The sequence below is a fragment of the Uloborus diversus genome, chromosome 9, assembly GCF_026930045.1.
Source record: "Uloborus diversus isolate 005 chromosome 9, Udiv.v.3.1, whole genome shotgun sequence".
Taxonomy (NCBI): domain Eukaryota; kingdom Metazoa; phylum Arthropoda; class Arachnida; order Araneae; family Uloboridae; genus Uloborus; species Uloborus diversus.
In genome coordinates, this window is record NC_072739.1 from 14,825,354 (window position 1) to 14,897,442 (window position 72,089).

The following is a 72,089-nucleotide window of genomic DNA, read 5'->3' on the forward strand; positions in this document are numbered from 1 at the left end:
TTTTGTCTTTTCTCGGATTTTGGAACTTTGCACTTGCAAACAAAGCTTAGCATTATTTGATTTTGTTTTGCGCACTAAATACTCGCTTGCGAACATTTTCCATAGTATCAGGCAGTAAGCTGTCGCACCTATCATAAAACTACGCGCAGCGCACCTACAACCGGGTTCTAGAGGCCTCAATTTCGTCCCTGTTGTGGACTTGAGTGTCTGGGTTTAGCTGACAACGCACGAGGCAGAAGTCATGTCATTCACGCTGAGAGTGTGAACAAACTGGTAGGTAAAGTAAATTTATCTGTTGTATTATTTGCGGCCTCTAGATGGTGAAATAAATTTTCTTTATCCACCAGTTTGTGTGAACTCTCAGCCTCAATGAGAAGACACCAGCTTCATTGCTCGATTAATCTCAGTTCATGTCTGTCATGCCCAGCAATAGGTAGAATCGGATGGGATAACCGAACTTTTAGTACATGGCAATTAATGCTAAAGAGACATTCCTCTCCGTGACGCTGGTCCGTGTCGTCCGTTCGTTGCATACAGTGAAATATCAGAGGGCCCAATATTCATAAATTCGTTTCTGAAACACATGCATATAATAAGATAGGCATCCAGTAGTTAAAAACATTTTTTTTTATTATAACTTCATTTCTTTTTTCATATTTTTCCATGTTATATAAAAAAGCAGAAAATATTTTGAAAATTAATCTTTGGCTTGCGAGAAAGATTTTAATGTGAAATGCACGGATAATGACAGAGAAAGTAAATAGAAAAATAGTATTTAAATTACAATTAAAAATAGACGAAAACTCTACTTAATCTTACGTCCAAATTACTGTTTTGTTAAATCTTTGACGAAGTAAAAAAAAAAAAAAGAACGTTCACAATCAGCCACAACAACTACTTTATGTGCAAAATTTGGGCTCCACTACTGCCACTATGGCGACTGACATGTCCACTATTAGATCTTAACACATTGAAAAGAATTCAAACACTTTCCAATAATAATAATAATAATACATAGAAATCAGCAAACTGATCTAAGAGCAAATATTATTTACTGACCCATACCGATAGTGTTAAAGGAGAAATTTCAAGCTGTCGGCTATTTTTCGAGTGCTTTTCGCCGATTTAGACATTGCAATAATTTTACCTTTTAGCAAATTATCATTGAGATTAGCCATTCTACACTTCCCATTCCAACATGACAAGCAAGACAAAGAGGTTTTATTGTAGATTTCTGTGAAAGACTTGTGTATATTATTTTTTTTTCCAGAATTATTTTTTTACAAAAGGCATTGGTCAACGCAGGAAAAAAAAACAGTAGTATTTTACGTGTAGCTTTTAATTTAAAATGTTCTGTAAAATATTCTTTTATAAGGCAACGAAATATTGTTTCGCATTATTTACATATTGACGTTTAAACAGTATCCACAAAAAACTGACGATTGCAATATTGTGTTGTTCTTCTGCAGAGGCAGAGAATAAATTTATACATTAAAAAAATTCATAGACGTAATTCTAATGTAGAAAACCCTCGTTATAAATGGCTTGCTTATTTTGTTGAACAATTTTGTTCTTTTTTTCCGCAGAAACTTACTTTCATAATTTCTGTTTTGAAAAGGTATACGGTCCCCTAAAATGGGAAAAAAATGAATTTTTAAGCATAGCTCGAAAACTACTGAATATTTTGAGCTCAAATTTTGGATTCCCGCATGAAAGCTCATATAGATTGTTTTTCTATTAAAATTTAATATGGTTTCAGATCATATTTTTTTCAAAAATACTATCATAATTCATAAAAAATCTAAATTTACATTTTATTTGTTGTAAATGATGCTTTTAGTATTGAGCCGGTTCATATTTTATTATAAAAAAACAATCTTTGCCGTTCCTAGGCTAGTTTATGTGTTATGTGTAAAAATATCCAAATACGTTTTAACATTACGATAGAGATATTTCAAAACTAAATTCTGAAGTAACGGCTGGATCAAATTTAACAAAAACTGGTATACTAAGTTAAAAATGGATGCTGATTACAAATATGTGATAAAACAGGCGGGTTTCCATTGAAAATTTTGAAGTTAATGCTCGTTTTAATATGAAGACGACCCTTTAACAACAATTTATCAACATAATTATGCAGAACAAATTATTCCTGAAAAAATAACACCTTACACGTGTCTCTAGTGTCAATAGTCTGCGAATACGAACGAGTGTTTCGTTTTTTTTTCTATGACTGTACATTATTAGTTACTTTTCAACATAATCGCCATTTAAATTGAGGCATTTTTCATACCTGGGTACAAGCTTCTTAATACCTTCTTCATAGAAGTTTGCCGCCAGTGATTGGAGATGGGTTTTCAAGGCGTTTTTCGCAGTCTAACTTGTCAGTTACAATAGTGTATGGAGCTAACCTTGAAATCTAAGGAAACTGATCGGATAGCTCCGTAATCGTAAACCTCCGATCGCTTCTTACAGTTTGGTCAACTCGATCAAAGAGGTCTTCGTTTGCGACCGACTTTCGTCCTTGGGCCCCTTCATCATGAATGTCACCTCGTCCATCTTTAAATTTCCTACACCAATCATGCACTGTCACTCATAAAGCTTTCACCGTATACTCGTTTCATTCTATGGTGAATTTCTGCTGCGGATAACCCTTCAGCTTGCAAGAAGCGAATGACACTTCGCAACTCACACTTGGCGGGAGATTCTATCATTGTAGCCATGTTTATGTGTCGCTAGATAAACTGGTAATGGCGTCGGACGCCCGAAAATGAGTGAGGTTGTAGTGGGAGAGGTGCGCAGTCGACTACCGCGCATTGCTGGCCGATGCCACTCGCCCTGCCGTCTAGCGGCACGATCGGAAGTTGAAAAAAAAAAAAAAAAAAAAAAAAACAGCCCTCGTATAATGTGACGATCTTATGCTTGTGAAATTTTCGTATACCTCCCGCGCGAGTTTTGAAGGGTTAAAAAAAGATAGTTGTGGGATCAAATTAAACCTTCAGCAAATGCCTTGCAATTTCATTTCATTGGCGTTTTTTTCAATACAACCTAATATTGAATAATGGGTAATTTCATTAGTCGCCGGAGCTAACAGGGAAAATGATCGAAAAAATGGTGTTTAATAAATGCTCTTGTCAATCGTCTCCTACGAAAGAAAATTAATGACCTGAAAAGTTCTAAATGTGTTTTTTGTAAGCTCTTTTCCAACGAAAGAAAGGTTTCGCTTCTTCATCAAATTTATTTAAAAACAAGGTACGTTTTCTAGCCAACTTATGTTCAACAAATTATGATAAAACATCATATATCAGTTAGATTTAAATGAGTGTACCCTCTATTTCATAATGCACTCAAAATGACGAAATAAATTTTCTGGATCAGAAAGGACAATTTCAGTATTCCTGACTTCTCAAGTAAGACTTCTCAAACGAAGAGAAGTGCGGCTCAAGTCATGTAGAGAATGTTTTATCATTATTTAGCTTTCAATCATAACTTTGAGTGTTGAAACATGCATATTTTTCTTAATGGGAACGTTTATTTTGAAATGACGGGTAAGGAAGATGCTCGATTTTTAATCACGTTAAAAAGGTGTGTTTCGAATTTTTTCACTTAAAACAGAAAACAAATGCAAGTAACGATTGTTTCGCATAATTGTTACTGACCCAGGCAACGCAGGGTATTTTTGCTAGTTTTCTTATATTTTTGTATACGATGTCCCAAACTTCTTCCGATGTCAGCGAAATTAAAAACTCGAATTCTGTTTTACATCAAAAGACCTTCTATTCATTCCAAAATAAACCAATAACATAGGTGCAATACATTTATCAAACATATTTACACCATTTTTCTAGGTAAAGGTTTAATATTTATTGAGGCTAATGGATGAATGATTAAATAAGCAATCCAATAAGGTTATAAAAAGTCAGAAAGTTCCATTACTTTCAATTAGTCATTATTCGATTTATTGAACAACTATTTATGCAAGGGATCAGCCAGACCCCTTACATGTTTTAGGATTAATCCAGTTCCAGATATACAAAAATCAGTAAATATTTTACTAGTTTTTCAAAAAAAAAAAAAAAAAAAAAGTTTTGGATCCTAAATCGCTTTGTGGCGCAACATTATCGCTCAAAAAGTATCGAATTACGAAAAATAAAAAAAATCATGAATTAAGCTGGATAATCTCGATCTTTTCTTTGTTTACATTCCGTTACTTGATAAGCCATGACCTAGAAAAAAGCGTTTTAAATGTGGTGACGGTCCCTATATGGCTTTTCGTTAATAACTTCTGTTCTACTGCACGGAATAGGGGTTGTCTTTGGAAAATCAAGACTTTGTGCTAATTTCCCTTTGTATATGGTCCCTCATCAATATTTTACGTGCGTAATTTTAAAGAATACTTTAAACCATGTCGGATAACACCTTTCTGTCTTTTCTAGCATGTATAATAGCCGAATAAGAAACATTTTTATGTTTCTTTGTTTTTTTTCTATGACTGTACCTGCTTTTAGTATGGCAGACACAACCTTAATATGAGACTTTATGGATGAAAGTTGCATTCACATGTCAGGTTCACTACTAAGTCTATTGTGATATTTTGTTTTTGTCGACAATTAAGTTGAGCTTGCAATTAGTAGAAGTGCCAGCAAGCAATTTCGTGACAATTGAGAACATTCACAAAATTGCACCAGAATTTGACTGATTGTCATCATTTTAAATTTTTGATCCAAAGATGGAGCAAGCACTATTTAACCCCTTCGGTCGGAATTATGAAATATTGGACTTAAAATGTTGATATTTGTTACACAGTGTACTATGGTAAAGGGTACGGAACGGAACAGGGAACCCCGCTCTGCTATGCCATCTGGGGCTTCCAGAGAACGGACCTTTCGGCCGGGGCCCCCTTACCCATAAGGGAACGAGATCTAAACCACTTACGACTCTAGACACCGTGGACCCAGGTACGGACCTGACTCCGGTGGTGCCCATTGCCTACTCACTGTTCCACTCGATAGCCATTGGGCAGATACAAATCTGCTCACACGCAAGTAAAGAGTGGTCGTTTTACATACGTGGATGCTACACCATCGTAAAACCCTCCCCATTTACCCGGGCTTGGGACCGGCATAGGGACGGACCTGGTCCCCCAAAGACCAGACCCCTATCTTATAGACAAAATTTGGACTTTGCAGGAGAAAAATTAAAAGAGTTATGGCACGTCCAATATTCCGGACTTATACTTTTGAAACCAATATTTCATATACAAAAACGATAAAATACCGAACAAACTTCATTATAAAATGTTCTACAAACAATTATAAAACATAATATAAGCGTTTGAAACGATTAATTAAAGATTATATATTTTTAAAAAAATCAGGAAAAAAAACCTCGCTTTTCAGATGAAAATCCATGGTTGGAAAAATGAGCCACTCTCTATCTCTCAATCCTTATATGTCAGTGTTGTCAATCCCAAAACGAAAAATTATTTCACAGATTATAATAAGTAGAAATTAAAAAGTCAACTAGAAAAAATCAACTAATTAAATCAATTATTAAATGATTAGCAGCTGTTTAAAGGGTATGTCCGGTATACCGAACACCAGGTTTGTAGAGGTTAAATAAAGAGAGGGGAGAAAATTCAAGAGCTGACATAATTGAAGGCCATACATTGACAATTAGTTGCTTCTAAATAGACTATTAATATTTTCTTAGCTGTTTATTCGGAAAATAATCATTTAATACTTCAATTAAACCTTTTTTTCAAGTGACTAATTTTTACGTTTTGAAAAAAAAAAAAAGGTAAAAGGCAAGTTTCGAGGAACCCCGAGGCTCCGCGAAACACCATTTACGAAACGCTGAACTATACGTATAGTTTGATTCAGCAGTAAAGCGTGGCTTGCATGTGGTTTCATTCATTGCACTGCAGGCGTGAAAATTTAGCTCACACCTGCGATTTGAAAGCTATCATTTACCTGCTCTGCAGGAGCACAGAAATGAATTTATCAACATATTTTATAACATTTAACAGGTATAAAAACTGGTAGCAAGTTCTCAATTGCATCCGGTAGTGCCAACTCCAGCAAGACAGGAACATAATGCATTGAAGAAGAAAGGAAAGGTCGACCTCTAATTACCAAAACCAACATGTTAATATAACTCGACACAACTTTTATGATCCAGTAGCAATTCATGAGAAAATTCTCATTAACAGCAGTTTTACTTTTTATAGTTTAACATAACGTCGTCTCAGAGCAACAGCAGGATATTTTAGTGTTATTCCTGGTATGAGATGTCTTAGTGTTGCTCTGAGGCGACGATAAGGTTATATTTTTTAATGTGCAAGTAACTATTATATGAGACCGATTGAATGAGATGGAACCTAAGCTTATCGATTCAATTACTGTCTGACCACGTATTGTATGGAAAGACAAGCATCCGTTTTACAACCGGAAATGGAGGAATCTAGTATTTTTTACCGATGTCAGCTTTTGCAGCAGTAGAGTCTCATTCAAATGAGCGGAATACGCGCATCAAATTTTTACTTTCCCCCCTATTTACATAGATTCGTCTTATCTGGACATTTGAAAATTCCATGCAATCCGTGGTTGGATAGTACAAACATTCTTTTAGGGACGTTGGCAGCAGTTAACAACCTTTTAGTCAGTTTATTCGTTCATATATGGCATTAGAGAAACAATAATAAGGTTGTTTCATATATTTTGCCTTATTTTTTCCCAGTTAGAGGGAAGTTCAAAAAGTTTTTTGAGAAAATCCCGAAAGCGCGAAGACATTAATCCATACTTTATCCAGGCTTTCAAAATCGCAGCACTGGGCATATGACGTCAAAAACCCAAGTCCTGCATAGCTCTGCCGTGCTTTAAAGGACGGGCCGGCCTAACATAACGGTTTTTTAAGACATCTTGTGATCCAGCCTTGTTTCAACTATTTGGAAATACGATATTATAGTTGCTGGTTGCTATGTCGTAAAATTATTGATGATGAGCTGAATGAAACGTAACTTTAGCTAAATCTAGAGAGATCACCTATTTTTCCAATTAGATAACAGTTTATCTGGAGATGTTTACGGTAATGGGCCCCACTTTTTCCTTTACTTGGTTTCAGATATGAATTAAGTATATCTTCTACATTAAGACAATAAATAATCAAAAAAAATTTTTTTACCAACACATCTATGAACCAGTTTTCTGCAGCGTGGTTTCTGTACAGATAATAATGTTTTCAGGTGTACCAAATTTAAACCAAACTGTCGGATAGGTCAGCTCCGCTTTTAAATGGCCTCAGCGCAAACGCACGATATTCTGAAGCGTTAAGATTTCGATAATGGTTACTAAGTCGATCATATAGGTTTATGTGTACTGTACCGTGCCAATCTGTCTTTATACTTCATTCCGGGTACCAAACAAAAGATTTCTAATCATGCCTAAGATATGAGGAAGAGATGGTTCCAAGCTTGTCACACAAAAATGGGCTCGGTTACAATTGTATAGTGTAACACCTGCATTAGCATTGGCATTTTCAGGATATCCTGAAATCGACTGACCGTTTTCAAAAATTTATAACAGGAAAACGGTTAATGATTAATTTCAATTTTTAGCCCCAATCTCATGTATCTGCGATACATGAAGTCCCGTGATGCAAATAAAAATTGCTTTTGAAATGCAAAAAACGCAAACAAACAGTTGTAAATTGTAGCAAAGGGAGTATAAAATTGGATTTATTCTCGGGAGTAAACTGGGTTCTTCGGGATGGAAATTTTTTAATTCCAGGGAATTTTTATGCATTGAAGGAAATGCATTTCTATTTTTGATTTTAACTTTTTCCATCACGCCTTAAATTTCTAATGCTGTTTGCAGCTGTAAGTGCAAATTACTTAATTTTTGGCTTCCAACTTCTTTATGTTTTAAAGTGTGACAAACATTATAGCAGTGTTGCCAGATGGTCAAATCCAGATTTCCCCAATTCCCTTCCAACTTTTCCCCAAAAAGCGATGTTTTCTATCAAAATTCCCCAAATTCAAAAATTATTTTTCCACTAATATTTTCATAAAATGAATCGACTACCTCTGATATTTTTGTCTCTTGAAATCCCCCCCCCCCCCCAAATAGCCAAATTTTCTTATAAAATTCCCCAACTTTTTTTCTTCCCAATTTCGCTTTTTTTTTTTTTTTTTGTCTTTACTAATAATAAAGCTGAAAGTCTCTCTGTCTGGATATCTGGATCTCTGCCTGTCTGGATGTCTGTGACGCGCATAGCGCCTAGACCGTTTGGCCAATTTTCATAAAATTTGGCAAAGTTAATTTGTAGCTTGGGGGTGTGCCCCTCCAAGCGATTTTTCGAAAATTCGATTTTGTTCTTTTTCTATTCCATTTTTAAGAACATTTTCCCGAGCAAAATTATCATAAGATGGAAGACTAAATTACCAAGTTATCATAATGTGAAATCGTAACGAGGGTAAGCGAATTTTCGAGAAATTCATCATGCATTATTTGTAAATATACAGGGGAACCAAAATACCTTTTAATTTTCTACTATGGGCAAAGCCGTGCGGGTGACACTAGTCACATAATACAAGCGCCTGATCGAGAGATAAGAAATAGCCAAATATATTTTTTCTACTCGCATTTACTACTCTGCTTCTGTATGTACATTTAAACTATGAGTTTTGTATACATTTATCCAAGAACATTCTTCATCAGACTTATTTTTGCCTGTTTCACGTATCAACTTGTTACTCACGCAGAACTATTAATGCGAATTCCGTAGCATAATATTCCACATAATGCGAAATGCGAATTCCATAAAGTTGGGCAAAGCTAAACCAACGCTAAACAATGTAAATACCAGATGTCAAGACGTGAATTTAAATACAAAATTTTTTTTCCCCGAGGTTTTTTTTCCCCTAAGGTTTTCCCCCAAGAGAAAAAATTTTCCCCAAAGAATTCCCCTCAAAACCCATTTCCCCAAAATTTCCCCAGAGAGCACCAGATTTCCCCAAAATGGGGAAAATTCCCCCAATCTGGCAACACTGCATTATAGACAGTTTTGCAATTGTAACTGAATTGCATAAATAGACATTTTTATTGGTTTGCAAGTATGTATTTCAATGATTTATTTGAATATTTCCTACCATTCGTAACAATATGTCTCATATGAGGAAGTACTGGTTACAGAAGGTTATTGAAGTCAACGACCGCATTTTGTTTTTCATTTTTTACCGGAAATTTTGTAAGCTTAATTTTTGAATAATTAGGAGCTGTCCATAAAGGATTTCACACTTTTTTCGACACTCCCCCTCCCTCCCCCTTCGCCAGAAAGTGTCACACTTTACAACAACCATTTGTCACATATGACGCTATTTTTCACAAACAAATTCTTCAAATTTCCTGTTGTCATACCTTTTACTACCCCCCCTCATAAAAGGTGTAAAAATAGTATAAGAATATATAAATAGTAGAAGAATAGTAAAAAAATAGTAATAGTAACAAGAGTTTCAAAAAGTATCTGAAATTGCACAGCAGTATTGTTGAAAACATTTAAAATACATAAATAATCTTTGAATGTATTTCGATGTAGCAATTTCGAACTGTTAGAACATCTTAATGCACTACACCAAGGCATCTTCACATTAAAGATAGCGTTTAATGAAAAATACGAATAGCAAAGAGAAAATATCTAGTATTTTTCGCACAGGCAACGACACAAAGTGGCGGACTGAACCCACGTGGCTGCCCGCCTCCAATCGCAGTTGAACGCGGCGCGCAATGCATGGATCAAAGTGTGTCGTATCTTAAGAGAAGGATCCAGGGCTTTAGTAGCACCTATTTTGGAGATTGGAGAATTTGTTCTCGTACCGTACAGCAAACGTCCGAGATTGTTAATTTACTCCCCATTTCCATTGCAAGACCTTCCTCCACATGGGAAGAGCGTCTACGTGAGCTATTTTTCAACGAATAATGCAATATTTACAAAATATGTTTTAGTTGAAATACAAAGAAAAATACTCAATAAAGTGGTAACTATTACACTGTGCATGTCGAACTATATGTTTGTGAAAACGTTTACTGTTAAAAACTTTGAATTATTGAAGACCAAGCACGCCGGTTTCCATTTGTGAAGCAGCTGAGCTATGAGAAGAAATTAAAAATAGTTACCAATTTAACTGCGAGTGCAATTGAATATGTCAACGAAAAGGAGAATTTGTGCATCTCTCGAGAAAACCACATGGACAAGCACATTACGATTCATGATTTAAAAATCAGATTTTTATTTGAATTGTCTTAGTCCAATAAATTTAAATAATAATTTCATTGATGAAAGGAAGGCATCTATTTAATAGATGTTTGCTTTTTATTAAAATAAGGTCTTAAAAATTCTACTTCGAAGCGTCCCCAACTCCAACCATACAGCGAACGTTTCCTTCACATTTCTATTGAAAGCCCTTATGGGAAGGGCGTAAGCATGACAATTGAAGCAAATTAGCATACCACATTAGCCGAATTGTGTTTTTTTGTTCAAATATGGAAAAAAATACTTTATTAATGTGGTAGCTATGAAATAGTGCATATCGAACTAATATTACTTAGCACTTGTGTCTGTAGAAAACTTTACAGTTCGATTTTCAAAAAATTATTTACGATCAATCACATCGGTTTTGCATTTTTGGATTAGCTCAACTATTAACAAACCAGAAAGTCATCCGTCAAGGTATGACGGGGGAAAATCGCTTCTACTCTTCTACATTTGAACAAAGACATTGCCTGTTTGGTGATTTTTTGATACTTGAAATTTAAACCCTCAACTCCAGTGGATGAACCCTAAACTCCTGTTGGTAGCTTTCATTGTTAACTCCTTTTTCGTTTCTTCATTCCCCTGAAATGACACAGTCTTACCGGTAAAACAGTTAAGTGACCGGATCTAGTTTAGCCTTGTCACAATAAAGCCTTTCCCTGCATGTTAAACATTACCAAAACATATTATCAATTTATCATGCCGTGGTGCGAGTTTCATTTTTGAAACACGCGGGTTACTCGACCATCTGCTATCATTTACATGAGGATATAAATAGTTAATAAATTAACGACGAGTGCTATTGTGAGACTGAAAACGATGATTTCTTCAGCTCACGAGGAAACCACACGGGAAGAAGAGCACATTACGCTTTAGGATATTTTTTAATTGACTTTTTTTGGATCTACGATTTTAATTAATAACAATTCTACGCAGGATATTTTGCATTTGATCTAAATTTTTATGGGCTCCCAGATTTAAGAATTGAGGTACGGAAACTAGGACCAAAATCTTTTGACAATGCTGTTAAAATTGCAAAAAAAAAAAAAAAAAAAAAAGTAGAAAAAGCTCGGAATGTTGTAGAGACAAAACAAAAGGATCGTCAGAAAAGAAATAAAAATTATTTTTATAAATAGTTTTCGCAACAGAATGCGTGAGTCATATTTTAACATGAGCGGGGGATAGGAAATGGAAAGTTCAAACATTTTGTTAGAAGCTTAATCAAGTTATACAAAATTTTAATCATGGACACATTAAAAAACTGCGAAGGAACTACGACGGTTAAAATCAAATGAACAAAGCAGAAAAGTAAAAATGGCTCAAAATGCATATAGTATTATACTGCATTGAGAAAGAGGAATTTTGCAATTGATTGAGAGTTAAAAATTTAAAGATGATTGTCACTGTAATAAAAGCAAAAAGTAATATTTTGATGTGAGTAAAAAATTATTTTTATATTATTAAATGATAAAGTTTTTCTTATTAACATTTTACATATTAATTGGGTTCTTTTAATAATGGGTGCATTACTTAGCTTTTTGTATTTTTCATATTTTTCAATTAGTCAAGGTTATGCGGGGCAAAATGGATGAGCCAAAGTGAAATAGTTCATTTTGTTTATTCATTCAATCATCTACTAAATCAGTAGTCCATAATTAACTCATTTATTTACATTACTTCATTTAATAATCCATTTTTTTTGTTCATTCATTCACTGATTTTCTTACTCATTCACAATTTTATTCACTCATTCATTTTTCTTCAAGTATTAATTAATTTGTTTATTAGTTTATTGATCATTGTGGTTTCATTTATTTAATTATCCTTTTATTTGCTCATTATTTCATTCGAAAAATATTTCGTTTCTCACTTTGCCCCATGAAAAGAAAAAGTTAAAAACTTTCCACTTTTTTTGAAGACACATGGTACTGCCAAAAATAAACAATAATGTTTCAATGCAAGTTTGATTATAAAATACAATATTCTTTCTTTATGTACTGTAATTTTCATATCAAATTTTCAATTTGTTCATTTTGAAAAAGCTCAATCATCTTCACTGTTTCACTTTGCCTATAACATTTAATCTTTTACACATCATTAAAACGAGATTAAAGTATTTTACAATGCCCGCCACATATTATCATATTTTTCTTTGTTCTATTTAACATTCAAATCCGAATATTTCAATCCCATTTCTTATTTAACGATGCCAGAAAAGATTATTTTTAATGTTCATATGAAGAGAGAAATCCGCGAGGGGTTGTAATCTTCAGTTTTATCAGTAAATCATCCAATTTTTCTCCAAGTTTCTTTTTCTTATCAAATTAAATTTTTGTAATTCATCAATCGTGTTTTGTATACATAATGCTTGTTTATGGTCATTATCTTTCGGTTTCGGCTATAGCAATTTCTGTTTTTGGATGATGAAATATAAATTGAATTAAATGCGCTTTTATAGTTGTTAATGTGCAAGAATTATTTTATGCTAAGTAACAGAACTTTTATCAGAGCTTTTTTTTTCTTGTTACGAGTGGGATGACATTTTAATGTCAGTCCATATACCAGCTCAGTCCAGAAAGTAACAAGAACTTTTCTGCAATTAGAATTTTTTAATTGGAAGACAGCTTTTCAAACATTAATTATTCTTCCAAATAGCCTCGTCTAGCGTTGTCATGTCATTATTAGCATCTTTGCCACCTGTTGGAGAGTGTCTGGTAGTCGCCAGCTGGAAAACTGTTGAATAATACCAGGCGGGCGAGTATTATCATTGTGAGGGATTCGGAATGGAAGGGAAAAGAGCGACTCCTGCAATATAAAATGTGTAGGATTCCTACTTCTTTGCTACAACTCCACACTAAATAAGTTCCGGAACGTTACTGATTATTTCCGTGTAACGTTCCGGGATTTCGAAGGTTTTTATCCACTTCCTGGAAAAATCAAGTATTTTTATCAAAAAGTTTCTTGAATTGCTGCAAGTTGCAGGAATGCGGTCTTCTCACTGTTGTGAAAAATAGTTTTACCTCCCAGTTTAAAGATTTACTAAGCGTATTCATAAAGTGTATAGGACGGTCAGCGAAGTTCGATCACTGACCGTCCAGACTGATTGAGCTCCCGATGGGAACGAATAAGCCCGTGGACTACGAAACTTTGCAAAAATTGATAGAGGGTGGTGAATAAGTCCGTTGACTACGTAGCTTTACGTTGTAGGAGAGTAAAATACCTTATGTTTGCTTGCAATTCTGTATTAGCTTTGGCGATGTTTTCAATACTAATTTTGGAACTCTATTGATAAATCAGGAAGGCGTCAAGCCATTACATTATACCTACCTAAGTTTATTCTAAAGTTCCAGAGACGCGACTGGCTGGAAAATTTTTGAATTTTTCAGGAGGTTTTCCAGGATAGTTTCAGGAAGGTTACTGAATTTTAGCGGAAAACATTCCCGGCTTTTCCAAGACATCACTGGCACATATTGGGCACATCAGCCGTTATTTTCCAGGAACGTTTCTGAATCGTTTTTACAGTGTAGCAAGCACTGCCCGAGTTAAGGACTCGGAGGAAGAATAATTGACAACGACTGCAGGAATTTTAGAATCTTCGAACCCCACCTCCTTTACCCAAAAATCAGTCAGTCCCAGACTCCGTAGCATTGGTAGAGCTTAAAACTCGAGGGGATAATGATCGACGCTTGGTGATTTAAATCCTTCAACTCCGACTTCAACCCTGACTCTTTCAATCCAAATCTAGTCAGACTCTGACTCTGGAGCCCTGATCATAGGGAAGATCAGAACGCGTGTTAAGTTATTCTGCTGGAATTTTAACAGGTGTCTTAAGAAAAGTTAAATGGGGACAAATGGAGCTGTGTGGTGGTTGGGACAAGAATGCGACGCTGTGATTTGTCAGGTACTAAGTCATTTGAAGAGCTTTAAAATTCTGCTGTAGACGCTGTAGACAGCTGTGGAGAGCTTTAAAAGTTTTTTTTTTTTTCAATTTGAAATCCCAAAACACGTCATTGTCTATGTGGCCAGCGTGTTGAAACTTTAAGATTTATCACTGCTCATTGGTAGCGTAGCAAAGGGGGGCTGGGGGGGGGGTCAAACATCAAGTTTTAACATTATAACCAATCCGATTATTACCTTTATTTGTGTAGAGACTTCATGAAGTAATGCTCTCTGGTAGAACTACTGGTTACGTTATATTGCATGCACTTTTCCCCATATATTTGTTTAATATTATATATATATATATATATATATATATATATATATATATATATATATATATATATATATATATATATATATATATATATATATATATATATATATATATATATATATATATATATATATATATATATATATATATATATATATTTCAATGCGAAAGTAAGATTGTTTGTTATTTGCTTGCAATTCCACACTCTAACTACCCAACCGAATATCATGAAATTTTGTCAGAGGTTCAGAAAAGAATATATAGGCTTCCTTTTGTCAAAAAAAAAAAAAAAAAAGGATTCCCGAAGATTTTTATTCCAAGTTTACGAACAATCATTAATCTACAAGTATCTCCTAGAAAATAAGTCATGTTTGTTTGATTTTTGTAGTAATTTAAAGCCTTTAAAAAACTGTACAATATGAATTCTCCCCGCAGTTTGAGGGACGAATAAAACACCCCCTTATTCTTCATTTTAAGTTGACTTCGTCCTTCGTCTTCTAAAATGAGGTTTATCTCCATTTTTTAAGTCTCGTCTGCACTGTAAAAACGATTCAGAAACGTTCCTGGAAAATAATGGGAAGCTGATGTGCCCAATTTCTTTCAGTAACATATCTTACAAAAGTCAGGAGCATTTTCTGCTAAAATTCAGTAATCTTTCCGAAACTTCTCTATAAACCTCCTGAAATATTCAGAAATCTTCTTGTAAAAAGGCATTCGTGTCTCTGGAACTTTAGAGTATGATATAATAGCTTGGTACTTTTCTGCATTTTCAGGAACGCGCCAAAAGTAGTATTGTTAATATGGCCAAAGCTAAGACAGAATTGCAAGCAAGTATCAAGAATTTTACTCGCCTGCAATTCTAGCAAAGCTACGTAGTCCATTAACTGATTTAGGCCCTGTGGACGCCTTACCAGCCTACACCAGCCACGGTCGAACTGAAGCCGATACACTTTATAAAGACGCTTAGTTAATCTTTAAACTGGGAGCTAAAAATATTTTTACAGCAGTAAGAAGTCTGAATTCGTGCCACTTGTAGCAATTGAGGAAACTTTTTGACGATGATACTTGATTTTTCAAGGAAGTGGATAAAAACCACTGAAATCCCAGAGTGATACACGGAAATACTCAGTAACGTTTCGGAATTTTTTTTACAGTGTGCGGTCACAGAATTAAATTTAAAAAAAAGTTGTGTTTCTAATTCGTAGTTTGAATGATATTTTCGTTAAAAAAAGTAATTAAAAGAAAAAATATGAAGGATTTAAAATAAAGTTACCTTTCTTAATAAAATATTGTCCGTATCGTAAAAGTAGTCATTTGTGGAAAAATGAGTGAAAACTGCTTTTATATATTCACAAAGGAATAACGGATTTAGCTTTCATGGTTTTTAAAACATATCCTCTGAGCTTCCTGCCAGTTTTAACACCTCTTGCAGAACACATTGGATTGGCGAAATTCAGTGAAGTTGATACAAGTTAGTTTTAGAATTACTTCCAGTCTAAGTATTTAACTATTTTTCTGAAAATTTGAGAACATGGTTAATTAATGCATGCGAATTCATCTAACGGCCATGTCAACATGGAAAAAACATGCCTGATGCTGATTAATATATAAAGTTGACTGAATTTTAGGGGCTTAAAAAATCCAAAGAGGTCTAAATTTTAATTTTTAATTAAAAAATTGCTCCTTTCTACTCGTTGATGGGAGATTTCCCACTTTTTGCCTGATTGCTGAACATGCGTAACTTGACACAACTTACTTTTGAGGTAGACCGTGCAACGTCTGGCAATGCGAATGAAAAAATAAGCTATAGTTGGGACAAACTTAACCGGCAGCATTGTGAATGCTACGCAGATCCTAATGAGAGCATTATGACGCTGCCAGATTCGGTTTGCCTTAACTAGGAGCAAAAATCGTCTTTTGAGAAAAAGAGGAAAATACAGTGAAACTTCGGTAATTCGAACTTCGATGAGCTTTAAACTTCGATAAGCCAAATTGAGTATTTATTCCGGTCTAACTAAATAAGGAATTAATGTAATTATTTTCGATAAACCGAATTTTGTAGAGTCGAAATATTCGATAACCCGAATTTCGTTTCATGGCTGCTGTCAAAGTTTCCTTGCTTACTTTACTCTACAAGTGAACAATAAAAATGGAAAATGCAGTAAGTGCCAAATTATAAAATTTACAGGGCATCAAAAATAAGATTCCAGGCGGATTGTGGCACTTACTGCGTTTTCCATTTTTGTAAATTATGGACTTGGACCAATCAAGAATACTTGGACCTTCAATAACATTTAATGCATTTACTGTGCTCTCCACCGCACAGGCGCTACTCTTGCTCCACTGGCGGACCCTAACAACGTTATTTTAACCACTTTTTGGAGAAATAGGTATCGTCATCGTTTACCACAGTGAAATGCTTGGCATTTACTTCATTTTGACTATTTTTTTTTTGGCACTTAATGCGTTTTTCATTTGTTTTTTTTTTTTAAATTATGGACTTAGACCAATCAAGATAGTAACCTTTAATAATATTTAATGGACCGTACTGCGCTCTCCGCCACACAGGAGCTACTCTTGCTCCACTGAAGGGTCCACCAACGTTATTTTAACTACTTTTAGGGGGAATAGGTACATTCATCGTTTACCACAGTGAAATGCTTGGCATTTACTTCATTTTGACGATTTTTTTTTGGCACTTAATGCGTTTTCCATTTTTTTTTAAATTATGGACTTAGACCAACCAAGATAATAACCTTCAATAATATTTAATGGCCCGTACTGCGCTCTCCTCCGCACAGGCGCTACTCTTGCTCCTCTGACTGACTCTAATAACGTTATTTTAATTACTTTTAGGGGGAATAGGTAAATACATAAATCGTTTACCACACTGAAAGGCTTGGCATTTACTTCATTTTGACGATTTTTTTTTTTTTTTTGGCACTTAATGCGTTTTCCATTTGTTTTAAATTACGGACTTGGACCAACCAAGATAGTAACTTTATATTTATTCGTATTTTTTCTCATTTTAATCGCAGTACATATTTTTATGGTTTTGGTGTTGATAATTTTACTGTTTTATACATTTTTAAATGTGTTTTCGCCGTTTTTACTTGTTTTTACAAAAAAAGGAAGTACTGTATTCGCGAAAAAAATTTCACTCAAAAATCGACCTTAATTTCCGTTTTGCTCACCCCCGAATGAATGTTGAGTTTTTTTTCGACTCGACCACACGTGGATAAGTGCCTAAGAACGTATAGACATGCGAAATAACCATTTTGACGATTTTCGAGTTAATTACAACGAGTTTTCTCGTAACGTCTGTATGTATGTATGTATATGCGGATGTATGTCGCATGACTCAAGAATGGTATGTTCTAGAAAGCTGAAACGTGGTACGTAGACTTCTAGTGGGAGTGGGGTCTAGTTTTGCACCTTCTCTTTTGGTTGCATTTGGGTATCTCTAAAGGGGTCTTTTGCCCTTTTTTGGGGGGGGGGATCATTGTTAATTTCCATGCCAACTCAAGTGGTGTTATAATTTGGCGGACACTTGGCAATGTATCGCCAGTTTCGGTCGCCAAGTTTTGTTGCCAACTTGGCGACAAATTTTTTTTTTTTTTTTTTGGTTTCAATTTGGCCACTGTTGGTGATATTTAGAGAGTAAACTATTGAATCACATTAAAATTGGCAATAATGGGGAATGACATTAAATTGGAGTAAAAGGAAGTCATGTGATGCACATATCAGCTCGTTTATATTAGATGTCGCGCGGTCAAGTGGTTTGGCAGGGATCCTATTTCATTTGCTTCTGGAAGGTAAAAACTTATTAGGATGAGCTGTTTTTTACTTGTTTTTCAAAGAATGAATGGCGTAAAATATAATAAAAGAATCGCACTGTGTAAGGCATGTTTTGTTTTTAATGAATATCGCATCACATACAAAAAATATTGAAAAAACATTCAGTTTAGATTCCCTTTTAGTAAATACTAGATGCGTGCCCGGCATTGCACGGGCTACCTAAACAATGAAAGAGATGCCCAGTTAATGTTTATGTAGTACTTTGACATCAGTTTCTAACGCCTAAAGGAATAAATAAATGCGCGTAGTGCAAAATTTAACAGTAAAACATATTTTTGGCAAAAATCTTATTAGTTCTGAGAATTTTCAATTAGCACAAAAAATGAAAATCTATGCATTATCAGCTAAAATCTGTGCTCACGTTAAACTGAATTACATCTGATAGACTATATCTGAAATGTTTTTGTACATTAACAATCAGCTTTTTACATAAAATTTCACATATTGCTTGGTTGATTACGTGAAACTAAAGCATCAAGACTTAATAAATACCAATAAGCATTACTTTAATTCCAAGTCATCAGATTTCAATTGAGGTTTAGCTAAAATCATTAAAAGCAAACTTTTTTCTTCAACTCTGTTTATTTAAAGAAATCCAAACAATCTTAATTTTTCGTGTTCTTTTAACGCTATAAAAAGTTTTTCAAAAGTAAAAACAGGAAGGGAAAAGAGAGTTATAACAATTCGAAAACTCATCTATGTGAAGGGAAAAAGTCCAACAAAATAAACATAATTCGCTACTCCAGAGCTCGAATACGCTACCTTGCGGTGATTAACAATAGTACCGAAAATGGTAAAACATCCCATTCCACGTGTCTTCTTTGGGAAATTACAGGCTTCAGGAAGTTTATGGTGTAATGTAATTTCAGAAGAATAGAAAAGAAAGCTTCCCACAAACACGATCAAAAATTACTGTCATTCACAAAGCTTCAAAGCAAGTTTTAAGTTACGGCATTTGTTTGTTTTACCTTTTTCATCCTCCATTAGACAGTAGCTGCAGCGCCCGCTATAGATTATTGGAGTTACGAATTAGTCGCACATTCTAAATTTACCAAAATATGAAGCTGGTAATGATAAACTTACACTACAATAAATAAACATAACTAAAGGAATAACTTTCATATGCTGAAAAGAGTTAAGAAAGAGTTGGCTGTAAAAAATAAAAAAAAGAGCAGACGATAAATAAAGGTTATGTACGAATAAAGCAAGCTATTAACTCGGTTCAGAGCCGCTATATATGGAGATAGGCCGATGCATCAGCTTAAGCTTAGCCATTTTGGATCGGATTTTTCATTGTTGCGCTGTTAGGGTTACCACAGCAAAGTTTCGGATTTCGCCAAATTTGCCGAAAATAATACTTTATTTAATAAACAATTAACGTGTCACGCTAATAATCACTCGCAGTGAGAAATCACCAAACGCGATAACTTGCCAGAAAAGAAAACCACTCAAGCACGCGCTCCGATCCAAAATGGCTAATCTTAAGCTGATGCGTCGGCTCGTATATATAGGGGCCTTAACTCGGTTGGTTGTTTTGATGACCTCAGTCCCACTGAAACAATTGTTAAAATGTTATTTATTAACACAAATGTAAAATGGCAACAGAAAGAAATAAAAATCATTGTTTAGAATAAAAGAGAAACCGAGCTAATTTACAATAAACTTCTAAAAAACAAGGTTTTAAAGAGTAGATTTTAGGATTTATATATCAGAATAAAATATAAATTAAACTGATTTAAGTAAAATTCCAGACGCGAACGTTGTTTTAAGATTTGGACAGCAGCCAAAAAATTAACTTTCGAAACAATTATTAGAATTTTATTTGCTCACCCATATGCAAAATGGCAACAGGAAAGAAATAAAAATTCCTGAATAACGTAATGCTAATTAACATTTTAATTAATATCTCTGTTAATCAAATTCGTACAATTACGAAAATTGGTCCTATTGTTTTCTTTGGAAAATTTTGAATGGATAGGTATCTCGTTCGGCTCTCGACTCGCGGCGGTTCTCGAGAAGATCAATCTTCAGATAGACACAGACAGACAGACGGACGCGAACAGATTTTAATAGTATGGATTTCTTTACACAAAAAAGGTTTAATTTAAAAATAGTGAATTTAATAACGATTCCAGCGATGTAAGATTCGTTTTTTATTATTTCTAAAAGCGAAATGGAATTTAATGAAAGGGGGGGGGGGGCAAAATATTGCCAGAATTATCCTTACGGAATAAATGAATGGTCCTAAAGCTTCAGAAGCATTACATCCGCCACGGCTAAAACAGAATTGCAGCTAAGTAATAAACATCTCATTTGCCTGCATTCTTGCAAAGGTACGGAATCCTAAGGCCACTACATCAGGGGAGCTGACTTATCCGACATTTTGGTTCCAAAATTGCTAGGGCACAAAATTAGTTTTTATAAAAAAGCCTCGTTGCAGAGAACTGGTGCCCAAGCTTTAGCTGAGTTGCCTGATTGATGTTTGGTTATCTTATTTTTCAAATGAAAAATATTTAATTAATACGAGTTAAAAAACAAATTAATTGTGGAAATGACATTCATTGCAGTAAACATTTCCCGAAACATTTTTGTTGAATTTGTGTAAGTTATCTTTCAACATTTATCTCAAATGAGATTTTACTCAACTGAACATCAATTTATTTACGACATAGCAACCAGCGAATGTTATACCGTATTTATAAATACTGAAACAGCGTTGGATCCAAAACTATCTTCAAAACCAAAATGTCGGATAAGTCGCCCCGTCCTCTCGTAAAGGCTCTACGGAAGCCTGACCCGTATTTGCAACTAACGAAAATTTTCTCGATCTGTAAGCACTGCGGCTGTGGTGCAGGCGATACACTACATAAATTCGCTCTCTTCATCTTTAGACTGGTAGCTAAAAATGTTTTTCAAGAACAGTGAGAAGTCTGCGTTAGAGCAACTTGTAGTAATTCAGAAAATGTTTTTACAACACCAGCAGCAGGTCAGATGGTTCATATTCCTTGCACATCCATGGTCCCTGCATATTTCCTTTTCCATTCTAATGATTACTATTTCCAATGAAAATTTCTTTTGTCATCACCATCATCAAATTCGAAGTTCAAACGTAGAACGATACGTAGTACAACGTTACATTCGTGAAGATTGTATTGTATGTTAGTCTCTCTTGCTCAGGAAATGACGTAAATCAATTTGTTTCAAAATCTCATAGAAACGAAACAAAAGTGTTTTTCACCATTAAATTTTATATTGAAACGTACCTGCATAATATTTTTTAAAGATAGATAATGTTTTTACCCGAACAAAGTCGGGACGTGCTGCTAGTTTTAGCATAAATGCAGTGCTGTCCAAACTGTTCCCTATAAACGCCTTATGCAGTACGACGTCGCTACCAGATTTTTTTTGCTCTTTTTGTTGCAGGGGAGGGGTAGGGGGCATTGAGAAGGAATAGATGGAGAGAGTGCAACCCTATTATCCCGATACGGCAACAGTACCATGTGACTTGGGGAGCGATTTCGAGTTGACCGTAACCGCTGAAGAAGTTTTCATTAGCTGAAGCCATGCATGATAGCAACCTTTAACGGTAGAAGGGAAAAATAGATTTATAGTAATAGTGCTGTATTGTAGCATTGAAAACTGCGAGGAAAAAGCCACACCAGGAGGTCCAGTAACTTTTCCCTAGCATGTACGAATGTTTTTTACTTCGAAATAAAGAAAAAATAACATTTATTTGCGTTCAACGAGTACATATTCCACAGTTCCCTATAATTTTTAAATTTTTTTACTTATTTTACCTATACCATGAGGTAATATATTTATATATATTACCTCATGATATGCAAAGTTATAAAACATTGCATATCATGAGTGCAAATAACATTTTAGTTTCATAAAAACACTTTTTACTTAACTAGTAATTATTTTAACGGATCTTATGCATTTTGTGTACATTTGCATTGTTGGCGAGTATCTTCTCGCCAAGCTCCTGTGAACAGCAGATGCGCAAGAATAAAGATTTGCTATTTTTATGCTTCAATTTAAATACTAGTATGCATGTGTATGAAATCATTTCAAAACATTGATTATAATACACATGAATCCATAAATTTTCAGTCAATAACAGAACACTTTATACTATTTCTCCATGCCCGTCATTTCAGGGAATAAACATCAAAATACATGAAAAATGCAATTGCAATATATTTTAAAATCTGGAAAGAAGTGGGCAGAGGGAGTTTGAATGATAGGCCTTTATTTGTATCCGTTATTTATTCATTTATTTATTATTATGCGGTAAAGGAGTTGGAGCCAGAGTTGCTCTGATTTGTAACCCGACTTCATAATAAGCGCCGTCACGTCGTTTGAAAAATATTTAATGCCAAAAGAGCGATTGCGTGCCAAAACGCGACAACTTCCCAGCCAAACAAGTCACCTGACCTGGGAAACATTGGGTCCCAAGCTTATTTCACTGAGACATTTGCTATGGCTCCCTCCATTAGTATTCCTTCTCAATGGTAGGGGGTAATGAGTGTTTCATGGCAGTCTTCATCGGATTGTTTATTTAACATACTAGGATTGGTAACAAACGAGCGTCTAAATATTTTCTCGTGAACTTACGTACTAAATTTAAGAACTGATACATAAGCCAACACTTAAAAAAGGGCCTGTTTTCAACGAGTCCTGATTTAACAGAAACTCAGACTGAAGGAAGAATATTGCCGTTCACAAAGAATGTCCTTACATGGAAGAAGGATCAAGATTTTAATTTCTACCTTTCTGTTATGAGCCTTTCGAAACAAGGCCATTTCAAGAGAAGAGCTAACTCTTATTTATCATGAACGCTCACTAAGTTCGATTTCGATTCAAATAAAGAACTGGTAGTTTTTAAAACTGGTAGTAATTAACTAGCGTAAAACGTATGGAATTTAAACCATTATTTTAAATTATTTCTCATATAAGCGCAGTGAAACGTTATTTGGTACTTCTTGTGCGAATATTTATTTCAAATACTAGAATTGGCAACACAACAAGAGCAGAGAGCTTACAATTGACGCTATCTACTAGATTTTGTTCTAGATGCATTTCACAGCACTTGAACATGCAGTGAAAAGATTCAAAATCGCATTGACAGACTTGGCATAGTTCGTTTTTAACAAATAGACATTCGTACATCTAAATTTAACTATCTCGGTGGCTGATCTTTAGTCGAGGCTCACCCCTTGGCATATTAGTTCCCATTTCGAACAACAACTTGCTGAGAAGAGCGAGTGTCCCACAAAAGAGGAAAGAAGTTTGGAAATCGGATTTGCACAACCTTAAAAGTTAAATGAACTTTCATCGCTCACATTCACGAAGAAAAAGGAACACATTATAATAAGCATATTCAATTTAATTTTTCAAATTCAAATTAATTATTTTAATTCTACGCAGTTTTTTTTTTCGAATATTAATGGTATATGCATAATATTTATTAAAGATAGATAATGTTTTTACCCGAACAAAGTCGGGGCGGGCTGTTAGTTTTAGCATTAATGCAGCGCTGTCCAAAGTGTCTCCAATAAGCACCTTGTGTAGTACGGTGTCGCTACCAGATTTGTTTTCCTCTTTTTGTTGCGGCGAGGGGGGGGGGGGGTTGATGAGTACTTGACGCTAGTCTTCATCCGATTGTTCATTTAACATACTAGGATTGGTAACAAACGAGCGTCTAAATATTTTTTCGTTAATTCTACCTACTAAATTTAAGAAGTGATACGTTTGTTAACCCTTTAAAAAGGTCCGCTTACAACGAGTCCTGAAAAAACAGAAACTGGATGCCGTTCTAATGGATATTCTTACTTAAGTCTCCGAAAAGAGGAGCTGACTTATCCGACATTTTGACTCCAATATTGAATTAAAACAAAAATAATATATTTGTACAAAAGCCTCATTGCAGAAAACTGCTGACTAAGCTTTATAAGTGTTGCCTGATTGATGTTTGATTATTCTATTCTGTAGATGAAGACGATTTATTTAATGCAAATTAAAAACTAATAAGGTGTGAAAAAGAAGTTCATTTCAGCAAACCTTTCCCGATACATTTTTGTTGAATTTGTGAACTAAGTCATCTTTCTAGATTCACCTTAAGTGACATTTTACTCAACACCAATTGTTTTACGACATAACAACCAGCAAATAAAATAACGTATTTATCCACTATAAATATTAAAATCTGTTCGCGTCCCGTCTGTCTGTCTGTCTGTCTGTCTGAAGATCGATCTCCTCGAGAACCGCTGCGAATCGAGAGTCGAACGAGATACCGATCAATTCGAAATTTTCCAAAGAAAACAATAGAACCAATCTCGTAATTGTACGACTTTAATTAGCGGAGATATTAATTAAAACGTTAATTAACATAACGTTATTCAGGAATTTTTATTTCTTTCCTGTTGCCATTTTGCGTATGAGCAAATAAAATTCTAATAATTGTTTTAAAAGAGATTTTTTTTTGGCTGCTGTCCAAATCTTAAAACAACGTTTCCATCCAGAATTTCATTTCAAATTAGTTTAAAATTGGTTGCTCTATTCGGATATAGCCCTTATTTTATCGTCTGTCCTTTTTTATTTTTTACATTCAACGTTCTTAACTCTTTTCCTCATATAAAAGTTGTTTCTTTAGCTATGTTTATTGATTGTAGTGTAAGTTTATCATTCACCGGCCTCATATTTTGATACATTTAGGATGTGCGACTAATTATGTTTATTTTGTTGAAGTTTTTCCCGTTACATGGGTGAGTTTTCGAATTGCAATAACTTTCTTTTTCTTTCCTGTTTCTATTTTTGAAATACAGTTTGTATCGTTAAAAGAACATGTTAAATTAAGATTGTTTGAATTTCTTTAGGTGAAACAGAGTTGAACAAAAAACTTGTTTTTAAGGATTTTAACTAAAGCTATCTTGGAATCTGATGACTTGGTATTTAATAAATGCTTATTGGTATTTATTTAGTCTTGGTGCTTTAGTTTCACATAATCAATCAAAATGTGTGTGTCATTTTATGTAAAAAGATGATCGTAATTGTACATAAATATTTCAGATATAGTCTATCAGATTTTATTCAGTTTAAAGTGACCAGAGATTGTAGTTGATAATGCATATATTTTCATCTTTTGTGCTTATTGAAAATACTCATAACTCGTATCATTGATAACTATAATTAACGTTAAAGAGAATTTTGACAAAAATATGCTCTACTGGTGTTTTACAAACTTGCATTACGCGTATTTATTTACTTCTTAGCGCTTTAGAAACTGACGTCAGAGTAATACAAAAACATCAATTGGACATCTCTTTCATTTTTTAAGTAGCCCGTGCAACGCCGGGCACGCAGGCTAGTAAATACTAGAAATGAGGTTGGATCCAATTTTATCTTCACAGAGAGTCAGACGCTATGCCAAACCTCCCCTATTGTGATTGACGAAGTGGAGGACACTGTTGCCCTCGTCGAAATGCCTAACAATCTCACTGACTCAGCAATTAACATTAAATATGCTGGTGCAAAAAACATCATTAAGCCTCCACACGAAGAGGCCTACAGAATAATTGTCGCCTATCTTAAGGATCAGGACATACCTCACCACACTTACTCGCTTAAGGAAGAAAAATGCCTAAAAATAGTATTGAGAGGTCTTCCTAAGGACACGAGTATTGACTTCATTAAAACTCATCTTGCCGATCTTGGATACCATCCCACCAAAATTGTGCAAATGCACGGTAAAAATAAAAAACCTCTCCCCCTATTCTTACTTAACTTGCCTCGCATCCCAGCCAATAACAAAATCTATCAAGAAGATTTCCTGGGATACTTTGACATTAAAGTCGAATCCCTCAGAATCAAATCATCTCCTACCCAATGTTATCGGTGCCAAGGCTTCGGTCATTCAAGTACCCATTGCAACAAGGCATATAGATGCCTCAAATGCGCTTTAAATCATCCAACTAAAGAATGTAAAAAACCAAAAGACACTCCTACAAAATGTGCTAACTGCAATGGTGAGCACACGGCAAACTTCAGAGGTTGCCCTAAGAGACCCCCCGACAGGGAAGTGAGAGTAAATCCTACTTATGAACAAAAAAATGTGGTCAGTAATGTCACTGACTTTCCCACTTATGCTGAAGCAATCCAATCTGATAACATTGTCACCGATAATGACACTGATGCTACCCCTACCCCCTCCAATGAAATTGCTGACCTCACTCAGCTCCTAAAAAACTTTGGCAAAATCCCGCAACTAATTAATAAAATCCTTCATGGCATGCAGGCCTTAATGAAGGATCTATCTTCTCTCAGCTCTGCTTTCCGTCATGATTGACACGCCCTTACTTAGAGTTTGCTCTTGGAATGCCAATGGCATCTTCCACAAAAAAGGGGAATTTGAGCACTTCCTCAGGGAGCATGACCCAGATATTTTTTGCCTTCAAGAAACACACTTATCTGGCTCCCATAAACTGTTTTTCTCAAACTATAAAATCTATCGCAATGACCGAACGCACCCCAGAGGCGGTGGCACGGCCATACTTGTCAAATATTGCATTCCTCATTTTGAACGCCCCGTTCAAACTCATAATATTGAAAACACTACCATTGTCTGTGTAATTAATGGTTCTCCGTATACTATATCTTCAATCTACCTGCCTCCGAGCTCCAAGTTATTAATCAATGATCTCAATCCTTTATTCTCCATAAATAAACAGTCCCTCGTTATCGGTGACTTCAACTGTAAGCATGAAATTTGGAGCAATGGTCTCCCTAACAAAAATGGCAAAATTCTCACCAACTACATCATTGATAATGACATTGCACTAGTTGCCCCTGACTCCCCAACCCATTACACCAAGTTCGCAAATACCACCCTTGACTTGGCTCTCCTGAATAACCTCTCCAACAACTGTCGAATCGAAGCTATCACTGCTTTAAGCTCCGATCACTGCCCTATCGTACTCGACATTGGTCTCAAGACCGCACTTCCTAAAAAATTCAACACCACTACCACCATTAACTGGAATTATTTCACCCAAGTGCTACATGACAGATCAAAGGACAATCCTGTTATCAATAATCCCAATGACATTGATACCTGCATCACTAAAGTAACCGACGACATAAATTTTGCTCTTGAAAGGGCAAAATGCACTAAAATTCTTCCTGATGATTATGTCCGTCTTCCCAAAACAATTACCAACCAAATCAAGGAAAAGAACAAAATCAAAAAGCTTTGGCACCTCACCAGAGACCCTAGCTTGAAAAATACACTAAATAGTATGACAAATAGCATCAAAAAACTCATTTCGGACCACAAGTCCAAGACATTCAACAATTACCTTGATGAGTCTCTTGAAAACAATTCAAAAGCTTTCTACACACTGGTTCGCAAATTTTCCAAAAAGACTCAGCCTATTCCCTCTCTCCGCAACAAACAAGGGGACCTGGTCTACTCAGTCAATGATAAGACCAGTGTACTTGCTGGAGCTCTCGAGGATAACTTCCAGCTAAATGCTGACGCCTATGATGACCAAACTATCTCTATTGTTAATAAGGAGGTCAGTGACTTCTTCACTCACCCCTCTCCCTCCACCCCCCCCCCTCCTGCTGTCTCCCCACTCGAGATAATGATCGAGATCAAAAAACTAAAAGAAAGAAAAGCGGGTGGAGAGGACAACATCAAGAACATTCACTTAAAACATCTCCCTCTCAGCTCCATCTTTACAATCACTAAAATTATCAATAAGATAATGGCTTACGGCTACTTTCCCACTCTCTGGAAAAATACGATCGTAATCCCAATCCCCAAACCAAATGCTGACCTCTCACAGCCTATCAACTACAGGCCTATCAGCCTCCTCAGCTCCCTATCTAAGCTCACTGAGCGGATTATCCTAAACCAGATAAAAAACCACATTACTCAGCACCAACTGATTCCTAATTTTCAATTTGGGTTTACAGAAGCTCATGCCACTACCCACCAATTACTTAGGATGGTTAACTACATCACAAAAAATATGCAAGACGGAAAAATCACCATCGGCATTTTTTTTGACATCAGTAAGGCCTTCGATCGCGTATGGCACGAAGGTCTTAGCAACAAACTCATTAAACTAAATTTCCCCAGTTACATAATCCAAATTATTCACCACTATCTCCACAAACGCACGTTTCAAGTGCGCATTGGTGATTATCTATCCAGCAAACACAACATCTTGGCCGGCGTGCCCCAGGGCTCTGCGATTGGCCCAACATTGTATAACATTTATATTAGTGATTTCCCCAATATTGATCCACACTTAACTTGCTTATTTGCAGATGACACCAGTCTCATGGCTAGTGACTGGAATAGGAACTTTGCCCAGTTAAGATTACAAAAATACGTAAATAATGTCACGTCTTATCTCAACAAATGGAGAATTGCTATCAATCCTAGTAAAACACAGGCCATTTATTTCTCCAAAAATGACCTCAATAATGCTCCCAAACCCCTCTCTGTCAACAACGAAAACATCAAGTACTCTAAATATGTAAAGTACTTGGGCGTGAGCTTAGACAGAAAACTCACATTCAAATATCACATTCGTGAAACCATTAAAAAAGCTAAAACAAAAATTGGCTACATGTACGGTCTATTAAGCAAGACCAACTCATTAAGCACCCCAAGAACAAACTCGCCATATATACTACCATCATCCGCCCAGCAATGGTTTACAGCATCCCGGTATGGGGTCATGCTGCAAAAACCAACATGATGGGGCTCCAAGTCATCCAAAACAAAATACTGAGAAAGGTCTTTAATGCCCCTTGGTTTGTCTCCAATGATACGATCCATAATGATTCCCACATTGTGTATCTAACAGATTTCATTATTGACATGGCAACAAATTTCTTCACTCGACTCACCTACCACCCCAACCCACTGATACATGACCAAATACAATACACATACAATAAGGGAGACACAGGCTTCCCTTCGGACACAATGTTCATTACTTACCAACTTAAGGGGAAAAAGCGCCCCAGGCGCATTCCCCCTGCCGTCTCCGACGGCTAAATCTCTTCTCTGCCATTCCGGCAGATGGTTCGGCTCCCGAACTCTCCTTGCGGGTAGGACAGGCCTTACCCGCACTGATCTTCCATTGGATTTTCGCTGTACATATTGTAAATAGTCCTTATTTATCCACTCATATTTATCCTTCGTTCTTCATACTTGTCAATTATTTCACATGTGCTTGTAAATATTGTATATACACAAGTGGCCCTGAAAAGATTCCTTTTTTATATATATTTTCCTCCTCCCCCTCATACCATCAATGATCTGTTCCATGCTATGACCCTATACCCTCACACCCGGCAAAAGAGCTCACGCTCTCCACCGAAGAAAAATCATGATCCGTATCCGTATCCAATTTTATCTTGGAACAATAATGTCGGATAAGTCAGCCTGTCCTCTTCTAAGGGCTCTATCCTTACGTAGAGGGAGGTTCAAGATTTTAATTTCGACGTTTCTGTTATGAGCCCAGTGTTGCCAGATGGTCAAATCCAGATTTCCCCACTTCCTTTACAACTTTTCCTCAAAAAGCGATGTTTTCTGTCAAAATTCTCATAATTCATAAAATGAATCGACTTCCTTTGATAGTTTTGTCTCTTGGAGAAAAAATTCCCCAAATAACCCCAAATTTTCTTATAAAATTCTCCAACTTTTTTTTCCCCTCCATATAAATACAAGCACCTGTCTGAGATAAGAAATAGTAAATTTTTTTTCTACTCGGATTTACTACTCTGTTTCTGTATGTGTATTTAAACTATGAACTTCGTATATATTTATCCAAGATTATTCTTCATCACACTCACTCATTTTTACCCGTTTCACGTATCAACTAGTCACTCACGCAAAACATTAATGCGAATTCCATAGCATAATATTCTACATAATGTGAAATGCGAACTACATAAAGTTAAGCAAAGCTAAACCAACGCTGTTTGATACAAACAATGTAACTAACAGATGTAACGACGCGAATTTAAATACCAAAAAACGTCCTTTTTCCTGAGGTTTCTTTTTTTCCTCCTCAAGTTTTCCCCAAAGAATTCCCCTAAAAACTCATTACTCCAAAATGGTGAAATTTTCCCCAATCTGGCAACACTGTATGAGCCATTCGAGAAGTGGCTATTTCAAGAGGCTGTGAAAATTATTTAAAGAACAAGCGCTCACAGATACAGATAGGAATTTATATGGGCCAGAGCGGAGCTTTTTTACCCTGTATGAGAGAAAGTCATGAAGGAGTTGATAACCAGTTGGATTTCGATTCAAATAAAAAACTGGAAGTTTCTAAAACTGGTAGTTATTAAGTAGCGTAAAACGTATTTAATTTAAAACATTATTTTAAATTATTTCTCATACAAATGCTGTGGACGTTATTTGGTACTTCTTGTGCGCATATTTATTTCAAATGCTAGAATTTGCGACACGACAAGAGTAGCATTAGGAGAGGCTTACAACTGACGCATGCTACTAGATTTTGTTCTCGATGCATTTAACAGCACTTGAAGATGCAGCGAAAAGCTTCAAAATCGCATTGACAGACTTCGCATAGTTTGTTTTTAACAAACAGACATTCGAGCTTAAAAATTTAACTATCTCGGTCGCTAATTTTTAGTCGAAGCTCACCCCTTGGCATATTAGTGCCCTTTTCGAACAACAACTTGCTGAGAAGAGCGAGTGTCTCACAAAAGAGGAAAGAAGTTTGAAAATCGGATTTTCACAACCTTAAGTTAAATGAACTTTCATCGCTCACATTCACGAAGAAAAGGAATACATTACAATAAGCATATTTAAGTTAATTTTTCAAATTCGAATTAATATTTTTAAATTCAGCGCAGTTTTTTTTTTCTTTCTGAAAGTTAATGATTGGTTGGTTTGATTGGGTTTTTCGGCACAAGAGCCTTAACAGGCTGTACTGCGAAAAACGATCGTCAAAAAAAGAGCCAAAAAAGAGAGTTTTATTAATAAGGAGCGAAGGTCATACACTGTAAAAAAAATCCGAAACGTTACTGGGTATTTCCGTGTTACGTTTCGAGATTTTAATGGTTTTTATCCACTTCCTGGAAAAATCAAGTATCATTGTCAAAAAGTTTCCTGAATCGCTACAAGTCGCACGAATGCAGACTTTTCACTGTTGTGAAAAATATTTTTAGCTCCCAGTTTAAAGATTAACTGAGCGCATTTATAAAGTGTATCGGCTTCAATTCAATTGCGGCCCGTCTGTTCCAATTAAACCCCCAAAGAGAGCGAATAATTGTGGACTACGTTGCTTTGCAAGAAGGGTAGGTGAGTAAATTTCTTGCTACTTACCAGCAATTCTGGTTTTGCTTTGGCCATGTATGCAATAATGCTCTTGGAACTTCCTTGATGAATCAGGAAGGTGCCGAGATATTATATTATACCTTCTTAAGTTTACTCAAATTTTCCAGAGACACGACTGGCTTTTAAGGAGAATATTTCTGAATTTTTCAGGAGGCTTCCGGGATAATGTCAGGAAGGTTACTGAATTTCATCAAAAAAGTTCCTGGATTTTGCGAAATATGTTACTGGCAGAAATTGGGCACATCAACTGCCCATTATTTCCTAGGAACGTTCCTGAATCGTTTTTACAGTGTAAAACTTCCAGAATTTCTATAAAAGAAAAAAAAAATTACTTGAATTTTGACCTCTTGAATTTAAATGACCTCTTGAATTTAAATTTGACCTCTTGAATTTTGAATTTAAATTATGTTTTTCGCAATCACGAGTGTGTGTGTGTGTGTGTGTATGTAGGCGTGTGTAATTTTGTGTGCGTGTGTGGGGGTGGTATGTGTGTTTGTGTGTAGGGGGTATGTGTGTGTGTGTGTAGGCATGTGTGTTTATGTCTGTGTGCAGGTAGTGTGTGTATTGGTTTGTGTGTGTGTGTGTACGTGCGTGTATGTATGCGTGTAAGTGTAGGATCTTGACGCAACCTGGAGATGGCTTTCGCAAGAGGAGCAGCATCGTGAGGAGCCGGTCGACAATGATGCTGCAGAGGGTGGTGGCGGGAAAATAAAATGATAGCACATCAAAACAGTCAAATGAAAGGAATAAGCAATCGTGATTGCTCAAAAATAGAAAAAAAAAAAGAAATTATTTTACTTTTAATTTTTGGCATCTTGAATTCAAATTGTGCTTTTCGCAATCACGAGCGTGTGTGTGTATGAATGCGCGTGTGTGTTTGTGTAGGCGCATGTAGGTGGGTGCGTGAATATGTGTGTATGTATGCATGTGTGTACGTGTTGTGTATGCAGTGCTGTGTGTGTACGCGCTCGTGTGTGTGTAGGCGTTCTTGTGTGTGTATGTAGGCATATATGTTCGTGTTTGCGTGCAGGCATGAGTGTGTGTATGTGTTTTTGGTGTGTGTAGGAATGTGTGTTTGTATCTGTGCGCAGGCATGACTGTGTAGGCGCGTGTGTGTAGGATATGGACGCAACCTGGAGACGGTTTTCGCAAGAGGAGCAGCATCGTGAGGCCGGTCAACGCGATGGCGGTGCTGGCAGAGGATGCTGGCGGGAAAATAAAATCAGCGTAACATCAAAAGCAGTCAAGTAGAAACAATACGCAATCGTGATTGCTCAAAAAAAAGCCCAAATAAATACATAAACGAAGTTTTAAATTTTGAGTCACGAGAAAAATTTTTGATTAATATAAAAATTGTAGACTGCAAAACAAGACAAGACAGAGAGAAGGACAGGAAAATCCAATCTCCTGAAGGGAGGAGAACATCAATGAGAAAGGTTCTAACACAGAGCTCAATATTTTGAACAATCGTAGTTCCCCTTTAGTAACGATTTTTCTCAGACTGTCCCCTGTAACAGTCGTTAACACGGATGTTTAAAGAAAATTCGTACTGCTTCACCAGTCAATGTGGAAATCGGAACAACTATAATAATTTGAATGCGCCAATCTTTACCTTTATCTTTACTAATAATAAAGCTGAAAGTCTGTCCGGATCTCTGTCTGTCCGGATCTCTGTCTGTCAGGATCTCTGTGACGCGCATAGCGCCTACACCGTTCGGCCGATATTCATGAAATTTGTCACAAAGTTAGCTTGTAGCATGAGGGTGTGCACCTCGAAGAGATTTTTTTGAAAATTCGGTGTGGTTCTTTTTCTATTCCAATTTTAAGAACAAAAATATTATAAGATGGAGGAGTAAATTACGAAATTATCATAACGTGGAACCGTAACATGGGTACACTGTAAAAAATTTCAGACACGTTACTGAGTATTTCCGTGTAACGTTTCGGGGTTTTAATGGTTTTCATCCACTTCCTGGAAATATCAAGTATCATTGTCAAAAAGTTTCCTGAATGGATAAAGTTGCAGGAATGCAGACTTCTGTCTGTTGTAAAAAAATATTTATAGCCCCCAGTTTAAAGATTAACTGAGAGTATTTATAAGGTGTATCGACTTGAATTCAATTATGGCTCGTCCTGACTGATTAAGCTCCCAAAGGGAGCTAATAAGTCTTTGGACTACTGAGCTTTGCAAGAATTACAATCATGACTTGCAATTCCGGCTTAATACTGCTTCTGGAGCTGTTATTCGTATCTCAGATTCCTTTGAATTCTAGAAGCACGACTGGCTCTAAACGTGAAGGTTTCAGGATAATTTTAAGAAGGTTACTGAGTTTTAGGGGGAAACTTTCCTGGTTTTTGCGAGATATGTTACCGGCTAAAACTGGGCATATCAGCTGCCTATTATTTTCCAGGAACGTTTCTGAATCGTTTTTACAGTGTACAAGCCAATTGGCGAGAAAATTCCCCATACATTATTTGTAAATATACAGGCGAACAAAAAGACCTTTTAACTTTTCTATTACGGGCAAAGCCGTGCGAATACCACTAGTAATAAATAATTGGGTTTTTCCAAAATTTTAAAAGTATTTTTTTCTGAAAGAGCATGCTTAAAAACATGGGGGTTTTCACAATTTTTTAAATGCTTTGACAAAGTTTAGTATTTTTTAAAAAATACTTTAATCGGTGCACAGATTAAATTTCATTTTTTACGCTTCTGCTCATAACATCATAAGTGATTAAATGCCATCCACTAATGCCATCAGAGCAGAGTACAATATTTTGGCATTGGATTAAGATAAAATTATTATAGCACGATAATACTAATGAATTTCATGTTTGCTTCAAAAAAGCTATCAATGAAAATACTCATTATGATTGCTCTTAATATTAATACCAAAATCGGACATTAAAAAAAAAAAAAAATAATCAAAAACTGTTTCGAAAAGAAAAGGTTTTCCTGGTTCCATGTCACTTTATTTTTGCTTATTCTATTAATTTTGGTGACTAAAAGTAGTACTTGTGACTGAAAGAAACAAACCCATTAACGTTCACCGCACAGCCAGCAAACGCGTTACTTTTTACATTATTAAATCGAATAGCGTACGTGCAAACGCTAAAAAGATAACAAAATACTGAGGTAGCGAGTGTCGCCACGAGTTGCAGCACGAAAATTGCCCCGCAACCAAGCTTCAATGAGACTGTTATAGTTATGTGAATCGTACAAACTTCTACGTCACAATCCACTCTGAAAAAAATTATATTTGGGACGAACATAAACTAGCAGCTTTGTGAAGGCCACACAGATCCTAACCACACACTGTAAAAGCAATTCAGAAACGTTCCTTGAAAATAATGGGCAGCTGATGTGCCCAATTTCTGCCAGTAGCATATTTCGCAAAAGACAAAAACGTTTTCCGTTAAATGTCAGAAACCTTTCCGAAATTATTCTTGAAACTTTCTGACGTATTTGGAAATCTCCCCGGTTAAAGCCAGTCATGTCTCCGGAACCTTGGAGAAAAATTATTTAGGTTTAATGTGATTGATTATAACCGTTCTGATTTATCAAAAAAAAAAAAAAAAAAAGTGCCAGAAACATTAGGGCAACCACGGCCGAAGCAAAAGGACAGAATCTTTACTAATAATAAAGCTGAAAGCCTCTCTCTCTGTCTGTGTGGATCTCTGTGACGCACATAGCGGTTAGATCGTTCGGCCGATTTTTATTAAATTTGGCAAAAAGTTAGTTTGTAGCATGGGAGTGTGCACCTCGAAGGGATTTTTCGAAAATTCGATTTTGTTCTTTTTCTATTTGAATTTTAATAAAATTTTACTGAGCAAGTTATCACAACGTGGAAAAGTAATTTACCAAATTATCATAACGTGGAACCATCACATGGGCAAGCAAAAGAACATAGCCAATTGGCGAGAAATTCATCATCCATTATTTGTAAATATACATGAGAACCGAATGGCCTTTTTATTTTCTACAACGGGGGCAAAGCCGTGCGGGTACCCACTTGTTGTGAATAAGAACCAAGCATCTCCCTTGTATGCAATTCTTGCTTTGCAACGCTGTAGCTATCCATTGTCTTGTTCACTCTCATTGGGAGCTTAGTCCAACGCAGTACCAAAATAAAGAGAATTTTTTTCCGCTTCTAATAGAATGTGTTTGAAACTTCCATGCTTCATAGAATTCGAATTATACTGTCCAGCCACGGAATGCATGTAATTTTCAAACGTCCAGGTAAGACGAATCTATGTGAATAAGGGGGGGGGGAGTAAAAATTTAATGCGCGTATTCCACTTGAATGAGAGACTGCTTCTGCAAAAGCTAACATCGGTAAAAAATAATAGATTCGTCCATTTCCGGCTGTAAAACAGTTGTTTGTCTTTCCATACAATCCGTGGTCAGTCAGTGACGTTTTATAAAAGCAGATTTTACTAATGGCTAAGCCTTTTATTCACGCCATTGATAACCGAATTCATTGTTGGCCGACATGGAAATACCTATTCCTATTCAGAGTCACAACTGACTACAACTGTATTTATGTCGAGGACTGCATACTAAGTGCCTTGCCTCCATTATTTTATACACCGATAGATGGCAGCACCATCACCGGATCGAACAGTTAATGAGAATTTAGAACTAGTCCAGGAGCTAATAGCTACTTGGTGCTAGCACCCCCAGAGGTATCGTTTCACTTGGAGGACATTGAGACCACGAGCATATTTAACGTCGCCCAGTCGCCTTTAATGACGACGGTGGGTCTTCGACCATCGAGGTTTGAACTCAGGACCCTCCGGCCCCGAATCCGACACTCTACCGATCGGGCTACCACGGCCCCACATGGAAATAAAACGCAATGATTTAAAATTTTTATCTGTTGCCAATTTCTTTATAATATCAAATGAAAAAAATCTGAAATTTTTAAAGGATTTTAAATTTTCCCTCTTGATTCTACAGTTGCATCTCAGTAGGAATTTTTAAAAAATTTTTATTTTATTTTTTAAGCACTTTTATTACATTGACAAAAAAGAAATTTTCAATTTTTTTTTTTAATTTGATAGTTTTTTTTTTTTTTTCAATCCCACGTGAGGTTACCCTCGACCAGAGTCGGCTGTATTAGGGACACATGATCCTGATAAGGCCAAATAGCGTTTTTCTTCAATCTGCTGACAAACATGTTGCAGTATGGGACCCCATATCCAGAATGCTCAGGACCGTGACCTTTCCGGATTTTGGAATTTTCCAAATTTAGATTTCTGACTCAAAAAAAAAAAAAAAAAAAAGTGAAAACTCTCCTGCCATGCGGTAAAGCCGAGCCCGCTTAATGGACATGCCAATTTACCACGAAAAATTATTCTAATAAGCGGTATGTTCCGTTATCCGGGATCAAAATAACGAACTAGAATGGTTTGCTTCTTGGAATATGTATTACAGTAAGCAGAATGTTCTTTCAACCGACATTCTAATAAGCGGACTTGACTGTATCAGTCACGTTTTTCCCGGTTTTGCTATAGTTTGCGCTAAATGTCTTTTATTTTTTGAGCAATCTAAATGAAAGTATACTTAATTCTGTTTACACAAATGTCGGAAATAATTGACAATGGTGCATAGTACGCGGATGTTGATTTTTTTTTTGCTAAAAATAATTTTTTATTTCGTTCAATAGGCTTTCCATTGCATACTTATGAGAAGAAAAAAAGAATTGTCGCTTACTTAAATCGGATGTTAAAAGATTGCGTTATTCCGAAATTGGGATCGTATACTGTATTATTATTGTTACTAGAAAGTCGCCTATCAAGGTATGACGGGTGAAAATTGCTTCTACATTTGAACGAAGCCATTTCCTGTTTGAGGATATTTTGATGGTTGAAATTGTAACCCTAACTCCAGTGGATGAACCCTATACTCCAGTAGGTAGCGTTTGTTGACCATTTTCTCGTTTCTTCATTCCCCTGAACTGACACAGTCTTACCAGTAAAACAGTTAAATTAGCGGATTGAGTTCAACCTTCACACAATAAAGCCTGCACGTTAAACATTACCAACCCATATTATCAAATTATCATGCTGTGGCGCGAGTTGCATTGATGAAACACGCGGGTTACTCAATCATCGGTTATTATTTATATGTGGATTTATTTCAAAGGACTAAATACGACACAACTACAGGTACAGAAAACCAACTGGAATAATGAAATAAAGAAACAAAAAAAAAAATTAATTTCAATAATAAACAGAAAAAGCATCTATAGCAACAGTTTATGAATCTAATAGGCCCCTGGCCTCCCAGCATTAAGGCTTCTATATAAGGGGAGCTGACTTATCTGACATTTGGTTCCAACAATTGTACGGCGAAAAAAATAGTATTTGTACAAAAGCCTCATAGCAGAAAACTGGTGAACAAGCTTTAGATATGTTGCCTTATTGATGTTTGATTATTTTTATTCTGTAGATGAAGACGATTTAATTAATCCAAATTAAAAACTAATAAGGTGTGAAAATGAGGTTTGTTATTGTAAACATTTCCCAAATCATTTCTTTTAAATTTGTGAACAAAGTTATCTTTCTAGATTTACCTTAAGTGACATTTTACTCAACTTATCATCAATTATTTTACGACATAGTAACCAGTGAATATTATAACGTAATTATATATACTAGAAAAGAGGTTGGATTCAATTCTATCTTGGAGCCAAAATGTCGGATAAGTCAGCCTGTCCTTTTCAAGGGGCTGTACCCAGTATCTGTCTGTAAAAGAAAGGAACACAACGACGAACTTAAACTCAGCCACCATTTTACAGGGTGTCCTGAAAAAGACTGACTGTTTTTCAAAAATTTATAACAGGAGAACGGTTAATGAAAAAAACAAACAAATTCTTGCAGAAAATTCATGTGGTGGGCCTTAAATGTTTTCCCCTCACAATTCCAAATTTTAGCTTAAAAACGTTTCAATAGATGGCGCTGCACATAGTAAGCTGGTAAGTCAAAAAATAATTGAAATTTACCGATTTTTCCTCCCATTGCGACATGGGATTAGAGCCGGCGATTGTTTGAAAATATTGTTTTATTCTTTTGTTCTTCATTTTCGAAAAATTGTGATGTAATTTTATATATGATTTTTATTTACGGGCTTACTATCTGCAGCGCCATCTATTGGAAAAAAATTCAACTCAAATTTGGAACTCAGAAGGGGGGGGGGGGGGGAATTTACGACCCACCACATGAGTTTTCTGCAGGAATTATTTTTTTTTATCATTCACCGTTTTCCTGTTATAAATTTTTAAAATCAATCAGTCTTTTTCAGGACACCCTGTATGTATGGGCCATTTTGTAACAGATCACTGTTAAAAAACTTCCGAAACGTTTCTGATCATTTCCGCAGGTTGTAGGATTTCACGGGTTTTTTCACCTATTTCCCCGTAAAATCAAGTATTTTTGCAAAAACGTTTACTGTATTGGTTCAAGTTGCACGAATGCAGAATCCACATTAGTGCAAAAAATATTTTTAGCTACCAGTTTGATGATCAATTAAGTGTATTTCTTAAACGTATCGTGGAGTACTCATTTTGGGCACGATACGTTTAAAAAATACACATAATTAATCATTAAACTGGTAGCTAAAAATATTTTTTGCACCACCAAAAAGCCCAAGGGAATATAAAAAAAACTTGAACAATGGTATCAAAAGTGGCGACTTGACATAATCCCACAAAATCTATTGCTATCCATTTCAAAAAGAATATAAAAAAAAAGGGTCCCAAGAAAATATTAATCAAAAATTCCACACTAAACTACAACCTTGAAGCTAAATACTTGGGAGTTACCCTTGAAGCAGGGCTCTACTTTAACACTCATGTTCAGGATATTTTTAAAAAAAGCGAAGCACAAAATTAATCTTCTGACACCACTTCTCGGCTATAAAAGTCAACTTTCTCTAAAAAACAAAATGCTTGTTTATAATCAAATCTACAAACCCATTATGCTTTACGGTTCAGTAGTGTGGAGACACGCGGTCAAGACAACCATAAAAAAAATCCAAAGAGTGCAAAATAAGGTTTTAAGGCAAATTGCAGATGCTCGCTGGTACGAAAAAAGGAAGTTAATTCACAAAGAGCTAAAAATTTACTCCGTCTCTAAACAAATCATGAAAAACGCAAGAAAATTTTATGGTGGGCTGGCTGCACATAACAACAACCTTAATTAGCCAACAAATCCAGTTCGAGAGCTTACGTCATAAATATCCCTACCCATGTGAAATCAAAAATATTGACGATTCTCTTACTACAAAAAATAACCCATTGCCGAACCCCGAATTTGCCTAGGGGCACTTTTAACTGGTTGTTGTTTTCTCCTGTTGTTTCCATTTGTGTTTTTGCCATGGTTCTTTGTTCATAGAAAAAAAAAAAAAAAGAAAATCTAAAAATTGCCAAAAAAAAAAAGTTAAAATTTTTTAAAAAAATCTTTTCACCGTGTATTGAGGAATCTTGCTTTCTTTTCCCCCGTCCTAATGGGACGACAATTCATTCACTCTCCGCCCCCACCTTCGGACGATTTTCAAACTCTCTTTGGATGTTCTGCTCTCGTATACATGCTAGGCTAAAAAACCACTTCCATATGGTCTGATGGCCCTCACTAAAAATTTAAGTGATGATGATGATGATGAATTGAGTACTCCCGTCCAGGTTGACTGAGTTCCAATGAGAGCGAGTCTTTGGATAGCCAGGTTGACCAAGCTCCGAATGAATGCACGTCTTTGGATAGCTGCAGCTTAACTCTTTAAGACCGAGCCGGGGGGAAATTTTGCCACAGTTAAGTCCTGACTTTTTCGCCTAAGCTATTTTAGAAATGGAACCGTCCATTCTGAAGACCCCTCGTCCGCTCTTCTTCAGTTCTTCTGTTTGCTAATTGCAATAGGCGTGGTTAGCTGTCACCTTAATCACTCACGCTTCGGGCGCGTGGAGCTCTTCACCATTGCCCTAATGCCTTTATCGTTTCTTCGACAGCTTTTGAACTTATGTCGAGATGCATAACAGTCATCTTGTTTTCTTTATTTTTAGAGTAGGTAAACAAAGAAAAAAAAAATTAATTATAAATAAGAAAATTCCTGTTCAAGCACAAGCTTAAGATTTATCATGCAATAATTTAACTTATAAAACTAATGATAATTGATGTTCTTTTCAAATTGGAAACACGTTTCCGATTTAAATCAATTTGCACAAACTGAGAGGGAAATAGAACAAGTCGCGTGAAGGAAAAAGGTAGAATGAATAAAAAGCAACGATCTAAGTTTCCTCATTTCCCGTTCTTCCCGAAAAGCGGACATCTTCACAAGTTATGCGCTATCAATCCTTGTTATAGCATTGCCAGAGGGGACAAGTCCATCACTGTCACTTGTCCGGTGGTCTCGCAGATGAGTTTCCTTTCATTCCTACCCATAATATTACTAATCACTTTCTTTTTTGGGATATCATATTCAGCCTGCGCCACAAAATACCTAACTTTTCTAGTAGCTTACAGTTTTGGAAGAATTTCCCACGATTTCGATTGACTAATTAAGTTTGAGCATAGCCATTATTCTTCTCCAGGAGAAATAAATTATAAAACATGGAGTTATTTTAATTACTTATCAAATTATTTAAATACTACTTATTTATTTAGATACTAGCAACCGAAACATTTACAAAACTCCTAACTGATCTTTTCAATTTTTCTCTTTTATTTGGTGATTGAAATAAGGCTATAATGCTCTGACTAATTATAAAGCATTTTTATTTTAAGAAACAAAAACATTTTAATATTACTAACCGCCTTCAGCAAGTAGTTTTTTCGCTTTTTATGCCATTCACCTTCTTACTCCAAGAATGCATCCTTCGCTGGCTGCTCAAATAATTTTGATGGCAGTATAAAAATAATTTCAATCAACATCTATATCTCTGGAGACATTTATCAGCATATTTAAATCTATCTACCAACTGTCTGTCTATCTCTATAGGGTAAAAGTGGGAAAGACGCCATACTTTTTGTACAAATTAAATAAAAAATTAAAGATGCAATATAACTGAACCCTTTGTTTTATTTTGAAGTTACACTATTATTAGGTATTAAAATTATTATTAACGAGCTTTAGACTTAAATAAAAAAGAAATAACAAATAAAATTGTAGATTGACAACAGGCCATCTCTCCCATAACGTGTGGGAGAGACGCCTTATATAGTGTGGGGGAAATGCCATCTATGTTATTATTTATTGTTTTTGATCTTTTTGCGGATTATTTCCATACCAGAATTATTACAGTACATTGTACATGACTCATGCAGCCATTTTTAGCATAAGGAACATTCAATCCAGTCAGTTTTTCTTTCTTTCTTTTCTTTTTTAATAGTAATTTTTCCAACATTCCGTGCACACACAAGCAACGTATTTTCGCTTCACTGTCGAGCTAGGTAGTTTAGGGATTAGATAAGACTTCTCAAGAATATTTGTAGGCGTTTCTTTACTAAGTGAACGTTTGTCTGAAAATTGATGTGGAAACAGAGCTGGACAGGCAGTACTTTCAGGAGGAATTTCAAAAGTAGCTACTTGAATTAAACCAGAAATAGCAAGGACATGATCAGAAAAGCATTAGGATTGAGTGGTATTATTCCACAAGCTTTAAAACCTGATGTAGCATTTCCCTCGGCGTTCCATAAAGTTATAATTCTTCATTTTTCGATAGTTCTCCTTTTTTTACTTTTTCATCTGCCAGAATTAAGGTCTCTTCACTCCACTGCCCCCTGATTACCGTATGCTTCCTTGCTAATTTTCTCGGCATTCAAAAAACAAAAACATTTCTAAACAAAACATCTCTTTATTTACAGTTTTGAAAAGTTTGGCATCTCTTCTCATAATGTGGGAGAGATGCCACATAAGTATGAAGTACCTAAGTATTAACATATATATTGCAAAATGTAGTTGAAAAAAGTTAATAACAAGCTAAATCAATCGTTAAAACTTTTACGGTGTCTTTGTTTTACATGTAACAATCATTGAAACCAAAGCGACTCAAAATTTTCTTGTTGAATTTATGATCCCCAAAAGAAGTAATTATTGTACTCAGATTGCACAGTCAAAAGATTTTTGACTGTGCACCCTTATGACAAAAATAATAATGATAAACTTTAAAACTGTACCTACCAATTTTATACATTATTTATTATCATTAGCGCAACTAGAATTACATTCTTTAGTTTTTTTTTTTTTTTTAATTTCTTTAACACATAAAGAAAAACTTTGAGTTAACACTTTAGCGGCTGAAATAATATGCAACTTGCTCAATTACTTAGTAGAAATTTGCCAAGATTGATTCTTGCAATAAAACTCAATGATCTGGTTCTAATCTTAATTTATTTCTGTATTGTGCTTGAATTATTGCCTTTGAAGGAAATGCTAGTTCCCTCAAAGCACCTGAATCCAAATGACATGATTTCAAAGTCAAGTAGCCCTTAGAAATTTCTGTTTATCCCACTTCAGACAGCTGTTTCTGAAGATTTAAGTAGATTTCACCTTTTTTTAAATCATGGTTCTAAACTTACATGTTGACAAAATGACTGAATTTTCCTAATTAATAAATAACATGTTGTTCAGAAGAAAATTAGAAAATGCTGTTTTGAGATTGAGTTTTTAGAAGTGCAAATATATATTACTAGTGCTACCCACGCGGCTTTGCCCGTAGTAGAAAATTAAAAGGTCATTTGGTTCGCTTGTATATTTACAAATAATGGATGATGAATTTCTCGCCCATTTGCTATGTTCATTTTCTCGCCAATGTTACTGTTCCACGTTATGATAACTTCGTAATTTTCGCTTCCACTTTACGATAATTTGCTGAGTTAAATGTTCTTAAAATTTGAATAGAAGTATTTTCGAATGAAACAAAACAAACTCGAATTTTTGAAAAATCGCTTCGAGGTGCACACCCTTATGCTATAAACTTTGTGCCAAATTTCATGACAATTGGCCGAACAGTATAGGCGCTATGCGCGTCACAGAGATCCAGACATCCAGACAGAGATCCAAATATCCAGGCAGACTTTCAGCTTTATTATTAGTAATGATATTGCTAGTAATTATCACTTTACTCAAAATTTGTAACTCTAAAGGTAAAGTGATAATACGCTAGATTAAAAATTGTATAATATCGTAACGAAATTCTTTTCTCTCGCCCATTCTGAGAGAACTAGTAGCAAAGGCATTTTCTTTAGTCACCTGTTCGACCTGATTACTGCAGTTGATCGAACCATGCATACATTTTTACATATTATGTGTGTTTATGTAGTTTTATGTTCTTGTAGAATTATAACCTCCTTTATCACTCTTTGTGGGGCGCTACTGTTTGGGCAACAGTTGTGTGGTGGGGCGCAGTATATTTTCACATGCTCGTTAAAGCTCTAGGCAGATTTGTTTAGCTGCTTTCCAAACTCTGATTTGCGAAGTGTTACTTTTAAATTTCTAAAACTGGAAAGAAATAAGTACATTTCGGTTGAGAATAAAAATAATGAAAAAAAAAGGTTAATAGATGGCGAAATATTGTAAGTAGTAATTGCACACCCGTGTTTCGAGGTTCCTTGTAATGTTGTTTTGTATCAATTTTATGATACTTCGTACATAAATTTATAAACCCTAGAATAGCATTCGTTTTTAAAGAGTGGTATGAAAAAGTGAGAGTTAAAAGTGCAGGAAATTGAAACGAAATCGTAGAGCAGATTCGTCTTTTCTTATTTTTTTGAGGAAGTCAAGCAACCTCAAGTCATTAGCAGATCCCCATTCAATGCAATTGTCGCTAGCACTTGCTAAATAGCTATCGGCAAGAAGAAAGAATCTTCTTCAGGGAGGTCTCACAGTAGGGGTCTTCTTCTACCCATCACCCCTGCATTCCCACAACTCGGCCGGGTACGGCCGGTCTCGGATCTAACCTACAAAGCCGTATAGGGCCGGCCTCGGTCTTAAGGAGTTAATAGTTACCACAATCTTCAACAGCTGTCACTGGAGTCTGATCGGGCTTTTTGTTTGATTGATTGATTTCACACTAGTACAAATTTTATTGAAATGACACAGCCTGATAGAATTACGTATCAAGTGAAGCCTTGCGTATACTTATTTTGAAAGATATTTAACCTTTCGTAACCTAACCTGAATTCGCATCTCCAAAGCTCGAATACGCTACCTTGATGTGATTTCCCATACTGCCGAAAAAGGTAAAACATTCTACTCCACGTGTTTTCTTCGGGGTAAATTACAGGCTTCAGACAGTTTGTGATATAATGTGATTTCAGAGCAATAGAAAAGAAAGCTTCCTACAGACACTATGATAAATGACTGTAGGAAGTTATAAGTTACAGCATTTGTTTGTTTTACCTTTTTCATCCGCCATTAGACAGTGGCTGCAGCGCCCCCTATAGTTTATTGGAGTTGCGAATTGTTAAAAGTATTTTTAATGTTAAAAGTATATTATTCAGTTAACAATTAGTTATTATATGAAGTATACATATTGCGAAGTAATAGTAAGTTTAATGATAACTAATGGCATAATAACAAGCGCCGGTAACTATTTTTCAGCAAGTGAAATATAATTTCTTAAGAGTTTTAAGTCGAAAAATTTTCTTTGCTATCTAGAATAAATAAATTTTTGTAACGAAAAAAAAAAATGTAGAAAAAAATTTTTCTTTAAAACACACACACACACACACACACACACATATACAAATATTCTATCAAAATAAATCCTCAGTTAATCATGCCTAAGCGTATTAAATTATTTTTTCGAGACAAAGCTTCAGTAACTTTATTAATTTTTTTTCTTGACCCAAGAAAATCTTTTATCAAATAGAGATAAATTTCCCCCCTTTTTTCCTATGCATTCATAAACTTGATTTTGTCTCACATCATTAAAACTACATTAAATTCCATTCCAATTTCTTATCTCAAAGTTGATTGTGGTCTCTTTCATTGTTCAATTAAATAATAGAATCATAGCCTTTTCGTTTCCTAACTGGTCTTTAATAATGCAAGGAATGATTCTTTCGGAATTAATCAGAGGAAATCCAATTGATTTGAACAGTTGATTTGGGAAATTTGTTTTGAAAGACGTTTCGTAGGAAAAATTAATGGATGATATATGATTAAATTTTATGTTTCGACACACGTCTGTTCTTAAATGAATTTAATTCGGGGAGCAGTCATTAAAATTTGATAATGGGTACATTTCAACTCAGCATTTTAGAAAAGAAATGAAAATTTCGCAAGTATTTGTCGTATAAGCATTGTAAAACATTTTTTCAATAAAAACTCGGGAATAGCGAATTTTGGTTAAAGTGACTTGATTCAAACGTTATATTTGTTTGTAATTGTGCTACAAAGAGTTCTGAAGGAAAGGACAGTGCTCAAAAAATGTTCTTAAACGTTATCCTAAAAGTGGATTGAGTCAAATAAGTATCCTAAAAAAGTTTCCGTGGTAAAAAAAACTAGCCAAAACGTATTCAAAAAATGACCCAAGAATTGCGGTGTAGCTCTTAAAACTTTATACAGTGGAGTTTGCTTCTTTTTAGGAAACAAAATATCATATTGCAGTTCGGTAGGAAATTCTCGAGTAATTATGCTGTTATCATCATATTCATTGGTGTTCAATCATTAATTTAAAAAAAAAAAAAAATCTAGTGTACTTTACGTAAAAATATATACCGGCTATTTTTAGCCGATATATATATTTTGCTGGTATCTAATAATACATAATTATTACGATAAGCATGCAGAGAAAACGACATTTGAGGCAGTGAGAAGCAAAGGGATGTAAGTGGAAATTTCCAAGTTTTGAGTAAAACGCGTTTAAAGATAAGGTCCTAGGTACGCTTTCTTTGAAAAGTTTTTTTAAATCATGCTGTATGACAGCACCTACCACGGTTACTAGTACAGTCATAGAAAAAAAAAACGAAACACTCGATCGTATTCAAAGACTATTGATACTAGAGACACGTGTAAGGTGTCATTGTTTCAGGAATAAAAAGTTCTACATAATTTTGGTAAAAAATTGTTGTTAAGGGGTCGTCTTCATATTGAAACGAGCATCAACTTCAAATTTTTCAATGAGAACCCCCTTTTTTTATCACATATTTGTAATCAGCCACTTTTTTTAACTTTGTATACAAAGTTTTGTTTAATTCGATCCAGCCGTTACTTCAGAATCGAGTTTTGAAAAATTCCTCTCGTAATGTTAAAACGTATTTTGATATTTTTACTCATAACACAAAAACTAGATTAGGCACGGCAAAGATTTTTTTTTTGTATCAAAATATGAATCGACCCAATAATAAAAACATCATTTATAACGCCCAAAATGTAACTTTAGTTTTTTTATGAATTATTTTAATATTTTTTGAAAAAAATATGATCTGAAACCATATTAAATTTTAACAGAAAAACAATCTAGAAGAGCTTTGATGAGGGAATCCAAAATTTGAGCTCAAAATATTCAGTAGTTTTTGCGCTATGCTTAAAAATTCCTTTTTTCCTACTTTAGGGGACCGTATACTTTTTTAAAACAGAAATTATGAAAGTTGGTTTCTTCGTAAAAAAAGAAAAAAATTGTTCAACTAACTAAGCAAACCAATTATAACGTGGTTTTTCTACATTAGAGTTACGCCTATGAATTTTTTAAATGCATAAATTTATTCGCTGTCTCTGCAGAAGAACAACACAATATTGCAACCGTCAGTTTTTTGTAGATATCGTTCAGACGTCAATGTGTATATAATGCGAAACACTACTTCATTGTCTAATAAAAGAATATTTTATAGAACTTTTTAAATCAAAAGCTATACTTTAAATACTTCTGTTTTTTTTTTTTTTTAATTTTTTTTTTATTTTTTATTTTTTCTGCGTTTAGCCATTGCCTTTTGTAAAACAATAACTCAAATAATATATATATATATATATATATATATATATATATATATATATATTAATTTGAATTTTTGGCATCTTGAATTCAAATAATGTTTTTCGCAATCACGAGCCGTGTATGTGTATGTATGCGCGTGTGTTTGTGTAAGCGCATGTGTGTACGTGTTGTGTATGCAGTGCTGTGTGTGTACGCGCGTGTGCGTGTAGGCGTTCGTGTATGTGTGTGTACGCGCGTGTGCGTGTAGGCGTTCGTGTATGTGTGTGTACGCGCGGGTGCGTGTAGATGTTCGTGTATGTGTGTGTACACGCGTGTGCGTGTAGGCGTTCGTATGTGTGTGTACGCGCGTAATTGTAGGCTTTCATGTGTGTGTGTGTTTGTGTAAGCGCATGCGTGTGGGTGCGTGTGTGTGTATGTATGCATGTGCGTGCGTGTAGGCGTTCGTGTGTGTGTGTGTGTACGCGCGTGTGCGTGTAGGCGTTCGTATGTGTGAGTACGCGCGTGTGTGTAGGCGTTCGTGTGTGTGTGTATGTAGGCATGAGTGTTTGTGTCTGTGCAGGCATGAGTGTGTGTATGTGTGTGTAGGAGTGCGTGTATGTTTGTGTGTAGGAGTGCGTGTATGTGTGTGTGTAGGAGTGCGTGTATGAGTGTGTGTAGGAGCGCGTGTATGTGTGTGTGTGTAGGATATTGACGTGACCTGGAGACGGTTTTCGCCAGAGGAGCACCATCGTGAGGCGGCCGGCCGACGATGGTGCTGCGGAGGGTGCTGGTGGGAAAATAAAATGATATCACATTAAAACAGTCAAATGAAAGCAATAAGCAATCGTGATTGCTCAAAAAAATTAACATGCACAACTTTTTCACAGAAACATACAACAAAACCCCAGTGTCTTGCCAGTCATGTTGCAATAGAGTGTAGAATTAGTGGCTCTTCCCGGTGATAATTTGCTAAAAGGAAAAATTATTGCCTTGTCTAATTCGGGAAAAAGTACTCGAAAAATAGCCGACAGTGTGAAGTTTCTCCTGTAACAGTATCCAAATGGGTCAAAAAGTAATAATTGCTCTTGGATAAGTTTACTGGTTTTTAGGAATTATTTTTTTTTTGTATAGAGTTTGAATAATTTTCAATGTGTTAGGATCTAGGAGAGGAAATCTCAATCGCATTAGTGGGCCGCGTGCTTTGAGCTGTATTCAGCACAAAAGTAGCAGTTGTGGCTAATTGTGAACTTTTTTTTTTTTTTTTGACTTCGTCAAAGATTTAACAAAACATTAATTTGCGTTTTAGATTAAGTTGAGTTTTTGTCTATTCTTAATTACAATTTAAATACTATTTTTCTATTTACTTTCTCGGTCATTGGCGTGCATTTCACATTAAAATAATTCTCGCAAGACAATGATAAAATTTCAAAATATTTTCTTCTCTTTTGAACAACATGGAAAAATATCGTCAAAGAAAGAAAGTGAAAAAAAATATTGTTATCAACTAATGGGTGCCTATTTTATTAAATGCATCTTTTCAGAATCCAATATCTGGATATTCGGCTCCAACTTTGTGACACTGGAACTAATTCTACTTCCTGTTCTTATTCTTTGAACACACAACGGGCCACATGAACCAACGTCGCGGGCTGAATGCGGCCCGCGTCTTCACTGCGAATTGGTTTTCCCATTCCATGGCTGCTGTGTGTCCTAATATTGAACACAACGGCCCTGAACTAGATTTAACCGAACAATGCAGCAGGTGTCATGTCATTGAAGCCGAGAGTGCCTAAAAACTGGTGGATGAAGAAAATTTATCTCACCAGTGAGATGCCGTAAACATACAGCAGATAAATTTACTTTGCCTACCAGTTTATTCGCACTCTCAGCTTCAATAAGATGACTTCCGCATCCCACACGCTTAGTTCCGATTCCAGTCTGCGAAATATGCAGCGAGGACGAAATCGTAGCCTCTGGATAGTTCAACCCGCCTGTCGGGTATGCTGCCTATAGCATTGCTATAGGTGCGCCAGCCTGATGCTGTAGACAATGCTAGTGTGCAAGTATATAGTGCGCGAAACAATATCAAATAAAGTTAAGTTTGGATTGTAATGTTACAAAATCGGAGAAATGACAAGAAGTCAGATTTCGGTTCAAATTAAAATGACTTTTTTTTTCTTTTAATTACGGGTTGAACCATCTCGAATCTCGTTGCTAGAAACAGCATTGGGAAATTACTTTCCTAAATTGCTTTTAAGAGATGTTACATGTTTAACTAAAACCGCCGATTGTGTTATGTCTTTTTAATAATACCACGCGTTATGATCTTTCGCATAAATTAGGATTTGAAACAAATTCTCTTTTTTTGATTACAAAAAAGCCTCTAGAACAATTACTGTGTTTGTCCACTGGGTTAATTCAAATAACCAAATTTTTCCCAAATAAAGTTCGAGTACAAAGGGTTTGCTCATTAACGGGTATTTATATTCTCCAGTTTCTGCTATATTTTTTAGATTGATACTTCGTTCATTTTATGTATTTAGAGCAAGTTTTCACGGAATAAATGGACCTTGCTTCGCTCGAGTCTCCAATCTATTTAATGCTGCGTCTTCCCACGTTGTGCGGTATATTTTTTATATTTTTGTGTGCGATGGCTCAAACTTCTGCCGATGTTCTGCGAAATTAAAAACGCGCAATTCCATTTTACAATCAAAGACTTTTTATTCATTCAAAAATAAACCTGTAACATAGGTGCAACATTTATCAAACATATTCACATCATGTTTCTAGGTATAAGGGTGAATATTTACATTTCTATGAGGCTTGAATGATTATATGAGCAATCCAATAGGTTTATATTAGGAAAAGTCAAAAAGCTCCATTACTTTTAATTTGTCATTATTCGGTTTACTAAAGAACGATCTATACGATGGACCAGCCAAACCTCATCCGTCTTTCTTAGGTTAATGCAGATAGACAAAAATCAGTAAATATTTTTACTTTTTTTTTTCAAAAAAAAAAGACCGTAAATCGCTTTTTGCCGCAACATAATCGGCTAAAAAGTATCGGATTACGGAAGAAAAGAGAACTTCAAAAAAGCATGAGTTGAGCTGGATAATCTCGATATTTTCATTGTTCACCTTCCGTTACTTGATAAACCGTGACCTTGAAAGAAGCGTTTTCAATGTGGTGATGGTCCCTAAAACGTTTTTCGTTAATAACTCCTGTTCTACTGCACGGAATGCAGTGAAATTTCGTATCCTGGCTGTATTTTGCGGTCTAAACATAATTATGTAGCAAAAATTAGGGGTTCCCATTTGAAAATCAAGAGTTGGTGCTCATTTTGCTTTGTATATGGTCCCTTATCAAAATTTTACCTACGTAGTTTTAAAGAAGACTTTAAACTAAGTCGGATGACATCTTTCTTTCCTTTCTAGCATGAAAAATGGCCGAATAATTAAAAGTGTTTCGTTTTTTTTTTCTATGACTGTACCATCTCTTGCTCCAAGACATAGGAGAGGTTCACCTACTGTACTGGTTGTCTCCAAATTTTTAATGTTGCCGCTTGCATCCCTTCGCTTCTCACTGCCTCATTTATAAAGATTTTAAAAAAATAACTGAAACTTTATTTTTCTTCATTACAGCCTGTTCTAATTTCATACAACTTGAGAGTACTTTTCTTAGTCTGAAGTTCAAAATGAGCTTCTGCACGAAAATTCCCTCCTTCTCTTTACGTCATTTCCCTTACTGCTGCAAATGAAGAAATATTTCAAAATTTTAACAGGAATTCGTAAATAATGCCCACACTACATTTAGAGCGATTCTCGTACGGTCTGACTCCTTCCCCTCTCGTTTTTAACCAGTCACGTGGACGAGGCCATTCGCCGGTCTGCTCCCGATTGGTCACGTGACCAGATCGAAGACGATAACGCGCGCGATAGAATGAGACGCACGAAAATCGGGCTGTTACTTTTTGCTGCAATATTTTGAAACCAGGCATGTGTTTCAGCAATAAATAAATAGCTTTGTGCCGCGGAATAACAGGAAACATCCAACGTTGTTTAGCACAAATAAACAGATTACAGAATTTCTGTAATCTGTTTTTGTTGTTTTTGATATTGACATCAATGCTGACTACATTGATGTTGTTGTGTTGTTGTCGTAATTCATGAGACGGTAGACAGACTTTAGGTCAACTTGTGGTTTGTTACCCCTAATACAGAGGAGTCGTTTTTGTGGTCATTCCAGCTTGAGGATCCATTTTCTTTCTAAACCGACAGTCATTTTTGCTCCGTAGATAACCGATACTTGCGATTCTTTATAACAATCCCTCGACTTTAGCAAAACCAAGATATCTTTAGATAATAGTTTTCATTAAATCGATCGACTAAAACCTGGTATACCCATTGCTTTAATCTACATGCATAAATGACTACTTCTGTATGTAAGGATGTCCGGGATAAACTTAAAAAGTACTGGACAGATTTTAACCGTTTTTTCACCACAGGTAGCTACATTACTAGGAAGCAACATAGGCTATAATTTATTTCTAAAAAACTTAGTTTCAAAAAGTTATGATGGAAAACTAATTTTCATGTAATTTCCCCATTAAATGATTAAATAAAAAACCCATTTTTACAAAAAGTCTTTGCCTTACAAAATCAATATTAATAGTAATCATATTGAAAGTTTTGAATCAAGGCTTCTCCGGAGCAAACATGAGTTTAAAGTCATTTAATTATTTGGAAACTCTTCTTTTTGCACACTTAGGGAAACATGGTAGAGAGTTGTTTTTTTTTTCTTTTTGCGTGTATGTACTACTATTTGATTAAATAAAGCGCACGCTTTTTTTAGTGTTCTTGCTAGTTTGAACTTTAGTGATCTTGTTTATTGATCTTTTTTGTTAGTTCATATTTTAAAAATTCTTCAAATTTTTATATGTTTAAATATCGTGCTTTCGTTTCTAACTGAATACGATTTCGTTCTTTATGCTTATTGCTATTTTACTTTTATGGGTACGGAAGAAACTTAATTTTTAATCACGTCAAAGCGGTGTGTTTTGACTTCTTTCAGTTAACACAGAAAACGAATGAAAGTGGCGAATGTTTCTCATATTTATTACTGACCCAGGCAACGCAGGATATTTTTGCTAGTGTTTAATATAACAGCATTTCTATTAGTGATAGGTCACCTAAGAACGCTGTCAACTTCACAAACCTAGAACCAAATCCAAACTAAGAACAAATTTTCCAGAAGAAACAAATTATGGAAGAATTTAGGCAAGGCGTTGTCAATAAAGCCCAGAAACTAGTTTCGAATTTGGTTCGGGGTCATCAAAGAGGATTATTCACAACCAAGCTGAAGCTATCATTGTGAAGATAGTCTCAGCTGCTATGTTACTAGTCTGAAAAATCCATCCTCTGACTTTACAAATCTTCTTTCGCATTAGACAAATGGCCTCGCGAAAAATGCTCCTATTAAACTTCTCGTCAAAATAACGAAAATTTCGGGAGGTCTGAGCATACGTTTTTTGACTCAGCGAGGAAAAAATCGTCGTAAAAGACAAAGTTTTACAACGATTGGTTGTTTCTATTGTGTATTTTGGCGCAGGAGCTTTAATAGGCGATACTGACTGCTTCAAACCAAATGATTGCGGGATCCTTGAAAGAGATAGATGCATTTCTGAAAGTGATGTTTTCTATTTTCATCTCTATTTTAGCTTATCCAAACTGATAATTCCTAATAAGGGAGTAAAATTGCAGTTTTTATCGAGATCAATGGTATTTTGCATGCAGTTCTCTCTAAACTGCGGTTATGGAGTTGTTATTGGTACCTTGTGTCAAGGAGATTTTGGGCTACGCCAAATCTCCTTGACACCAAACAGGCCTTCGAACCGAAATTGATCCGAAAACCGGAAAAATCCATTATTCTGGTCGAAACTCAAACGGGTATAGAGTAAACAAATCAATTTATTTCAGTTTCATGTTGTCTATTTTGAAGGATTCATTCAGTGTCAGATTTGCTGATTTTCAAGACAAAAATGTCATGGTGGTGATTGCCCCTTCTTTAAGGGACCCTGCATAAGCAATTTTTCCAAATTGAAGTTTTAAAACGGAAGTGTCGACCATTTTTGACGACATTATGGAAAAAATGTGGATGGAATCACAATTACGGAAACTTTTCGGAATTAAATCTTCAAAAAAGCAATTTCAGACGATCTCTGTTGATTAAATGAGTGAATTACCACGTTTTAATGAAAAAAAATTTCAAATTACAGCAGACACGTGTTTTGGGGTTACAAGGAACGCCTTTTTCAGTGCAAAGATGAGTGATCTTTTGGTTGAAAAGTCATCCGCGGAAAAATGATGTTTGTTATGATTTTTGGAGATGTTAGGAGAAGTTTGGAGATCTTCCCTCGAGTTTTTTGCAGACTTTAAGTCTTAATAATGAGATTCTAGACATCTCAGGTTGAGTTGCAGAAGAAATCAGTTCGTGACATTCTCCAGTAATTTTTCAAAGCTGAAGTTCCAAAAAAAAAAAAAAAAACGCTATTTTAGACGACATTCGATCATGTTAAGGAGAGAGGGTTTCGAAACATTCCCACGGAATTACTACAAAATTGAAGTTCTAGGAAGGTTCAGGGACTTTCTTGGATAAAGCTCTGTATTTGAAGTGTGTTAAGTAAAAATAATGTGGCAGCCTTTTCTCCCCCCCCCCAAGCATGTGTAAATTAGATACGTAGTAGAGGTAAGTTAAAAAATCAACCGTCCCCACCTTGAACAATTTCTGGATCCGCCCTTACTGTTTGGATGTTGCTAGAAACTGAAAGCCGGTCAAACGTTTTGAATTATTACAAAGGTAATTCAATGAAAGAGAAATATTGTGACCTTTAGAGTGAAAATGAATTCTCAATTTCTGATGACGTTGAAGCAGTCTGGTTGTCTGAAGAAAGTGCAACTTCCGATTTTGATTCAATGCCCCTTGTTAATTCATCCTTCAGAGAAAATAGAGAAGAAACGATAAAATATAGATGTGAGATAAGTTATTGATAAGTTATTTTTATGCAAAACGCTAAGTGAACTGGAAAAAGATGAAATCGCGCCACACTTTGACCCCTTTCTTTTGTCAAAAAGGTTAAAATTTCACTGTACTGCCGTGACAAGCGCAAAAGTCGTATCTGCATCTGAGCGCAAAATGAGAAATTGCCGTTTAAAGTATTGCACCTCCATGTATTTTACTCAGATGCAACTTTTGGAGAATTTTTCCAAAAATAGGGTTTATTCATTAATTATGTAAGGGTCCCGAGGGGAAGGGGGTTGCAAAAATCTCTACATACCCTTACTTTATGGGAGAAGGAAGGAATCAAACTCATTCTTACGTAATATTTTCCAAGTCGATATTTTATATCAGAAATCGCACGGTCAAGTGGTTTGGAAGAGATTATATTTCATTTGCTTCTGAAAGGTAAAAAACGTAGACAAATAAGCTGTTTTTTACTTGTTTTACAAAGAATGGATAGTGTAAAATACAATTAAAGAATCGCACTATTTATGGCATGCTTTATTTTTAACTACTATCGCATCATATAATATATTTAGAAAATAAAAATCTTTGAATTGCGTCAAACTGGGAGTTTTAGTAATTTGATAGTTTTCTAACAGAATTTTATCATTAAAAAACGAACTGGAATCTTACGTAAGGATACGGGGGAGGGGTTTGAAAATCTTACTGACCCTAACATGGGGGGAGGGGGGTCAAAAATTGCTGAAATCATCCTTACGTCATTAATGAATGGCCCCTTACCTCTATCTTCTTTTGTCATTTGTCATGCTAAATTACATTAAATTGCTGAAAAATTAAATGAATCAAGTAATGTTAAATGTCTAACGTTAATATTTTATCATTTCATGAAAACTAAGATAAAATTTCTTGAAGGATCCACTTGCTTATCGCAGGTTGAGGTGAGAGGTACGGGGTGGATTTAAAAATGAAAGGACGAGAAGGAAGAACTAATTTATAGGTATAACGCTAAAGCACCTTCTAGCTGAATCTTTATTGTCCTTAAAGCCTTATGTTAACTGTAAGGATTTTTAGCAAGTATTATAATCCTTGTATTTATACCTCCACAAACGTTTGCTATTTTGCTTTGATGCTTGTCAAAATGATGTTTCCATTTAAAAATGGAAATTTTCTAAATTTAGTTCCATTTTATTGTTTGAATTTTTTTTTTATAAAGAAGAAAATAGTAATGTCCAATGAGGAGAATATTTTTTCCTCCTGTAAAATCCAATGATAAAGACATAACCAGAAATGCAGAATTACGTATAGATTTTCTATTCTTAATTAATGATTTCTTTGTTACTTAAAAAAAAGTAACTAGAAGGATCACTGATGACAACATTGATTCACATTATGGCTTTAAACGGATTTATTGGAGCAAACATTTTTGTAATCTAGGATTTTTTACGTTTGAGATTAAAGTGGTGATAAAAAAACATTCATCACCCGCGCCGCAAAGGAGAGGAATATCATCCCGAGTGCATTCAACACACACTCAAGCATCCCGTATCCCAGATGATTCGGGGATGTATTTCTGATCAAGGAGTTGGTGGGCTTCCTTTTGTGCAAGGAACAGTAAACGCTATGGTGTATATTGGCATTTTGGAGCAGAAATTGCTTCCTACTATCCAGGATGATTCTGCTCCGTGCCATAGGGCAAAACTGGTAAGTAACAATTTAAAAACCTTTATCCTGTCATTAGACTTAAATTGACAAGGGGTTAAGTATTTTTTTTTCTCTAATCTCACACGCAGGTTGAGAAATGGAAAAATGAGCATGGAATCAGCAGTTTGCCTTGACCCAGAAACAGCCTCGATCTACGTAAACAATTATCGGATTCCTGCTGCTAAATGTTTAGTTCATTAGTTTTGCAGAATTTCACATACATTCATCATTAATCGGTTGACCAAAACTTCTCACATAATTCCATTGTTGTGAAAATGTGACGGTGATGCAATTTATTTTACCAGCACTGTATATTTTTGTTCGGGTTTCATGTTAATCATACTGTTAGACATTTTAGTAGTTAAACTAACTGTTTATTCTTTCACTTTTTAATATTTATTTTGGCAGATTAAAACTAATTCAAGTTACAATTGAAACAAAATCAAAAACATTTGAGCACATAATTGGTCCAGCAGACGTTATCATACAAGAAATGACAAACAATCTTACCCATTCGTCATCAACTTCAACTCTATCAATAGCGTTGTCCTCTGCATCGGGTAGGGGTAGTAGGTCTTCTTCTGAAAGCTGAAGGGGAAGGTCGAAGTTCGGGTCAAAGGCATCAAAAAATTCTAGATCTCTGCAAGTGAAATAAAATATCAAAACTTGAAGTATCTTCAAAGTTTATTGAAATACGAAGCGTGTTTTTAAAGTAAGGTCCGTTTTGAAATAAAAAAAGAAGGAGTACAGATAGAGCAAAGAAATTTATTGCACAAAAACTTACCACCCTTACGCTATTTTTCGACATTACTTCCGTGATTTTCCAAGCATTTGTCATAGCATGGTACAGGTTTTTGTATACCAATTCGTACAAAGTCGCCGTCCGTGTAGTCAACCATGAGGATTCTTACAGCGCTTTGGCTGGGACGTTTTTGAACACCCTCTAGTCTGCTCCCACCTCACTCGCAGGAACTTTCTTTTTGTTTCGGCTTCTAAAGTCTTTCCTAGGTGGTCTGTGGCACAACAGCAATAATGAGATGAGAAAATATGTTACTATATGGTTGACTACACAGGCGGCAGTTTTCTAGGAATAAGTATACAGTAGGACTGGGCAATATACCGATAGACCGCCATATATCGGTAATTATCTACTATCGCGATAACGATAATTAAATTTTTATCCGTAAGATATATCGCTTGGAAAGGAAATACGGGACTCGATTACGGAGAAACTAAAATACTAACTCAAAAAAACGTAATCTTTACAGTTCGGTAAGATGGGTAAGTATTTGAAATTTCAAGAAATTATCTGCTTTCTTCAAACAGTTATTTATTATTTAATTTTTAATTATAGTAAAAGGTAAAATTACAAACGCCATCGAAGGTCAATTGCCTTTAAAGCTTTAAAGCATTATTTAAAGATTAATTTTCTTTAAAGATATATTAGTATTTTGCTTAATGTTATTCAACTAAGAAGTAAAAAGTCTTAAAGCAAGAGCTATTAAATGACTAAAAATAAACCATTTAAGACGTCAATACGAAATATAGTTCACATTCAAATTATTGAGACTACTCAAATTGAAAGATTTAAACAAAATATTGAACTGAATATTTAAAACTTCTTCGTTGCGAAGCACTTTTGTCATGCATTGAGCTATACAATTTGCACGCACTCCTCCCCCCCCCCTGCAGGAAGGTTTTGAATTTGAGAAGTAATTGTATTTATTATATTTGGAAATGTTTTTGTTGTTTTTCAATCCTTTGCACCCTTCCTCCAATTTTGACGATATATTGAAAATATCGATATTTGGAGATCGATATATCGCGGTATTAAAATTCTGATATCGCCCAGTCCTAGTATACAGAAACCTGTATCACGCTATGACAAATGCTTGGGAAATCACGAGAGCAATGTCGAAATATAGCGTAAGGTTCGTAGATTTTTGTCAACAAATTTCTTTGCTCTATCTGTACTCGTTCTTTTTTTCATTTAAAAACGGACCTCACTTTAAAAACACGCCTCGTAGTTAAAACACTTCACCGCGCTACACTCCATGGTACTCTACCTACTACTATGTGTGGTTTAACTGGTTTGATGGCACCTGTTGAAGACAGCTCTGCTTTTAGATACAGACCAGAAGAAGCGCAAGCCCTGGTGCAGCACCCACAGAGGTATGGGAACTTGTGAGATCCACAATATTTTTAACGTACCCCAGTCACCATTAATGATCACATAGGGCCTTCGACAGGCTGGCATCGAACCCTGGACCTTCCGGTTACAAGCCTTACCGATCAGGAAATAGTTAAAGCAAAAACATAATGGCACACAGTTTATGTTTCTAAAGCAGTTCGGAGAAAGTTACAACGGGTAAGATGTAGTTCATGAGCAGTGAGTATTACTGTGAGATGTTTCCAATCGTCGTTAATTTTTGCTCTCCATTCATTCCATTTCTGAGATTTACGGGGAGTAAAATCAGTTTCTTTTAGATAATATTAATTACAAATGAAACCTCGGTAACTCGACACCTTAAGGGAACCTGAAGCATGTCAGCTTAAGTGGATGTCAACTTACTGAGGTTCTATTGTTCTAAATCCAAAAGAACTTTTGTATTACCTTTTCTTTTCAATGTTAACATTCACATTATGAAAATTAATTCCAGTAAATAAATTTTCAAACTCATTTTCGTTATTTTTTTCTTTTTGAAAAGTGCAAAATAAAATTGCTAATATTATTTGAATACCTGGTGAGGAATAAATCCATAAGTTTTGAAAAAAAGTTAAAAAACACCTTCTCGGTCAGGACTGTTAAAGATAAAAAGTACTGCTCACAACCTGTGAGCAGTATGTGCAAAACACGTCAGGGTGCCTTCTTTTTCTATTTAGGACTTCCATAGATACATTTATCCTACGCTTTCCTAACCTATTAGAATCGCACTAACAGCACAGAGAGTGGTGGATGACTCCCCTGGATGGAATTCTCTAAAAGAGCTTTCCAAAAAAGGATTGACTGACTAAAAAATCGAAGTGTAAAATTCTGAAAAGAGGTCAATATGAAAGAATGTTGATACAGGGTGTTCCAAAAATGACTGACACATTTGAAAAATCAATAAAATCTAAACGGACAGCGATAGAAATATAGCTTTTGTTGCATTATGCTTCGGACAACAGTTAATTTCCAGACAGATAAACTTTCAAAATTAGTTGCAATGTTCCTCAACAGATGGCGCTGCAGGTATTTAGAGGAGTCTTCAGGTGTGTCTCTCTGAAAATTTAATATTTTTTCAAGCATATCGCAAATAAACAGTGTATTCCTGTCGCTGCCCGTTTAGTCTTTATTGATTTTTCAAATATACCGGTCATTTTGACGATCTTACAAACTGCGATTTGTTTTATACCTTTTAAACTATCTGTAGCGCCATCTGTCAAGGAACATTGTAACAAATTTTGAAATTTTGTCCGTATGAAAATTTACTGCTGTCCCAAACATAACGCAAAAAATGGAATATTTCTGTCGCTGTCCGTTTAGTTTTTATTGATTTTTTAAATCTATCAGTCATTTTTGGAACACCCTGGAGCAAAAATTGGACCACAGTAGCTACTGGATGTCGACCTGTAGGGTTTTTTTTACAAATGTGTGTGAAATTAAAGAGGTTCTTCGCCGATTGAAATTAGTATTGGGCCAACTATAAGAAAAATAAATGTCGAGTTACCGGAGTAGTCGAGTTATCCGCGTGTCGAGTTACCGAAGACTCATTGTACATATTGTATTAAAAAACTTACTCTATATCATGGCTCAAGTTATTGGAAGATTTGACCGAAAGTATTGCCCACAGAGCTCCAAAGTACAGAGGTACTCCCACAGCTGCAGACAAATACAGCATCAGCACAAGTAATGTGTGATACAAAACCTGTGAAATTCACAAAACATAGACATTTACAATAGGAAGCAGTTAAAGTGGAAGAATTGTTAAAAAAGGATAAGCGAAACACAGAACATCAGTCTAGTTTAAACAATTTTAAAACTTACCAAAAAATCCGGAAAAGGCCCAGGAATGTTTAAAATCATTAATTAGAAAAAAATCAATATGTAACCAAATGAATGAAGGTTAAAACGAATAAAAGAGCTTCAGTGACCTACGAAAACACTGAAGACAAAAGAAAAAAAGAAAAAAAAAACCTTCATAGATAACACTGCGCGGCAAAAAAAAAATACTTTCAAAATGCTTCTGACATAATTCTTGCTGAGTTTTATGTAAATAGACCAACTGAATCTAAATATGACAACCGTTTCCCCCCTACCTTTTGGGAATGCCCCCCCCCCCCCACAATCGTTGTCTGTTTTCGACAGTTGCATAGCCATTATTTTTATTTGGAGGGGAAGGGAGAGGAATATTAACCATTAACACTCATCTGAGGGGCTCATTGTAAAATCGATTCAGAAACGTTCCTGGAAAATAATAGCCAGCTGATGTGCCCAATTTCAGTCAGTAATATGTCTTGCAAAAACCAGGAACGTTTCCCGGTTAAAGACATTAACCTTCCCGAAATTATCCTCGAAGCTTCTTGAAATATTGGAAAATCTCCCCTGTAAAAGCCAGTCACGTCTCGGGAACTTCTAGAAAAATTAAGTAGGTGTAATGAAAATGCTTAGTAGCTTCAGAAGCAATAGACCAGCCATAGCCTACGCGTGAATTCTAAACAAGAACCAAGCATATTCTTCACTTGCACTAACCTACATCACTAAACTTTAAACTATCGAGTTACTTAAATGCTGCTTTTGGGAGATTAGCCAATCCGGGAGACAAGACAAGGCATTATATTTTCAACAGGCTTGGGTGAAACCCATTTACCTGACATCGAGTAGGGTCAGTGGAGTAGGCAAGATATGCGGAGCATTCTAAAAGTGGAACATCCAAAAAAAAAGGGGGGGGGGAGGAGAAAAAGAAAAAAGAAGGCAAGGAGGGTTAAAAGGGAAAGAAAAATAAAAAAGGACGTTGTCAGGGCCACACTTGTAAAAAAAAAATAAATAAATAAAAATTGGAAAACTTGAAAAACATTCTGATTTGTTAAATAGAAAAATTATGTTTTTTTGTCATTCTTTGAGCATTTTAATTGATTTTTTACACTTTTTTTTCCTCACTCAAATGAAGAGTAGAGTGAACAGAAGCAAGTTGCGGGATCAAGGGAGAATGAGATCATCGTATTCATCTTGGGGCTTGGAAGAGGGTCATTAAAAAAGCCGATACATTTAATAAACACGCTTATTCTACCTTTAAACTGGTAGAAAAACTTAATTTTTTTTTTTTTTTACACCAGTGAAAAGTCTGCATTCATGCATCTTTTATCAATTCAGGATACTTTTTTGTGAAGATACTTGATTTTACGGGGAAATCAAGGGGGCCTTGGAGGGTACGGGCAAAACCTCTGAAATCCCGAAACGTTCCACGGAAATAACAAGTAACGTTTCGGAATTTTTTTACAGGGAGAAAGGTGCAAAGTTTAAACGCATGATCATTTGGAGCAAGTTGGAAAATTCATGGGGTGTATTCCCACCTTAAATATTTTTCAAACCATTTTTTTTAAGGGAATTGTTAAAAAAAAAAAATCTTTTATTTCTCGTCATGAAATCAATGCATAAAACTTATTCCATATATATATAAAAAAAAAGGAATAATCGTATTTTGCATAGTCACCGTCGCATCGCACATCTTCAGTAAAGAACCTTCCCGTATTATTCAATTTAATTCACAGATATGATTAAGAATAAAATGATCTTAAATATGCTTATAGTACACAGTGGGTGCCGGTTAATTGAATCAGTGGGTTATTGAATCAGCCGCTTTAATGAATCAAATCGTCAAAAACAGCAAAATCTAGCTTTATTTAACTAGCCGCTTTATTGATCCAGCCGCTTTATAGAATCAAAACTGTTTAGAACAAACGTGATTCATATAAGCAGCGGCCACTGTAGCATTAATATTAATATATAAAAATCTTCTGTGTGGACGTTTGTCACCATAAGGCTTTTAAACGGCTGGACCGATTTTGATCAAATTTTTTGTGTGTAATTAAGTTGTGGCAAACATGGTTTCGAAGCGCGATGGATCGAATCGGAAACGTTTTTGTTAATTAATTAATTAATTTAAACATTGGACGGCTATGTCTCCCAAATGATTAATATTTATTTTCATCTATTATTGAGAGAGAACTGAAATAAATATTCAACTCGTTGCCAAAGGACAATAAGAAAGCCAGTCCTGCTTTTTGTAATGAAATTTTCTACTGTGATATGTCAATTGAGAATAGATAAAACGTAGACAGAAAGTGAAGGTTTCATTTCTTAAAAGCAACTATTTTAGGTATCGAGATATATTTTAAAGTAAAGTACTGGAAGGTTCATGCAAAACATGTCTTCCTGTTGTCGCAGTTGAAGCATGTGACGGATCCTAGCCTCGGGTTTTCCTTACCAAATGATCAGAGAGTACCCTACCTAGCAACATTTATTTCTCGGCTCAAATCCATCTGAATTTTGGCACCAATGTCAAGAATATTTTAAGGATTATCAAATTAATCAGTACATTATTAGAGGAAAAGATGATGGAATTTAATGACGAAACACATTTTATTTTCGTCCAGATAAATTACAAGAGAGTAATTCTGCACACAAAAGATCAGTACAGTGGAAGATCTTTATCTTTGATGAAAAGAACAAATTAGGCAATATATGAAGTTTTAAAAGTTTTCGTTCAAAAGATCGGACCGCTAATCGGTCAGAGTTAACTTCGCTCACTGATCGGCTGGATTACAGTACCGTGGTGGCTTGGCGACTTTGGATACAAAGAATATAGTTGCGTGATCATTTGTTTACATTTTAAAGCTACTGTTAAAGTAATTTATTGAATTTTTTGTTTGTTTGGCAAAATATTTCAAATTGCAAAGAATTGTTTTTCTCTTTTAAAGAGTGTTTAGTCATCTTACTTGAAGAATGTGTTTATTTTACATCGGGAGGTTGCTTCGCTTATTCAGAGAACTGTTTTTACCTCTTTCATTTTTTAAATTTAGTTTTGTCACACTTAATATCTGAGGACGTTTTTTATCCTTTGAGAATGCCTGAGGAACAAACCATCAAATACGGGAGAAAAAATAGTTAATAAAACAACTGCTCAGTGGGCATTAGATAAATCAAGTTGTAATAAATACTATACGCATTCTGACACCAAGCAGCTTAAAACTTACCTTTTACTTATTTTTTTCAACAAAACGGTTCAAACACTTGATAGTTTATTGAAATTTTTTAACTTTTCAATTTACAAAGTTTCAACAGAACAACGTCTGTCGGGTCCTCTAATATATATATTAATGTGTGTGGGGAAAAAAATATGGGGACAGTGCAGTCTCAGAAATATGAATAGGCATTAATGCTATATTATAAGCATACTTAAGAGTATTTTTATCGCAATTATGTCAGTAAATTTCGTGGAATAATACGCGGAGCTTCTTTACTGAAGTTATGCGATGCCAATCTGACTATGCAAAGGAGATGCTTCCAATAACTTTTTTAATTTCTGCTTGAAACATAAATTTTTTTCTGGGTATGAGGCTCATAGGAGTGTGTCCTTTGCTCTGGTTTTAAGAAATAATCCGAAAAATAAGATAATCTGGTTCGTAAAATAAGTAAAAAATTTTAAAACAAATTCCTACAAAAAAAAAAAGATCGGTTTTGATGATTTAAGAAATATTTTAGGGGAATGCCCCTATGAGTCATCCAACTGGCTCCAAAAGCTCATGCTTTTAAACTTTACGCCTTTTTAGCCAGTTAGAAGTTTGTTAATGGTTAACATAACGCTCCCTTCCCCTCAAAATAAAAATAATGACTATGAAACTGATGAAAACTGAAAAAAATGGGAGGGGGGAGGGAGGGGTGCCATGCACAAAAAGTAGGACGTGTAGGGCTGAAACGGTGGTCATATTTGGATTTAAAGTGTTATTTTACATAAGAATAAGCAGGAATTTTATCAGACCCTTTTTGAAGGTATTTTATTGCCCGCGAGGTGTATTTTTAATCAGACAATGCGATCTTTTCCAAAATTTCAAAAGTATTTTTTTCTGAAAGAGCATGTTTTAAAACGTTGGATTTGACCCTTTTTTAAAAATTTTGACTAAGTTTAATATTTTTAAAAAAATATTTTAATCGGTGCGCCTTTATTGTTTACGCTTCTGCCGATGACATCACAAATGATAAAATGCCATTCACTGATGCCATTCACAGAGTGTAATATTTGATTCGCATCTTTGCTCACATGTGTTGGCAACGATATGTTGATAGCAAGCTTACAGCGCAATATTAAATTCGCTTCTTGATTATCATAACTTGGAAACGCGGGAGACAGATGCGCTATATGCAGCAAAGTACATCATTTGTGTCGTCATAAAGACCACGCCTTATTTTTAAAATAGGACCAAAAGGAAATAAAATTAAGCGTTAGGAAAATGAAAGTTTTTTCTCGCTCGATGTTTTTTTTCTTCTTTTGTTTATTCTATCCATTTCAGTGACTAAAAGTAGTACTTTTGATTGAAGGAAACAACCCCATTGTGAAAAAGAAACAAACGTTTTTTTTTCTTTTTTGTTTAAAATTAGGAAGCAAATAAGGTTTTTAACCGAATGTGTGGAACTTTTGATCACTGGGAAGGAGGTACAGAAATCTAGCCAAACTGAAGAATCGTTAGGTTTCAGCGACATGTGAATCGTACCTCTGCTGAATCACGGTTTTCCGAAGAGGTGTACTTGAGGAAGCAGATTCCAAAAGCAGCAATAATCGGGAAGATAAGAAGGTTCAATGCCACGGACAATTGCCGGAAATCACGGATATCCTTAAAATGCAGAAAGAGAAAATAATACAAAAGAAAAAAGTTTAAATTTTAAATACAAATATATACAAACACACACATATCTCTTGTTTGAAAGAAGAGTGCCACAATACAAAATTTTTAATTTAATTTTCTTTTTCGCTTAAAGGACGTTATCTTGTTTGGAAAATAGTGACAGATGTTTTGTTCTAGTATTAACCACTGGAGAGCACAGCAAACTTACTTTTCTTAACGCAAATTACCTGAAGAGTTCAATACTTCAAACGCTTCTCCTCTAAAATTTCATTTCTTCGTATTATGGCACTCTGCTTCCAAATGAGCGATATACATGCATACACATTGAGGGACTGTTAATTGGGATGGACTGCACCAATGACATTGAGCCACATTTATGCAAAATGATCATGGAATTTTTTGACAAAACAGGGCGCATGTACCTTGTACCACCAGCAAAGTCATGGAGGTCATTTGAACATCTTGCTATTCTTTGCATAGCCCAAACCTATTTTTTCGAATTCGTTAAATAATAATTATTTTTATGTTTTTATTGGCTTAATTTGTTGTAATCTTGCTACATTAAGCGTTTATTCCATTAAATTTCGCTCAAAATTACCTTACTTTTCTTTGCTTTATCTGCATGTTGATTTTGCCTGCTATAGACCATTTAAAATTGCAGCTCTGCCCTTATCGAGAAATTTAAGGGATATCGCCAAGTTGACATCACTTTTGGCGACTTCTTTTTGGTGGCAAATTTGGATAGAAATCGCCAAATGTTGATTTTGGCGACATTTTGAACCAGACATGTTTTTTGTATTTCAAAGCTAATAGTAAATGGATTACCCCTGCAGCTTTTAGAATAGTAGAATATCCTTAAAGTACTTGAAAGGGGTTGATGAATCCTTTGCAGGTGGAAACAACAGTTGTATCAATGGAAATCTACAGTTAAGGCAAAGCTAACCTGGCAGTATTATTTGATTGCTGCGCAGATCCTAATCACAGCATTACGACTATGCTAGGTGGGGTTTCCCCCAACTACAGTTAGTTGACAGTCAGCTAGAGAGCTTGGTTTCATTTCTTCGTATCAATTTTCACTTAATGTTTTAGCTTATTTGGATGTAAATATCGATATTTTTTAAATTGCTACACTTTAAAAACGATTCAGAAACGTTCCTGGAAAGTAATGGACAGCTGATATGCCTATTTCTGCAAGTAACATATCTTACAAAAACCAGGAACGTTTCCCGCTAAAAGTCAGTAACCTTCCAGAAATTATCCTGAATTTTTCTGATGAGTTTGGAAATCTCCCCGGTTAAAGTCAATCTAGAACCTTTTACGGAAACCTAAATAGGTCAAATGTGTGTGTGTTATTGACTAACATCTTCCTGATTTATTTACAATGCTACAGAAAAATCGATGCAACCATGACCCATACGTAATCCAGATTTGCAAGTAGTAACCAAGCAATCTCTTTTACCTACAATTCTTGCCTGGCCTAGATGCAGCTTCCCAGCAACTTCTTTCAGTAACTTGTTTTTTTCACAGAGGAACTTTAATTAAGCTGGAAGGTCCATGGATAGGCTTAATAAACTCACTAAGTAAATATTTAACCTATTAGTTAAAAATAATTCACAACGGCAAAAAGGTTACATTCGCTTGTAGCAATTCATTAAACTTTTTTGCAAAGTGTCTTAGTTTTACGGGGAAATAGGCGAAAACCGGTGAAATCCCGAAACGTTCCACTGAAATTATCAGTGACGATTCGGAATTTTTTTACAGTGTATGAATGATGTAGCAGTTGTTGGTGATATAATGTATTGTACATCGTTAAAAATAAATTTGCTGTGTTTTCCGCAAGAACGGAGCTGTCACTTAAGAAACTTCTAAAGTGTTTCGAAATCGCAATACTTTGTACTTTGTGTTTTAGGAAGCAAAAAGTAAATAAATAAAATGTTGTGTATTTTTTGGGACACCCTTCCTTTATGTATGAGCATGACCCCACTAGATGGCGCTGACGTTTTACGGGCCTTGACAATTTATGGCTTTCCTTTGTTAAAACGATCAATTATAATCTGATCTTGAAATTCTCGAAAAATTCGAAACTTCATATGTTGCTTATTTTGACTGAAAGAGGCGCAGAACAGAACTGAACGGAACTCTGGCATCCACCAATCGATGTCAACGTTTCAAAGTTTGTTTATTTCTGATTGGAGGCCATTTTCACAGCAATAGAGGTCCTGAGTCCATCCTGTGCATCCACCAATAAATGGCAACGTAATGGAAAGCAGGGACTAGCGCCCTCTTTCTGCCATGAGTTTCAGCGATTGTCACGGCCTATTAGAGTAAGTGAAATTTAGTGGGACCATGGTTTGAGTAATGATTTTGGACAACGTTTATGCTAGCAATACGAAATCGTTCCATATTCTTAATCGAGTTACAGAAATATATATATATATATATATATATATATATATATATATATATATATGTATACTGCCCGACCATCACTAGAAAAGCCACCGCCGAAATGTCTGCACCGTGACGAAATAGAGCCAAAAAGACTTCCCGCTAACCCTTGCAGAAAATGAACGAAATCCTTTTCTATGGCAGTAGACGGGCTCAGACTTGACGGCGGGAGCTTTTCTCGTGAAAGTCCAGACAGTATCTGGGGTCAAACTGAAGAAGCTTACCCAGGTAGAAGATCTAAAATCTGAGTTATGAACTATGATGTGCAAAGAAGATACAATCTCTTGCAAATTTAGTAAAATCTCATTCATTCTTCCGATGTTGATATCTGGAATGAGAATTACAGACTTGTTTATGCGCCGCAGACACACAGTATACATATTTTTTATTCGATCAAGTGGATATTGACTGCTGTTTATTTTTACTCCTTAATCTTTAGTTTTATATTTTCACTAGCAGAACCCGCACACGTTGATCTGCCTGTAGATATATAGGGCGCAATTTTAATAAAAAAATGCGCCAAGTGACGTATCTTTAATGGAAAAGTAAAAAATAAAAAAACGAGTCATAAATAAATATTAAAAGCTCCATTGAAGTGCAAAATTAGAAAAAGAGGAGCAAACATGGCGACGAAGGAAATGTATTTTTTCAACTTTTCGACACCAGCTTATTTTGTTTACATACTAAGTACTATTCGATTACAGATTTCAGCAGAATAATTTTTTTAAATGTTTGACAAGTAGATGTGACAAGGTATACCACATTATGAGGATATTTCGATAATTGGGAATCTGGCAATCTTTCTTCATTTGGCGTTAATTTTTGGCTCCAGCGGTAGAATTACGGTAAACGGGTCGCGGCGACAAATATTTCATTCTTGCAACCCGCTACCTTACTTGGCAACGGAGCAATTTTGGCAACCCTACACCAAACTTATTCGCTATTCGTTCGGCCAATCATCCGTTTCAGTGTTTACAACACAAAACTTTAATTTACTTGTCTACTAAATATTTTTATTTTAATACCATAGAACAATATTTTTAATTTCCTCAAAGGTGATTTTTTTCTCAAAACTGGCAACATATATTGTGTTTCTTCAATTTTTAGATCTTAGAAACATTTTATAAAATTTTACATCGCGGAATGTTTGTCACTTTTAACTACTTTAAGTAAAAGATTTAAAAACTAGTTATTCATACTTTTGGATTTTTTTTGCAATGTGTTTGCAGTAGTAATTTCCTTCGTGTTTTATTGTTCCATCTTCAATTAAAATTCATCACTGATCGTAATAACTTATTCAGTAAGTTTGAATGAAAGTTTTAGTTCTAACGTTCTCTGGATGGATCTTTTGATATGATCTAACTTATTTAGTTGATCGTTTTAAGTTTTAATTGAACATTGCATTGAGGGCTCTATCTATTTATTGATGAACTGTCTCAGACTAATGTCATTTAATGTTGTTAAATTTGCTAGAAATGTATGTTTCATTTTAATGTTCCTAAAGAAATCAAACATAAAAAGTGTAACATCATTTATAACATGAATATTTTCGTTTTATGCGTTTTACCTTTAAACACAGCTTATGTTAACATCTTGAAAAAAGTTACCTCTCACTTGTCTATTCTCCAAACTTAATTTTAAAATAAGAAAATTAATAAAGTTCTATAAAAAAATAAGGCTTTATGATATGTTTCTGCATATTTGCTATATTTTCATCACTTAAAAAAGAAAAAAGAATTTTATTACTTTTTTTTTTGCTACTTTACGGTTCTGATCATAGAAAGAAAAATGTTAATAAATAGTTCTAGTTTCCAAGGCGATAGTTTGAGCCATCCGAAGCTCCACCCCTTTTCTTTGGGTGCCTCTCACTGGAAGATTTCCTTTGTTTGCAATGTAGTACTTTGTTTACACTGAGTCGTAGGTTCCAAATTTGGCCGTTTTTGAAAAAATACGCCAACGCGACCCGGTTACCGTAATTCTACCGCTCCAGCGTCTGCGCCAGAGGTATTTTTCTTTGCAGATGAAAACAAAGAGATCGGAAATATCTATTCACATTGGGTTACTATAAATCAGCAGGGTTGCCAAAATAAAATTATTTACGTCAAAAATGAGACGACCGCACCAGATTCCCAATTATCGAAACATCGGGGATGTTTCGATAATTGGGAATCTAAACCAAACTAAACTAAAACCAAAATTATCGCCAAATAAAAATCGAAATGAAATATATCGCCAAATATCTACACCAGAAGGTTTTACAAAATTAGTGGAGCTAAAGAAGAAAAAACAACGTCAGAAAAGCACAAATTCGCGTTTGTTGATCAGATAGCAGAAATTCTTTTAATGCAGATTAAAAAACACGAAAATAGTCAGGAAGGCGAACCAGAAGCAGACTAGTTGTGGCACCCTTTATGAAAATACAGGGGATATTTTCAAAAGGGCAAAGAAAAATACCTCTGGCGCAGGCGCTGGAGCCAAAAATTAACGCCAAATGAAGAAAGATCGCCAGAGTCCCAATTATCGAAATATCCCCAAAAATATTGACTAAGTTTAAGTTTCGAGTAAAATGGAGGAGAGAAGGGTAATTATAAAGTACCCCCCCCCCAGTATAAAGTGCAAAATTGAAGCATTAAGCGAAGGTAAAAGATACATTAAATGAATAAATAATCTGCCGAACAGCTAAACTAGTCCTATAAAAAAGAAATGAATCAGCTAACAAAATATATTAAGTCATTAAAAAGCGGTCCATTAAAATGTAAATTGAAGCATAAGGGGTAAAAAGGGGCAGCATCATTTTTATTAGAGGGGAAACATTTCGCTAATTTTGCATTTACTACGCAATGTTAATTCCACCTAGAAAAGGAAAATAAAACAAGTAGAGTACCTTGCTGTAATCGGTCATCAGCATCACCCATATTGTAAGCTACTATTGATTTAAATTAAAAAAAAAAGAAACAGGCCGAAACTGAACTAATCTGATAATCCGAGAAATTTGTGTATTAACTTTATGCAATAAATAGAAAATGAACGTGAAAGCGGTTAATCAGTTACCGTTAAACTTATTTTCACATGTACTTCCTCCAAGCTTGGCCCCACTTAATTTTTATAGGCCGTGACAATCGCTGAAACACATGGCGGCAATGAGAGCGCTACAGGGAACCCCTATTTCCGTTACATTGCCTTTCATTGATGGATGCTGTTTTTTTTTTATTTAAATTACCTCTTGTTTTCAAGGTACACAAAAGCCCTATGGAGAAAGATGATCAACAACCACACATTGATTTGAAGGTAAGTTGGAAAGTAAAAAATAATAATTAATTTGAATTTTGACATCTTGAATTCAAATTATTCTTTCCTCAATCACGTGTTTTTTTTGCGTGTGTGCAGGCATGTGTGTGTGTGTGTGGGTGGGGGGGTATGCGTGTATGTAGGCGTGTGTCTTTGTGTCTGTGTGGAGGCATATGTGGGTATGTGCGTGTGTATAAATGTGTACGGGTGTGTGTGAGTGTGTGTGTGTGTGTAGGTGCGTGTATTTGTGTCTGTGTGCAGGCGTGTATGTATGTGTGTAGGCGTGTGTTAGTGTCTGTGTGTAGGCGTGTGTTAGTGTCTGTGTGCAGGCATGAGTGTGTGGGTGAGTGTGTGGGTAAGTGTGTGTGTATATAAGTGTGTATGTGTGTATGTTTGTGTGAGCGCGTGTGTGTGTAGGATATGGAAGCAACCTGAAGACTGTTTTCGCTAGAGGAGCAGCATCGTGAGGCCGACAGACGGTGGTGCTGCAAAGGAAGGCGGGGGGGGGGGGGATAAAATCAGCGTAACGCCAAAAACAGCCAAGTGAGAACAATAAGCAATCGTGATTGCTCAAAAAAATACTGTGCAATAAATGTTATTAAATAGGCCCTTTTTCATAAAACAAAGTTAATTTTCCCGATACCAGTGGTTGTTTTTGGTCTATTGCATAAACGCTTCATTTTCAGTTGCTTCTACGTCAAAGAAGGATCATCTTTTGTAATAGTTCAGCAGCATTTGTTGAGCATCAACTCAGCCCAATGACTCAAGTATCTGCATTCCATTGTAAACATGTCTTAGTGAAACCTTTCCCTATGCTCATCGCCCATAGCAACCCTCCCTCCAGGTTTTAAGCAAAATATCTTAGAGGAAGTGAACGAAATCGAGTTTCAGAGACATATATTCCATGAATGGTCATAGAACTTCTGTAGGGATTTTTTGACCAATTGGTTTTAGTTCTCGCTTTCTTTGTTACCTTATAAATACTTGTAATATACCTTAAACCGAGATTGCTCGCGCGACCAAAACGAACGGGAGTGCTCGCGCACGGTATCTCATACCC